Source organism: Scylla paramamosain, chromosome 24, assembly GCF_035594125.1.
Source record: "Scylla paramamosain isolate STU-SP2022 chromosome 24, ASM3559412v1, whole genome shotgun sequence".
Classification (NCBI taxonomy): Eukaryota; Metazoa; Arthropoda; class Malacostraca; order Decapoda; family Portunidae; genus Scylla; species Scylla paramamosain.
Window position 1 is genome coordinate 2575261 of NC_087174.1, and position 72089 is coordinate 2647349.

The following is a 72089-nucleotide window of genomic DNA, read 5'->3' on the forward strand; positions in this document are numbered from 1 at the left end:
GTGTGTGTGTGCAGGAGTGAATTAATAGTGCTTTCTCTTTTTTTCCTGCAGGTATGTGCGCCTAAACGTGACACATGTGTACGTAAAGGTCTGTACGATGTTTGTGTGTGTGTATCTTGTAGCAGTAGTAGTAGTAGTAGTAGTAGTAGTAGTAGTAGTAGTAGTAGTAGTAGTAGTAGTAGTAGTAGTGTGTGTGTTCGTTTCCACAGTCTACACACACAAAAAAAAAAAAAAAGCCACGTTATTCCTCACACTGTCAGCAAAGATGGGACACTCTTGCCTGTTCAGCTAACCATACCGCACCATTTTCCAGTCCTTCCCTCCTCTCGTATTGCTGAAAAATGCCATAAACTGATAAAACTCTGAAACAAAATACCCTAAATGGCTGATGACTTTAATTTACGCTGAAGTGATTAAAAAATGTTGTGTTTTATTTATCTAAAGGTTAAAAAGAAAAGTGAAGAATTAAAAGATGACGTAAAAAAAATGAATTATGTAAAATGTCATGAACAATTTCTATTTCCAGCTTTTAAAAGACTTACGGTGGTGATAGGAATGTTGTTAGTGGTGATAATAGTGATACATACAATGGTGGTGGCTGTAATGGTGGTAGGTCTTGGTGATTAAATTATAGATGTTGGTTCGCTGAGGGCGGCGGTGGTGGTGGCAGCGGTGGTGGTGGTGGTGATGTATTGCAGGCGTTTAATGGACCATTGGTGATGTATTGGCGATATTTCCGCCCGTGGCCACAATATCTATGGGAGCGGGGAGTCCGTAACGCTGAATATTCATACTCTGGCGGGTCTCTCGGTCTGTCGGGGGCTGAGCGGGTCTCTCGGGGTCTGTCGGAACTTGTGTGTCATGTGTGTCATTTCGCCTCTCAGTTTAAAGTCATGATCGTTTATTTCGCTTATTTTTTAAGGGGGGAGGTTTTGTTTTCATGGAGTTCAGTCCGCCACTCGTCATTTTCAGCCGCGCATCAGCCTGGATTAATTTTGCAAGCAGTGAAATCCGTAGACGTGGAAAGAGGGGTGGGAATGTGTGTGTGTGTGTGTGTGTGTGTGTGTGTGTGTGTGTGTGTGTAAGGTACTACGAGTATTAGCATTATCTTCCACATCCACCAAGGCACGGTGCACTTATGAATGTATGTATGTATGTATGTATGTATGTATGTATGTATGTATGTATGTGTACCTTTGAGATATTACATTATATAAGCACGTTGAGAGACTGTGGACACACACACACACACACACACACACACACACACACACACACACACACACACACACACACACACACACACACACACACACACACACAAACAAACAGAGCTATAGCCTTGCACAGTATCAGTGAAAACTATTGAAACACACTCTATTAATAGCATAATGGCCACTCTTTTTTAAATCCTTTACACGCGCTTTGAGCTCAACAACCCCTGAGGGCTCGACACGCCGCTAAAATAACCATGAGTCTACATAGCCAGTGCTGCCGCCGCTAACTAACTAATACATCTGCCAAAAGGTATATGCACGTGTGTTAATGTAATCACGGCCCGCCAAAATGAACAGGGTCATGCACGAGCCCTCTATAAATAAGGATTCTCTTTGTATCACAACATTTATTTGTTTTTACTCATTTAATAACGCCAGACTTTATGGATACGCTGGGAATTAAGATATAGGGCGTGGGGTAATTGGAAAAAATGTACCCTATGTTTGTGCATGTGTCTGTGTCTGCAGCGGCACTGACTGGATGGATACCTGTATCTATTGGCACGGTGCAAGTGAAAGAAAACATATAAAGTAGAGAAAGTGTTAAATATTCGAAAATAACAAATACTACTCTGATTGGCAATAGTAAATAGTAGTAGTAGTAGTAGTAGTAGTAGTAGTAGTAATTCAATAGAAAGTCAAAGTAGTAGGCAGACTTACTGGCATGTAGACTGGAAGAGAAAGAGGAGGAGAAGGAGGAGGAGGAGGAAGAGGAAGAGGAAGAGGACAAGAAGGAGAAGGAGGTGTGGATATGGTTAATATCGGTGCTGGTGTAGATGTAGGACGGAATGGTGGTGGCGTTTGTGGGTTGGAGGAGGAGGAGGAGGAGGAGGAGGGAGAGGAAGAAGAGTCTGCGGCCATGGACAGCAGTAGCGGCCAAATAGAGTGGAGCTTTAATCCACTGAACTAAATGTGGAGTAAATGGATGCGTGGCTCTCTTTTTGTGGGTCCCTGGCGGCTGTGGTGGTGGTGGTGGTGGTGGTGCTGGTGGTGGTGGTACTGGTGGTGGTACTGGTGGTGGTGGTGGTAGTGGTGCGTCATGTTCCTCTTGTTTTATTTTTTCTCCTCTGAGCGAAGGGAATTCAGAACTTCTAATGATGAGGACTCGCTGCTCCTGTTGATGCCAAATGGGATTAGTTCACGTGGAGAGAGGATTAGAAGGGATCAGGAAAGGGATTAGCAGATACAGAAGAGGTTTTGGATTTTGGGAGGGATGGGATGCAAGGTTTGAGGTAAATTTTTCACTTTCGTCATTCATGGAAACGTTCACTGACCAATGGGAAAGAAAGAAGCAAAAAAAAAAAAAGAAAAAAAAAAATAGCAATAAAAAGTATAAATATGAACTGTTGGCTTGACTTTTTTCTATTGTTGGTAAATGTTTTGCGTTGTGGATTAATTTTTTCATATGCGTTTTTGTTTTCGTTTTTGGAGGATTTAATTTTGTGGTTGGTGTGCTTGTTGCATTTAGCGTTATGGAAATGACGATGGTACGTACGTAGCCTTTTTGATGCTGCTCAACAACAGTAACAACAACATCAGCAGTAATAACAACAACAACAACAACAACAACAACAACAACAACAACAAGAACAGTAACATCAACAACAAACATTAACAACAACAACAACAACAAAACCGACAACAGCAGCAAAATAAAGTAAACAAGAGTAATAACAACAACAACAACTACCACCACCACCTCATACGCAATCACCACACACCACTAGTACTACCACTACCACCATTAACACAACATAAACCTCGCACGCATCACCACACACCACTTACGACACCCACCATTAATTGGCTTGACATTCATATCTGTGTATCTTTATTACTTCATTTCCCTCTCGTAATTCAGTCTTTCTCATCGTAGGGACTGTCAAGGTGAAAATATTAGATTAGGAGTCGAAATTGTGTCACCCATTCGGTCTTACAAATCTGATTCATTTCGATGTGTCGTTCACTGATTTCCTGCCGTGCCATCCAATCTCTCTCTCTTTCTCTCTCTCACCCTCACTCTCTCTCTCTCTCTTGGTCTGTCTCCACATTGTAACTCAGCCTTTCAAACACAGACCCGTTTTCTCACTCTCCCACTTCCTCTTTCCTTTCTCCATTTGGCCCTCACATACATTCTGTTCGCCACTTTTCGTCGTCTCTATTCTCCTGGTCGTGATCACACCGCCCGAGGACACTTTTTCCCATTCCCCTGTCGCATGATTTTCGGACACCACGCCTTCAGACCTCTATATCATCCTGGGCTCTTTCTACCTCGCATTTCCTGAGTGCCTTAAATCTCCGTTACCTCTCCTTCCCATGCTCCTGGCGCCCGGGTTTCCATCATACAAATAACAGGGTTGGTGGTGGTACTTTGTCACCGAGTCGTCTTGCTTCCTCTACACTTAGGTTTGCTTTTATTAATATCCTGGGCTTTAATAACATCTGCGAAGGCGTGAGGTTATTTTTCTTGCACGTGGTTCTATTTTGTGTGTCTCTATATTTGGGTGACTTCTGTTATTATCTTTTTTGTGATGTTATTCTTTTTGTGAGTTATTTTTTTTTGTTGTATTTTTTTTTCGTTTTCTTCTCTTCTGTTTCTACTCTTGGCGTGTTTTTTTTTTTTTTGGTTTCCTTTCCATTTTTATTTCCATTTCTTGCTACTGTTTATTTATATGTGTGTTTTCTTTCACGTTTGTTTCTTCAGTAAGATTTTTATAACTTTCCTTAGTCAGACCTTCTGTGTTTCCTGATTCGCACTTTCTTTCTCTGATTTCTTTATTATCTTTTTTTTTATTTATTTACATTTTCATATTTCTCTAGCTAATATTCTTTCAAATTTATTTATTTTTTTAAAGAATTTTCCTTAGTGAGACCTTCGTGTTTCCTGACTCTCACATTCTTTCCCTGATTTCTTCATTACCTGTCCGTGTCTTTTCTGTTGGCTCACCTGTGCTGCGCCTGAAACTTTAAACGTCCGCCTCTTTTACCTTTTAATTATTCGCGTGAAAGTTAAAAAGTGTTTTCCCTTCCTTACGCAGCACTAAAGCCTTGCTCTCAACAGCATTAGCTTTTGTGTCGCTGCTTTTACACACTCCTGCAAGTCTGTAATAGGCCTCAGCGCAACTTATCTTATTCTCTCTCTCTCTCTCTCTCTCTCTCTCTGTCTCTCTCTCTCTCTCCTGAATTCCTTCTTTTCGTTATTTTTATATTATCACCTCTTCCCTTTATTCCATGTTTCTTTCCCCTTCTCTCATCTTTCCCTCTCCTCTTTTCTCACCTCTCCTCTCTTCCCAATATTCACTCTTTACCTCTCTATTTCCTCTTCCTGCTATCTTCCTTTTATCTTTCCCTGTTCCTTCCATGTATTCTCATTTATTTTCTCCTCTCTTCCTTATCGCCTCTCCTTTCTTTCGCCGCTTTCCTTATCTCATTTCTTCTCTCCTCTCCTCCTCTTTCCTCTCAAACAAATCGCTTCCATTCCTTAGACACACGCACACATACACGCCTACACGCACATGCAAACGCACACACACGGTACTTTGCACTTTACGTATTTTAGCGTCTCTAGCACTAAGCAATTACTCGCATCAACTTAACAGCGATTGGGTCCGTGCGTTTCGCGTCTAATTTCTCTCAATTGATTGTACACCTCCCCTCCCTCCCTCCCTCTCTGTCTCTCTCTCTCCCGTACTCCCTCCCATCTTCCCTCCCATTCGACGCTTTCCTCATTCCGTGCCTCCTTTCAGCCATTACTTCTCTCTCTCTATTTCTTTTTTTTTTCTCTCTCTCTTTTCGTTCCTGCTGTTTCTATCTCTCCATTTCTTTCTCTTTGTCCTTCGTGTTTCTCTCTTCCTTCCTTGTTCGTATAATTTTCGTGTTCCTCTCACTCTCTTTTCTCTGTTGTTCTGTTTTCTTTATTCTTCTCTTATTCTTTCTCTTGCTTTCTTTCTTTCTCTCTTTAATTGCTCTGTGTCTCTGTTTCCCTCTTATCTCTCTCTCTTCTCTTCCAACCATTACATTCTGCAGTCTCCCTTCTTCAGTCTCTCCCTCTTTTCTTCCCTTACCAGTTATCATCTTCGTCTGTGTTCTCATTCACTGCCTTTGCTTCTCCCTATTCCTCTTCTAAATTCTTTCCTCTGCTTCCAATACACCTCTCTCTCATCTTTTTCCCTCTGCCCCTCTCCCTCTCTCTGTCTCTCTCCCTCTCCCCCCACCTCTCTCCCTGTAGTAGGCGATGTTGAGTCCCTTATTGAGGATTACACCAAGCGATTATCGGGATTACTGCGTCAGTGCACCTGTAATGACGTAATTATCTGCATTGTCAGGTGTGTCAGGGCGCGAGGCAATGATCAGGTATGGGAAAAATGTCATTGAATTATGTTTTCGTTTTACAACCTGACTCTCTCTGTGTGTGTGTGTGTGTGTGTGTGTGTGTGTGTGTGTGTGTGTAGAGTATTGTCACATATTGGCTTCGTAATTCCTCGCTAGTGGCTTGGGTAAATGTTAGCTTATGGCGGCGCTTCACTGGGTTTTTATGTGCGCTGGTTTGGAACTAAATATGTCTCGTTGCTTTTAGGATTGGTCACCTCTGGACGCGATGACAAATTAATGGACATTCTTGCCATTTCTCTTTTGACACGACTCGACGCTCTCCTCTTGACACAAATTGCAGTTTTTAGACACGACTAGACATTTGACCTTATTCTCTTAACACGGTGGGGCGTTTTTTTAAATGAATGGATACTCGAAACTTGAAATTAAACATATTTTAATTCACTTAGTCATATTGCTGCGTTTCTGTACTGACTAGATTGGAATAGAGACAAGACATTTGACATAATTCTCTCAACACAGTCATCCGGTTCTGATATAACACTCGAAACAGTAAGAAGCTGAAGCAAAACTCACTTTAATACACGAGTTAAATCGCTACGTCTCTCTACCTGTTATATAGAAATTTGCGGGTGTAGGTTGACAAGTAACCATTAAATGTCATCCCTCGCCCAGGTCCTCTCAGCTGCCACCTCTCCCCTCGGCTCACACCTGACCTACCTGTTAAAAGGCCGCATGTGCAAGCTGCATGGATCGTTTTGACAGTAAATATCAGAGCGAGAGAAGGATTAGTGAATTTCTTAATTTTTATCAAGGCTTGTTTGCATCGTTAGCTGAGACGGAGGGGAGCTGGGAGGGTGGAGCAGGATGGGCCGAGGCGAGACTTGACTAGGCGAGAGAGAAGAGGGAGCGGTGAAGGTGGAAGGAGAAGCGGGAAGGGGGAAAGGAGGACAGGAAAATTTTATGTTGTAAGTCTTTTAGGGGGTACCGTTTCTCAGGGATTTCTCAGTGGAGGGCCGGTGGAGGTGCCTGGTGCTGCATCATTTCCCTGAAAAACATGAAGGGAACACTGAATGAACACTCCAGCACTAAGCTAGCCTAAGCCGCCTCACAAAACCTTCACGATTCACAGTTTCCTAAAGACTTCAAAGTAAACATTCCTGGTAAACTGCCTTAAAGTTGTCTCGCGGAGGTAGCTGACCATTTTTTTTTTATTTTTTTATCTCTTTACGTGGAGGAGTGCGGAGTGCCGAGTCAGGAGGGAACCCAGGTCAGCTGAAATACGTTATTCCTTAGACCGTGGACGGCAAATTACTGAAGCTAACCACGTGAAGGTAATGTTGAGGTGAACCCTTTCCTGCTGCGGTTGTATTTTGTTAACCGGTTCAGTACTGGAGACGTTTTTCAAGGTTCATCGTCACTTAATATTAGTCACGAGAGAGTGGAATAGCTTAAAGATAAATTAGTAATGGATGTTTAAATACCTAAACTTTCAATGGCCGAATATAGATCTTGTACTTGATAGAATCTTTTAATGGTATTTAGAATAAAATGAAACCGATGTCGGGTACTCGGGGACAAAAATACACACACACACACACACACACACACGATTCCCACCATGGTGCGAGCCATCAATCGATAGTATTTCCCTCCTAGATTAGTCTTACCGTTAGGATTAATGTTAAGTTTTTCCCCATCCCCTATGTACATTTTCAGTTTGTCAACTGCCTAAATAATAAACCGTTTATTATTATTATTTTATTATTACACACACACACACACACACACACACACACACACACACACACACACACACACACACACACACACACACACACACACACACACACACACACGAGAGAGAGAGAGAGAGAGAGAGAGAGAGAGAGAGAGAGAGAGAGAGAGAGAGAGAGAGAGAGAGAGAGAGAGAGAGAGAGAGAACGAAAGGTTAATTTTTATCTGTTCAAAGACAATGAACTATCGAAGAGACCAGCTCAGAATTGTTTAAAAAGCTATGACCGATTATGATAAATGTTTAGCAATGAAAGATTTAAAGAGTTTAGGGTCTTTCGCAGGTGATGCATTCCTGTATTTATTAAAAGAAACACCTGTCCACTTGTATCCCAAATAAAATAGTGTATATTGATGTGAATGTTGACGTATATTGAGAGAGAGAGAGAGAGAGAGAGAGAGAGAGAGAGAGAGAGAGAGAGAGAGAGAGAGAGAGAGAGAGAGAGAGAGAGAGAGAGATTAAGTGTGGGACGGTTAATAATCTAGTGTAAGAAAATTATTGATGATGAAATGAAATGAATCTGTGGGAATAGTAGATTGCAAGGTGGATAGACAGTGGTAGACAGTGATAGACAGCTACACGCCTCGATAGATAAATTGATATGTAGGAGGAGGGAGAATATAGATTGAGTAATAACATTCCTGTACAAGCACGGGCAAACACACACACACACACACACACACACTCTCTCTCTCTCTCTCTCTCTCTCTCTCTCTCTCTCTCTCTCTCTCTCTCTCTCTCTCTCTCTCTCTATCTATCTATCTATCTATCTATCTCGTGTATATGCAGAAGTTACAACCGAATAGATTCAGTATATAGCACAACCAGAGAGAGAGAGAGAGAGAGAGAGAGAGAGAGAGAGAGAGAGAGAGAGAGAGAGAGAGAGAGAGAACGTTACAGGGTGCTTCACTTCACCCTTGTACAGCTGGAGTGGTCCCCTTTATGGCAGGAGTCTCTCTCTCTCTCTCTCTCTCTCTCTCTCTCTCTCTCTCTCTCTCTCTCTCTCTCTCTCTCTCCTAGTATATGGTTGCTTTTTATTTGTGAATGTGTATTTAACTGTTGTGTTGCATGTGTGTGTTTGTGTCTGCCTGTCTGTCTGTCTGTCTGTCTATGTATTTGTTAACTCTCTCTCTCTCTCTCTCTCTCTCTCTCTCTCTCTCTCTCTCTCTCTCTCTCTCTCTCTCTCTCTCTCTCTCTCTCACTAACCATTTTATATCGTTATCTTATTGCAAAATTACAGAAACTTTTAAAAACCCATTGTAACTTTTATTTCTCTTATTTACTCTCCTACTTCTCCTTCCTCCATTCCCTTTCCCTCCACTTCCTCAACTTTTCCTCCACTCACGGACTCCTCTCCCTCCATCTGCGTCTCACTCTCTGGGAAGCTGGAAGAAACATTTTACAAACAAGTTTCTCTCTCTCTCTCTCTCTCTCTCTCTCTCTCTCTCTCTCTCTCTCTCTCTCTCTCTCTCTCTCTCTCTCTGTTATATATGGTAAAAACAGAAAGAGTGTCTTTGGCATGCAATAAGCGGAAAGGTTTGCACAAGGAGACGAGAGAGAAGGAGGAGGAGGAGGAGGAGGAGGAGGAGGAGGAGGAGGAGGAGGAGGAGGAAGAGGATTTCATGGTGACTATAGAAGGGAAGAGAAAGGAAGACAAATAAGGGAGAGGAAGTTGAGATGATAAAACGAGGAAGAGAGAGAGAGAGAGAGAGAGAGAGAGAGAGAGAGAGAGAGAGAGAGAGAGAGAGAGAGAGAGAGAGAGAGAGAGCGTGGGGTAAGAATGAAAAGAGAGGCAAGCGGTGAGAGGAGGAAGAGAAAAAGGAAGAAGGAGGAGGAGAAAAAAGGAAGAAGAGGCATGAAAGAAAGGAGATAATGAGGAAGCAAAAAAGGAGTACGGGAGGAAGCCTCTCTCTCTCTCTCTCTCTCTCTCTCTCTCTCTCTCTCTCTCTCTCTCTCTCTCTCTCTCTCTCTCTCTCTCTCGATACGAAACCACAAATATATTAGAGTTTGTATAGATGAAGACAAGTAGAAAGCACACACAAAGAGAGAGAGAGAGAGAGAGAGAGAGAGAGAGAGAGAGAGAGAGAGAGAGAGAGAGAGAGAGAGAGAGAGAGAGAGAGAAATGAAGGAGGTCATAAATTTTAAGTTATCCTATTTTACACACACACACACACACACACACACACACACACACACACACACACACACACACACACACACACACACACACACACACACACACACACACACACAATGAACTTTTTATGGTAGAGTAATTAATACATGACCATAATGTGTGTTGCCTTCAGGAGCAGAATTATTGTTATTATTATTATTATTATTATTATTATTATTATTATTATTATTATTATTATTATTATTATTGAATAGCCATCATTATCAGCAGCAGTATATGATGAGTTGAAGTAGAAAAGAGAGAGAGAGAGAGAGAGAGAGAGAGAGAGAGAGAGAGAGAGAGAGAGAGAGAGAGAGAGAGAGAGAGAGAGAGAGAGAGAGAGAGATCCGCTTACTTGTATTTTGTGAGTGTTTTTGATGGTAATGGTTGAGGCGAGGAGCTGTTCGCACCTGACGTGTATTAATAAAGATCTACACGCGGCGCTGAAATGATATTGTTGAAATTGTTATTACTGTGGAGGTAGAATTATTGTTGATGTTAAAATTTGGGTACCATTATTTGTGTGTGTGTGTGTGTGTGTGTGTGTGTGTGTGTGTGTGTGTGTGTGTGTGTGTGTGTGTGTGTGTGTGCTTGGTTTGTTTTTCAGAGAGAGAGAGAGAGAGAGAGAGAGAGAGAGAGAGAGAGAGAGAGAGAGAGAGAGAGAGAGAGAGAGAGAGAGAGAGAGAGAGAGAGACTACAATTTTCCTCTCAGTTTTACCACTAACTAGTACCATAAAACAACAACAACAACAACAACAACAACAACAGCAGCAGCAACCACCATCACCATGACCATCACCCATCTTTCATCCCTTCATCCCATTACGTTCCTCCCCCCATTCCCCATCACCACACATTCCTCACCCTTTTCCCCTCCTCTTCCATGCCTACTCCCCGGCGCGCCACCATCACAGCACACCATAGCCGATATAGGAAAACAATGGGACTAATCTCTTGGAGAAATACGAAATGGCCCTTGCTTATAATTAGTGGCTGGGTTGGTCGCTGTATTGGGGAATTAAAGGTAAATCAATGTTCCCTTTTTTTTTTTCCCATATCTTATTATTTGTATTATTGAAAGATTCGTGTTTTTTTTGTAAGCCTTGATGCGTCACCGACCGTCTATTTATTTGTTTGTTTTGTTGGTCTGGTCTTTTTTTTTCTTTGTTTTTGTCACCCATCCAATGTCTCACCTTACCTGTTTATCTCTTTATAGTTTCTCCTGTTTTTTTTTTTTTTTTTTTTGTCTGTCTCGTTTTGTATGTGCCTATCTGTCTCGAGTTTCTGTCTGTAGGTCTCTCTCTCTCTCTCTCTCTCTCTCTCTCTCTCTCTCTCTCTCTCTCTCTCTCTCTCTCTCTCTCTCTCTCTCTCTCTCTCTCTCTCTCTCTCTCTCTCTCTCTCTCGTGTCAGGGAGGCTGGAGGTGGAGAGGAGCTGCCTGCCGGAGTGTCTGTCCTGGGGGCCCTTTACACCTGTTGTCAGGGGTTTCTTTCTGATCAGGGGTACTTTTTTGTGGACAGATTTTGGTATGAGGGCAAGGACATGAGGAGGGGAGAGGGAGGAAGTACAGGTGTCATCCAGGTGTGTTCAGGTGGCGGATATTTCACATGGGACGGGTGTGACAGGTGCGGTGAGGGGGCTAGGAAGGTGTTGGTGTGAAGGAAAGTTTGCAAATGTGTAGTTTGTAAGGGGAAGGAAGTGATTTAAGTATGTGTATTAATTTACGTGTATGTGTGTGTGTGTGTGTTTGTCTTTTTTGCTACACAGTATTTCGTTAGAGGGTAGAAAGTGACTCAGGTTTTGTATATGAGTTTGGGTATGTGTATTTATTTTCACTGTATGTGTGTGTATTGTTTTACTATACAAATGTTTCACGTACTCACCTGCAACAGTTCAAACACAAATTGTTATATTGCACGGAGCACTTATCCTTCAAATTTGGATGATACTTTTGGCCTTTATTTTGGAAGGGACTGGCACCTCAATGTGGCTATTTTTCACTCTTTTTGTTTCCCTCGTCCAGTTCCCTTCTTATATACAATAAACACTCCAATAGTTTTATAACCTAAACAAGACAAAATTAAACTTCCATTCCCTCTCTCTTGTTTGTGTTCATGCAAATATTTTTCACACAATGCTGAATTTTAGAGGTGACCAGAACAACACTTGACATCACACAAAATTTCTTCCCTATTGTACATCGATATTTTCTCCCCTTAGTTGCTCTTCTCTAACATTTTCTCCCCTCATAATATGCCTTGTCTCTTCTCACTTCCTTGTTGTTCTTTCTGGTGTCCTCTTCTTTATTTTGTTGGGATTGTTTCTAGCATTCCTCTCCCTGCTTTCTGTTCTTTCCTGTGTGTCTCTTCCCCTTCTCTTTTCCTTGTTCTTCGCTTGTTTCACGTCCTTCACTTTTATTTTTAAGTTTGCTTTCTCTCTCTCTCTCTCTCTCTCTCTCTCTCTCTCTCTCTCTCTCTCTCTCTCTCTCTCTCTCTCTCTCTCTCTCCATTCCTGTTTGTAGTCTCACCTTTACTTTCCATTCCTTTCTTCTTTCTTTTCTTTCTTCCCTCACCTTTCCCTCATTTCCTCTTCTCTCATATAGTGCATTATGCTTTAGATCAACCAATCCATCAACCAATCAGTCAGTCAACTAGTCATTCAATCAGTCAGCCAGTCATTCAGTCAGTCAGTCAGTCAGCCAATCAATCAGTCAATCAGTTAGTGAATTAATAAAAGAATCAGTCTACGTTTCAATTTCTTAACATGTATTTCCTTTAGTTTTAACAATGCTCCAATAAACAGAGACGAAGAAAAACATTAATGAATAAAGAACACGCGCCTACAATATATTCCTCCACCACCACCACCACCACCATCATTGTCCAGAGGAGAAAAACAAGAACGAAAAACTGAATAGCGAGGTGGATCAAAATTAATATTGTTTGAGTGCCCCCTTTCCATATACCGTGAACACCCGAAACGTTTAGACCGTAGCTTATGTTCCTGGTGCATCTGCTCTAGTCTCGCTGCGAAGAAGAGTGATAGAGTAGTGCTAGATGGAGAGTAAGTGAGAGATAGAGAAATATATAGGAAGTGATGGGAAGTGTCGGAGAGGAGAGACAGGGCTGGGGAGGAAGGGAGGGGAAGTGATTGAGAGAGATAGAGGGAGAGGTATTGGAAACGAGGGAAAGGTAGGAGAGAGAGAGAGGGAGAGGGAGTGAATGCAGGAAGTGAGAGTGCTCTAGAGGGGGAGGGGCGGAAGTGAGAGGAAGGTAAAGGAGAGTAAGTAGGTAGTAATGTGAGTCTGTGAGAGAGAGAGAGAGAGAGAGAGAGAGAGAGAGAGAGAGAGAGAGAGAGAGAGAGAGAGAGAGAGAGAGAGAGAGAGAGAGAGAGAGAGAGAGAGAGAATTTCGTAGGTTTCATGGGGTAGTTTCACGTCGAGAGAAGATTGGTGTAAGTGAACGAGTCTCTGTAGACATCACCATCACTATCACCACCATCACCATCATCATCACTTGCCCCGACCATTACCTTCCAACACTCAGGTGAAAAATGAAAGTACTTTTGCTTTCTTAACGAAAAAAAAGAAAGAAGTTTGTTGGGTTATCATTATAATTCATAGATGGAGCTCGGAAAGGTGTTACATAATGTCTCAAGAAAAGAAAGAGAGGGTAGAGAGAAAAAAATAAAAGTATGGTTGCTTGTTCCAGGTTTCGTGTTGATTAATTTCGTTGTTTTTATCTTTAATCGTTTCTTTTTGTTTATTTTTTGCTTGTACTTTTTTTTTCTCTACTTGTGTCTTGTGTCTGTCATATTCGTTCGTTTTTGTTGTTGTTATTGTTGTTGTTGTTGTTCGTAGTCGTTGTCATCGTTGTCCACCTCCTCATCCTCTTCCCTTTCCCTCCTCCTCCCCCTCCTCCTCCTCCTCCTCTTTCTCCTCTTTCGCCTCCAATATACCACCCACACTCCTTCATTACCTTGTGTTTGAACGTCATAACTTCCATTGCATCATATTCTCATCCTCACTCACATTCTTTCCTTCAATTTCTTTTTCATCTCCGTCCCGCAGTGCCCCTCCTCTCTCCTCCTCCTCCTCCTCCTCCTCGTCTCTCAGCTCTCTCCGTCACTTCCTTTCCTTTCCGTCGCCACAGTAGTAAATCTCCATTAACTGTGATTTTTGTCTTTGAGAGTGTTTTTTTTTTTTTTCCTTATTTTTTTCCCCTCCTGTCATATCCTCTTTCCAGTGTTTTATAATCTACTCCCTTTTTCTCCAGCGCCTTTCATCCCCTCAACTTTTCGTCACTTGTTTCTCTCCATCCTCTCTTATTATTTTTTTTTTCCCCACCATTGGCTGTCACCGCTTTTGTTTCCGTATCATTTTCTCCTTTTCCAAGTTGTTTTATTTTTATTTTTTTTTGCCTCCTTCCTGAATCAGAACTTCCTGCGTGTCCGTTTCCTTCCGCCTCTTTTGTTTTTATTCCATCTCTTTCCTCTCCCTAAAGCGAACCTTCCCTTCTTGTTCCTTCCCCTTTTTTTTCTTATATATACGTATTCACCTCTCATTCCTACGTCTTTATTTCGGTTCCGCTTGTCTTCGTCTTCCTAGTAAACATATCTTTCCTATCCACCGCTTCTCTTTTCCTCTTTCATCAATCCTTCTGTTCTCCATTGTTTTGCTTTTCCTTCCATTTGTTCAATTTGTTGTGTATTGCCGTGTTTCCTTGTTTATTTCTCTTTCTCTCTTTGTTTCTCTTTGTCATATATTCCTGTGCATGTACTTGCTACCTCAATGCACTTCCACTCACTCTCTCCCATCTGCATTGAGTTTCCTCTTTCCCTTGTTTTCCTTTACTTTCGTTTTTATATTTGTACGTTGATTGCTGTCTCTCCTTCCTGTTGTATTTTTATTCGTTTCGCTTGCCATTTCCTCTCTTCATCGTTATTCTTTCTCTCCTGCATCAAACCTACTCTCCTCCTCCTCTCTCTTTCCTTTTGATTTTATATTTGTACGATTGCCGTCTCCTGTTTTTTTTTTTTTCGTGTCTCCTGTCGTTTCGTTTTATGCATCTATGGCTTCTTCCACCCTTACTCTCTCCCTCCTACTCTTCCCCTTTCTCTTTTCTTGTATCTTTTTACATTTGTACGAAAATTAACATCTACTTCCTGTTTTTTGTCTTTTTTTCGCCGTTTCGCTTGTTATTTCTCTCTATGCACCCTTCGCTTCTCTTCACCGCTACTCTGTTTATCCTAAATCAAGTTCTCTCTTCTTCCTCCCCCTTTCTTTCCATATGCTGCCTCCTCTCTTTCCTTCTGTCCTCCCATTCCGCCTGTCACTTCTTCCTGTGCACCTGTCGTCTGTCCTCTCCACTACTCTCTCCTTTGGCCTTCCTGCCGCGACCTTCTCTGGCTGTGTCCCCTCCCGCCTCGACCCTTCCTGGCCAGGGATATTTATGCCCTACGCTAAAACCAACTTGCTCATGAATGATTCCTCTGACAGTGCACCAGTCCCCTCATTCCCATTCCATTACTTCCCTTCCTTCCGTCCCTTCCTTCCAAACCCCTAATCCCCAACTCACTCAGACCTTGTTCCCGTCCCATCAGAGAACACCCGTATCTGAAGTATCCATCCTCTACTTAGTTCCTGTTTCTCTGTAGACTCCTTGTGTCCCTCCTGTGCTCCTTCCTTCTCAGTCACGCAGGCCCCGTCCCCGTGTCTCAGTGCCTTCCGCCGGTAGTGTGTAAAGGTGATAGTGTCAGATAGGGACTCCTGTGGTTGTGTTTTGGGGAAGTATGTGTATGTGTAGCGGGTCCCTTTGTCTTGTGGCTTCTTCATGTGGCTTCTCAGTCGCGTAGCGGAGTGTATGGCGGCGGCGGCAAGAGTGGTGGAGGTGAATGTGGTATTAGTCAGTGCTGGAGGTGATGTGAAGTGTTGTGCGAGGTGTATAGTGTGGTGTTTCTCTCTCTCTCTCTCTCTCTCTCTCTCTCTCTCTCTCTCTCTCTCTCTCTCTCTCTCTCATTTGCAATCTAAGTCACAACAGCTTTATCCACAAAAAAAAAAAATCGTCAGAGCCATGTGTATATTATGTTCAGGTCGCAGATTACATTGCTATTAATTATCATTATTTGTGTTTTTTTCTTTTTTTTTTTTTTACTTAGGACGGATTACCTGTAGTGCTGTACGTGTCGTCGTGGCCAGGAAGCGAGTAACCTGCTGCTCCTACTCCCGCTGTATGTGTTTTGCTTTTCCACGATCTTGAGTTTTCTGGTTTCCTTCTGCTGAAAATCTATCAATTGTCAGGTGATGTGAGGAGACTACCAGCAGATCAGGGGATTTGTTATGGAGAGAAAAACGCGAAACACAGTGGAAATGAGAACATGAGGCTGACTTCTGGGCACGACTGTACAACGTGGACGAGAAATGATGAAAGGATATGACTTATCCTCGCATTCGCTGTTCCCTTATTGCAAACGTGGAAAAAAAGAAAAAAAAATATGTTCATGATTATCCACGTCTGAGTGATATCCAGGGACAAAGCATCAAACACACCACCCTCTCCTCGTCATGATCTATATATTGCAGTTGTTTCTGAATTGCTAGACGGAAGAAAGAAAAGGAGAATTCAGAGATAATGATAGTTAATCCTTATGGAAGAGAAATTATTATATAAGAGTATATCAGTATGCACGTATAATATGTTCATGTTTACTTGTGTGTGTCTATTTGCACGTGTCTGTCTCAGTGTGTATTTTTTTATTTTAATGTGTATATATGGCTGTGAATTTGAATATCTTGTTTCATCTGTATGCGAGTATGTATCTGTATTGTCTTTTTTCTTTATAATGAATTTTTCCTTCTATCTCAATTTAACTGTCTTTATCAGCCTCTAGTTTCCCTCATGTTCAGAACCCAAAACTTTTCCCGGCAGCGTCACACCTTGCTGCTAGATGGAATACGAGTAAGTGTGGCTTTTACAGCGCCCCTGTGCCCTCCATGATAACGCTCAGTAAGGCCAGAGTGCAAAATAGTCATGGTAGGAAGGGTAGTGGCTTCGCTTTCCGTCGCTCCCAGTATTCCGATGCCGTCACGGTCCCTTGCTGCAGGCAGGAAAAGACGGTTGTTTGGCTGATCGTATTTCTAAACCCTTAATTGGGAGCCCCGTACCAATGCCTGGGCTTAATGGCAGTGTTAGTGGGCCAGACTTCCTTTCCTTTCCCTTGCTCTCTTTCCCTCTCCCTTGCCTTCCTCCTTTATAGATTTGTTTACCTCTCCCGCTTTTCCTTTCTTTATTCCGTGTTGCTTTTTCTCGTTTCCTTATGGTTTCTTATTCGTTGTCTGTCCGCTGGTTGGTTCACGCGGCCACCACGCCTTCCCCGGAGACGCCTCGGACACAGGTAGGAGTGGGCGACATATTGGCGAGGCCTCCTGAGGGGAATCACTTGACTGTTTCACTTGACCTCAGGGTGCCCTCCTCCTCTTCCTTCTCCTCCTCCTCCTCCTCCTCCTCCTCCTCCTCCTCCTCCTCCTCCTCCTCCTCCTCCTCCTCCTCCTCCTCCTCCTCCTCCTCGTCTCTGCTGACTCGTTTTTCTCTTGTTTGTCTGATATTCTTTTCTTTTTCTGGTTTTTGTTTGTTTTATCTCTTATTTGCTTTTTCTCTCCTGCTGTGTTGGTTGTTTGTGCTTCCACCCACCCACCATCCGCTGTTCTTTCTTTTTTCACTCTTTCTTTTCGTTTTATTCAAGGCATTTATTTTTTTCATTTTTCGTTTATTCATTTATCTTTTCTCCTTCATCCTTTCATTGCATCGTAGTACCACTCACGCAATTGCATCTCATTACACACACACACACACACACACACACACACACACACACACACACACACACACACATACACGCACACACATACCACCGGAAGCTGCTGGTCTCTCTTCAGTTGTCAGGGTTTTGCATGGTCCCGCCCCTCCAGGAACCCCAGAGAGCCCCGCGGCGCCGGGAAGCGTGTGTGGGAAGGCAAGGAGGGCGAGGTGAAGGATTTATGTGTTTTGAAGGGAAGGTAACGCTGAGCCGAAAGGTCGCGCCTGCTGTGGTGCTGAGTAACGCTGACGTAACGCGAGTCACATATGTTACCTTTGGCTGGGTGAGTACGCGTAAGTTTTTTTTTCCTTGTTTTTTTTTTGCTGTGGGATCAAGAAATGTGCTTTTTTGGTAATTTTATTTATTTTTTGTATAGTTGGTAGCATGAGAACAGTTTTTTTTTTTGGTTTATATATTTATTTTTATTTTGTAATTCATCTCCCTCTCTCTTTTTATAATTTCATTGTTGGGGTTTGTAATCGAGAAGAGTGTCTTTCTTTTTTGTAATTCACCTTCTCTTTTTTATGGTTTCATTGTTCGTGTTTGTAATCGAGAAATGTGTTGATTTTTTTTTAATTTTGTTTTCCTTTGGTAGTAATTAATATGAAAAGAAAGTATTATCATAGTATACAAGATCTTCACTCCCTCACGGTTCGTTCATTGCCGCTCTCGCCTGCTGGGTGACGCTGACGCAACGTGGCACGCGCGTTGCCTGTGGCGGGAGGTTTTTGCCTTTTATCCTTTCTCGTTTTTCTTGTCGCGTGTTTTAACATGTGAAATAAAAAGCGTAAGAACATAAAGGAACCCGCAAGAAGCCGTTTGACCTTCACGCGGCAATTCTCGTACAAAATGTAATGTGTTTTCTTTTTAAATTTTTAATATTAACGAAAATATTTACTTTATTTAGTCCTCGTATGTCAGTAATTGCTTCTCATGTGTAATTCGTGCATGAAACTTATACAATTCACACTACCATCTTATGTTCATCACCATCTACACCTCATCAGCCAACCATCCCTCTCATCCACTCCCAACTTTCTCTCCCCGTGCCCTTGCTCCAGCCGACACCCTCCCTTTAGTTCTGCACGTAGCCAAGTCTTCGCCGCGAGTGGAATGAGGCAAGTTTTCGCATTCACCTGCTTCTCTGTGGATCTGACGGAGGCACCGAAGACCCTATGCAGATCTGTTATATTTATTCTCCCTCATTTGCATAATTTACATTCATGAATACTGAGCCGGGAGTGGACAATGGCGCAAAGACAGCGTGATGTGCGACCTGCTGAGTTTTGTGTCCGCTTGGTGATCTGTTGTATGGTTTCCAAATACTGAGGTGCTACGTAGTCTCTCTCTCTCTCTCTCTCTCTCTCTCTCTCTCTCTCTCTCTCTCTCTCTCTCTCTCTCTCTCTCTCTCTCTCTCTCTCTCTCTCTCTCGTGTTCCCTTGCACGAATGATTGCTTTATGTTTTCCTGTAACCTCACTCAGACAGACAGACAGACAGACAGAGAGAGAGAGAGAGAGAGAGAGAGAGAGAGAGAGAGAGAGAGAGAGAGAGAGAGAGAGACAGACAGACAGAGGCAGGCTGCAGCAGCGAAAAATACAAATCCAATCTGCTTCGAATTTGGTAACAAGTTTTCCAGAGCACCGGAACCGTTCCTGTCCGGTACTTACATAGATTTACATGCCAGATAAAGGAAATCCTTACCTGCGCATCCACGGACCAGGTGCTTCCGTACGTGTAACACAAGTCTTTCCCCGGTGTGTGGTGCAGCGACTCTGTAACCTGGGAATTTGGTAGGGAAAGTTCGGGGCACATGCAATAGCTGGTTGTTGCCTCGGTGCTCATCTCCATCTCATTGGCCTCTGAGAATGTGGTGGAGGATAAGAACATAAGAGCGTAAGGGAAGCTACAAGAAGCTGTCAAGCCTACACCGCTCCTTGTATGAAACACATCTACCCTTACCCATCTATCACCCTTAATCTGTCTAATCTTTTAAGTCTCACTAATGACTCAGCACTAACGCCTTGATTACTGAGTCTTTTCCATTCATCTATCACAGTGACTCCCCTCACACCGGAGCACAGGGCCACAGTGACATCCGAGTTTCTAAAGTGTATCCTCCTCAGGTTTCCCCAGGTATCAGTTATCGAGAAATTCAAAGAAAAGTTGAACTGGGTGAGATGTGTGACGGCTGCTCGAGCTAGGATTCGAACCAGCGCCAGCCGCACCGCAGAGGCAGATTTTATAAGGACAATGAATAATTCCTTTTGCGTCATATAAAAGAAGAGGGAAAGTTCTAATTTGGAGCATAAATTATTTTGGAAATTTAAATACCTGTGGGCGTTGTCTCACTCAAGCGTTTCAAGAGTTTTTAAGGCGTGTGGGCGGCGGCGTGTGGAAGCCTCCTGAGATTAAGCCTGAAGGATCCATGTTTTTAAATGAATATTATCGTGCGTTGCTGCTTTATTAGATTTACCAATATTTATTCTCTAAAAATGTTACTAAAACGTTAGAGAAAGTAAAGTACTAATTCTTCATGCTGCGTTTGCCCACATCACGAGCTCCACCAGTGCATTAACAATTACGATAAGACATTTAATTCATCAGTATTATTAGTGGCCATGGCAGAAGGTGAGATTGCTGGAGATAAGATTTCTCCCCATCTTAGAAAAGGAAGTGTATTAGCCCTTCCAGCACCAGAGCATCCGTTTCATTATATTCTGGATACAAACTGAGGATATTGTGGAGCTCTGAATGACAGTTTTCATAATCAAGAGTAAAAATCATCTCGTTAGTAGTCCAGTATAATTACATTTATATTTACTTTACCCTGATTAATAATTGATGTTTTTATGAGGTTTGGAAATTGTGTAGTATAGCAATGAATAGGTTGATGAGGCTTGTTATCCAGCTCCCTACTACCTGTACATCTCACTCAGACACCACCATATATTAATTTTCCCTTATGGCTTCCTTTTCATTATCCTCCATTTATGCTCCTCCTTTCCTACACTTCACTTCACCAGTTACAGTACAGTATTTTCATTATTCATCCGCTCCTTCACATTCCTATCTAACCTGCAGGCTTGAGAAGGATCGTGAAAAGTTACTTCTGAAACATTCGGTCAGTTTCGACTACTTCCGGATGCGTTAGGAGATGAAACCCGTCCTGGTTCTGTCCGGAAAAAAACATAAAATCCGGTGCATTACAGTCCGATGATCCGCTCCGAGGCAACCACTACCTGAGACGGAAAGGGAATGACGGTAGACGGACGGACGGACGGATAAAGGCAAAGAGAACTGGTGAAACAAAAAAACCTTAACTCGGAGATAGAAAGAACGACAAGTAGATGGACAGAGTGACGAACTGACAGAGACAAAGAGAATTAGACGAAACGAAGACAGCCGGAAACTCAGAGGGAACTGTAGACAAAAAGAAAAAACAGCAAATAGACTATCACGCGGGCAGATGGATTGATAGAGACAGAGAATCATACGAAATAGAGACAGGGGAAAATTCACAAAGAACAACATACAGATGAAGAGAAGAATTAACAGAGAATAAGATAAAACAAGATAACCAGAAAGTAAAGACAAACGAAGACTTAACAAAAAGAATCAGATAAAACAAAGACAATAACAGACAGAGAGAGAGAGAGAAACAACAACAACAACAACAACAACAACAACAACAACAACAACAACAGGGAAGTGGAAAGATAAGCTAAGCGACTAACAGGACATAAGAGAACCCGATGAAACTGAGCCAGGGAAAAACCCACTGGATAATCTCTAGTCACTAATGTAAATAAAACAAAATACCTCTATCAAATATTAAAGGAAACAAGTCGGTGTGAGTCTCCCCGAGGCCGCCAGAGGAACAGCGGCTCATGAATGTGTTAGTGGCATATTGTGCTCCCACCGCAGTACTAAAGGTTGGCAGGTGAGGACAGGTAACACTAGGAATATCAATCTATATCTGAACTTTTGCACCGGTGTTTTTTTTTTTTATTTATTTTATGTAGGAAGGATACTGACCAAGGGCAACAAAAATCTAATAAAAAAAAAAAATGCCCACTGAAATGCCAGTCCCATAAAAGGGTCAAAGCAGTGGTCAAAACTGGTGGATAAGTGTCTTGAAACCTCCCTCTTGAAGGAATTCAAGTCATAGGAAGGTGGAAATACAGAAGCAGGCAGGGAGTTCCAGAGTTTACCAGAGAAAGGGATGAATGATTGAGAATACTGGTTAACTCTTGCGTTAGAGAGGTGTACAGAATTACATATTTACACATTTAAACACACGGTCTCTCTCTCTCTCTCTCTCTCTCTCTCTGGAAATACAGAAGCAGGCAGGGAGTTCCAGAGTTTACCAGAGAAAGGGATGAATGATTGAGAATACTGGTTAACTCTTGCGTTAGAGAGGTGGACAGAATTACATATTTACACATTTAAACACACGGTCTCTCTCTCTCTCTCTCTCTCTCTCTCTCTCTCTCTCTCTCTCTCTCTCTGGAAATACAGAAGCAGGCAGGGAGTTCCAGAGTTTACCAGAGAAAGGGATGAATGATTGAGAATACTGGTTAACTCTTGCGTTAGAGAGGTGGACAGAATTACATATTTACACATTTAAACACACGGTCTCTCTCTCTCTCTCTCTCTCTCTCTCTCTCTCTCTGGAAATACAGAAGCAGGCAGGGAGTTCCAGAGTTTACCAGAGAAAGGGATGAATGATTGAGAATACTGGTTAACTCTTGCGTTAGAGAGGTGGACAGAATTACATATTTACACATTTAAACACACGGTCTCTCTCTCTCTCTCTCTCTCTCTCTCTCTCTCTCTCTCTCTCTCTCTCTCTCTCTCTCTCTCTCTCTCTCTCTCTCTCGCCAGAAAGAATCTTAACAGACAGCAATCCTCGTTTCCAGCTTTGTTTTATTGTGCTAAATGCGATTCCGCGGGTTGTTACCTTTTAACACTCGAGAGGTGGCGCTTTATTGGTGCTTAAGTGGCGCTCCAGTGGTGATACAGCGGTAGTTTTGTTGCCGGGGATTGTGTCTGACGGAGGTGCTTAGGGAGGAAAAGAAAATAGGTGAAAACGATGAGGACGAAGAGAAAGAAGAGGAGGAGGAGGAGAAGGAGCACAAAGGAAGAACAAACATCATGATAGTTTTTAGTGTGTAATCTAAAACCAAACTAACCTAATCTAATGTAAAAGTGAGACGTGGGATAGTAAACGCGAATAGGAGGAGGAGGAGGAGGAGGAGGAAGAGGAAGAGGAGGAGGAGGAGGAGGAGGAAGAGGAGAAGGAAGAGGAAGAGAAGGAGGAGGAGGAGGAGGAGGAGGAGGAGGAAAACAAAGGAACAGATATCAGCAGACCTATTGACCATTACAAGACACAAAATAGTAAAAGACAAGAGGAGAAGGAGGACGAAGAGGACGAAGAGGACGAAGAGGACGAAGAGGAGGAGGAAGAGGTGGAGAAGGAGGAAGAGGAGGAGAAGGAGAAATTTTTCTTTTGATTGTTTTTTTTTAATTCCAGCAGCAGCTTGCCATTCTAATCCTTGTTCTGCGTTTGTTTTGCTGTTGTCTTGTTTGCGTCCCGAGGGTGGGTGGCTGGCTGACGGGGCGAGGAGGGCTGGGGGAGGCTGTCAAGTGGTGCAGTAAAACACACCATCTTAAAAAAAAAATAAAGTAATGCTGGACTTTTTTTCGTTCTTCCCAGTATTGTCACGTTAGGTTCTTTCTCGCCTTCGTGCATAAAAATGAGGTGGTGTCTTTTCTGCAGCATCGGGCGTTATCGCTTCTCTTATTCAGTTCCTCTCGCTTATGTTGATGTTATGTGCGCGCTGTGCTGACAATTCTCGGTCCCACTGCGTCTTGTATCAATTCCTGAGGGTACGGAGTGACGATTAAATAGGGTTTCTTCACCTGCAGACGTCTCCATCCTGCTTCATTGGCTTAGAGAGATGGAGGGTGGGGGTGCCGTGCCTCACGTGCCTTGCCTCCTTGTAATGGAACAAGCTTAGTACTCAAAGTGCATTACGACAAGAATAGAAATGCAATAAAACTCTTGAAGAATGTCATACGGTACATGAAACTCAACGGCAGGTGTGTGTGTGTGTGTGTGTGTGTGTGTGTGTGTGTGTGTGTGTGTGTGTGTGTGTGTGTGTGTCGTTAAAGAAAGAAAGAAAAGTTAAATTTCGTCATTATGTAATATTTACGCGTTTTTATTATCACAAGCTTGCTAATCAAAGTAATGGCTTGTAGCGGTGCGAGCTGCAATGTGTAATAATGGTGGCAGGCGAAAATAAAGAAAAGAAAGAAAAAAAAACATATTTTCTTTCGTATGTATTTTCAGAATGAGTCCGTGTTAACTACTCTATTACCACCAGCAAAACGTGGAATATTTTCCGTGTATTTTTCGTATATTTTTCTCCCTCTTTCATATTATTTGGGATGAAAATGTAACGATATTTTTAGTCGTGTCGGAGCAACAGTTCTCGTCCACGTCCTCGGCCTCCTGTCCTCGTAGTCCTCGTTGTGTCCCACGTCTTCCTCGCCCTGCTCCTCGTCTTTCCTATACACGGGGCGGTGCTTCTCCCTCCTCCTCATAACCATAACACCTGTTCGCCCCGATAACGGCCCTTAAATCCTCAGGTACAGACGGTCACACAGGTAAACACAATGATTATTCCACCGTAAATATTGAGAAATTCATGAAACGGCGCTATTTCCGTGCCACTTTTGAATGATATGAGTGAGAATCCAAGTGGGATATTATTTCTTTTTTAATGAATTTGGCGTCACGTTGGAAACTTCACCGTGAAATGTGGGAATTTAAATATCACCGCGGGTTTTTGCATGCGATGTGTGACGCGTGGATTTGTTCCTTGGATAACATTTTGCTTTTTGGCGAATAAATATTAAATTATGGCTATGCATATTCAGTGATAGAGAAAAATGTAAAGGTGTGAGAGGAAAACCGCCTGGCCACACATACACACACACACACACACACATACTGGACATGGGCGTGGTGCAAAGGGCGGGACCGAATATCCATCGTGTGAGAGGGAAGGGCAAAAGTGTCGGGCGGAAGAGGACGCAGAGTGTGGTGTGAAGTGGGAGCAAGAGTGATGTAGAGGGAGAAAATGGGTGCAGTGGAGAAGTGGAGTGGTGAGTGGAGGAGTGTCAAGTATACGGAATAGTAGTGGAGTGGTGGAGTGGGGAAGAGTGGAAGGTGAAGAGCAGGATAGGAATCAGAGGAGGGGCATTTAGAGAGAGATTGGAGAGGAGGCGGGAGAGAATGGGCCGAGTATGGTTGGGTGTGTTAGATGGGGAGGGTCAGGTGGAGTGGGGTAAGAGGGTGCGGAGAGGAGTGGAGAGGAGGGGTGTAGTGTGGTGTGAAGGGAAAGGTGAGGTTGGGATGAAGGCCAGGTAGGGGCGTGGGAAAGATACACACACACACACACACACACACACACACACACACACACACACACACACAGGTTAATCCAACGCAGTGTTTGCCCTGGGTTTATGTGTCTCTTTCTGCTCCTTTTTCTCTTCCTGTTCGTGTCAGTCCGTCAGTCTCTGTTTTGCACATCTTATTTGTCTTGCATCCTCTCTCTCTCTCTCTCTCTCTCTCTCTCTCTCTCTCTCTCTCTCTCTCTCTCTCTCTCTCTCTCTCTCTCTCTCTCTCTCTCTCTCTCTCTCTCTTGTTTTCTGTTGCACTGCATTTCCACTTTTCCTCGGTTATCTGTTTGCATATATGTCAAATCTTTATCGTCTGTGTGAAATGTCTTATTTTGTGTTTGTATTTACCTATGTCATTTCTCTCTCTCTCTCTCTCTCTCTCTCTCTCTCTCTCTCTCTCTCTCTCTCTCTCTCTCTCTCTCTCTCTCTCTCTCTCTCTCTCTCTCTCTCTCTCTCTTACATCAGCCCTCCATCTTATTCCCTCCAGTCTCCAAAGCTTCTCTCAGACTGCTCTCTTTGGTATAAACTTAAGTTGTGCATTTGTTAGAGCGCCGGAGTCTCTAAGTAACTGGATGAGGCCTCACGCTGCCGCGACTCAGGAGCAGCAGCAGGTGGGGAATGAGAAGGAGGACGTCAAAGAAAGAGACATTCACATATTTGCACAAAACAAGGTCCTTGTACTGTCGCTACCAAATGTATTTCTGTTTCCGTGAAAAGAATAAACAAATGAGAAAAAATTTTCATATTGTATCTCTTTTATACTGTCATGAGGGAGTAAAAGCGAAAACTTTGTTGAAAGAAAACAAATTGTGAATATTTTTGTACCTTGATGCAATGCTATTTGTTAAAAGAAAGTCAACGTTTAAAAATGGAAATATTTAGGTTTTTAAAGAAAAATATCAAAAGCTTTGCTCTCCCAGACACGTTTCCAGTGTGTCTCAGTCAAAACAAGTAAAGCACCATTATTTCAATTGAATACAACAATAGCTCGGGAGAAATATAGTGTTCTTCTGAATGTTGTTGTGTCACTGCACCTTCATGTGTGTTTTTTTTTTTTCTCGCCAAATAACAAACAGTTTATTCTTTACATGTACGTGACTTGATGACCGAGCAGGGACAGGTGACGGCAGGCAATCCAGGTGAGTCTGCTTCCGCCTGGTGCTCTCATTGAATCCATTAACCATTTTTACTGCCTTGGTTGTCCTTTGTTATCATCCGCAGCCATGTGAAAGAATTGGTTGCATGGACGCTCAGGGAAAAAAAAAAAAAAGAGGGAGAAGAAAATTAGTTTTGTCCTTTCTAATGTAACCAAGTATTCAAGAGACTGTAGTGTGTCTAAAAATTAATGAAAATTACAGGAAAAATTGTCAAGTAGTGGCTTATAATATGTTCATTTTAAGTACTTGTTTTATTATTCTCTGAGTAGCAAAGGTGATTACGTGTGTGTGTGTGTGTGTGTGTGTGTGGTGAGAACAATCGCCTTTTCGTATCTTCATAATAACAACACACTACGTTTATTGGTATTATCATTAAGATTTTTATATTTGTTAATGTAATTATTAGAGATTACTTCATGCAGATGTGTGACTGTCCTTCGTTTCATTAGTGAGGGACATTATTCTCGTTATTATTCATATTATAATTCATACTTTTTGTCTTCTGCTTCAACCACCACCACCACCTTCAATACCAACACTACTACTACTACTACTACTACTACTACTACTATTACCACTCCCACTGTTGACGATATGAAAGCGTTGAATGCCTGATAGAAATGCACAACACAAATGTATGTTTTTAAAAGTAATGATTCCACAAAAAGCTGAACACAGACAAAGTATCTCTGTTATTGCTTTCCATTTTAGTACTCCGCTATCGAGTGCTATTTAGTGCGCACGTATACTGCAAACTGATAAGAAATGGACAAAAGAACATTAGATTTTTTTTTTTCAGTCTCTCTCTCTCTCTCTCTCTCTCTCTCTCTCTCTCTCTCTCTCTCTCTCTCTCTCTCTCTCTCTCTCTCTCTCTCTCTCTCTCTCGGTCACTGGGTTCCATAGCGCCCTGTGATTGACTGACTCTGCAACACATCATCGCAGCCTCACTGGCTCGCAAAATGATTAATTGTTCCTTTAAGAGCATTATGTGTTGTTTGACGGAATGATGGCGTTGGCGCTGGTGAGAGAGAGAGAGAGAGAGAGAGAGAGAGAGAGAGAGAGAGAGAGAGAGAGAGAGAGAGAGAGAGAGAGAGAGAGAGTCATGCTCATCTGATCAAAGTGGCAAGAGAAAGGTTCTAAAAACTTTCCCGACATGTTCTCTTGATATTAGTACACATTATTATACTGTGTGCGTGTGTGTGTGTGTGTGTGTGTGTGTGTGTGTGTGTGTTTGTGAGGTAGGTTACCCGTTGTTATGATATTTAATTAAATTAAAGGTCCATTTATTCTCGTTTTAAAAAGAGTATAGACAGGGAGATGAGGCTGAGCAGAGGAGCGCTTAGTGCTGCCCGTCAATGCAATAGTGATGAGCCAGATGCTCGCTGTCACTGAATTGTGTAAACAGATGCGGACTGAGCAAGGAGGAAGATACACCGTTCAGTGCAAGGTGAGGAAGGAAAAAGCATATAAAACAAAAGAGAAAATATACTTGGAAAAAGAGGGGGATGATGAAAGAGAAAGAAGAGGAGACTTACAGTGATAGTATCCTTGTGTCTATACCCTGAGTGTTAGTAATGGCATCAGAGATACAAGGCTTGGCCAACACGGCCTTCCAGTCCCTCTCCCCTTCCGTGACGACACACAGGCAGGGGAGGCAGACTTCAGAAGCGCAATAATGAAATCCGCTCTCAAGGTCACGAGCTGCAAGAAAAGAAAACAGTTAGCACCGAGGTCGGCGGTCACTCCATTTTGCTCGCGACTTCCTTTCATTAAATTGCGATAAAATGTGAATACAGACTGGTAATGATGACCCTGAATTGGAGGAATGAAGAGGTGGAGAGGACGACGGTCATGATGACCGAAAAATTGTTGAATGTGATAGCGGAATATATATATATATATATATATATATATATATATATATATATATATATATATATATATATATATATATATATATATATATATATATATATAGAGAGAGAGAGAGAGAGAGAGAGAGAGAGAGAGAGAGAGAGAGAGAGAGAGAGAGAGAGAGAGAGAGAGAGAGAGAGAGAGAACAATAATGATAATACAGAAAAATAGCGTTAATATTTGTGTTATTACTACCAAGGGGGGCGTCGGCCCACCGCTGGGTGCAATATACACACCATCGAGACATTATTTTTCATTAAAGCTCTTTCGCTACGGAAAATTGTTTTTATTGTTTCATCAAAAGCAAATTTTATTTTTTGTTGATATGATGGCAATATTTGGCATGGCGGGGAGGGAAGGAGTGGCGCGAAAGTACGCCGTCCGCGCAGCGCCGGCTGTTCATATCCTGGACTCAAACTTTTCTGGGCCGAGACTCGCTTTCCGCATCGGCCTTTGAAGGAAAATTAAAAGGATGTAGGTTTCTTGGGGTATTAAAAGCCATCCTTACGGTTCCCTCATTGTAGCTTCCAAGTTTTCCAGCATTGCCAGACTAACTGCTCGTGTGTGGAGAGACAGGCAAAAAAAAAAAAAAAAAAATGTAGGACGAGTCTCCCCTAAAGGCAGCTACGGCTCCTTCTTAATAAATCAATCCATGCGGAAATATTTGGGTTTTCATTAGATCAACATATATTTAGATTTTTACCCAACCATACTTGTTCTAATCCTTTCAGAACATGAATATTTTCAGCACCGCATTCACGAACTGCTCTGACCAGCATTCTGCTCCATGCAGTGTAATACATGTCACAGTAATTATATTTGAGGTAAAAACTGACATTTTAGTGGTAGAGGGAGCAGGGAAAGGGAGTGAGAGTGGCGGGGAGAGGCAGAGGACGTGGCTGGGGGGCGTGGCAGGGTGGGCGGCGTGGTAACGAGGCGCAGTGTGTGGGTGGTCATAGTTTATATTTTTCTCTCTCTGGGATTATTAAGAACTTGATGAAAACTTTAAATGCTGTGAAATTTTTTCAACTTGACTTTCCTATAATACCTGTGAAAATTGTTGTTGTTGTTGTTGTTGTTGTTGTTGTTTTTGTTGATGATCTTGTTAGTGGTAGTGGTAGTGGTAACAGCAACTGTTACTTTCGTATCATGTCACACCGTAACACAGGTAAGGCACTCAGGGTTGAGAGAGAGAGAGAGAGAGAGAGAGAGAGAGAGAGAGAGAGAGAGAGAGAGAGAGAGAGAGAGAGAGAGAGAGAGAGAGAGTTTGGGCTGGAAAGACACAAAGGGGAAGAGTTTGGACAACATTGATTTAACTCCACTTTGTTGATAGTAATTGGATTGAGGCTCGGCGAGGCTTCTCCAAAACCCTGTGCCTTTGCGTCTACCAGAACCAGATCTTTAAGACTTTATACAACAATTACGAAAACAACCATAAATGTAGGGTGTTTGTGCAGCTGCAAAAAAAAAAAAAAAAAAAAAAAAAGTGCTCATAAAACAACGAAAATAATGAAAGTGCTTATGAAGGATAAAAGGGCGTGTATACAACGAGAACAATAAAACGAAAAATTTGATTAAAAATATTCTTGTACAACAATAGAATAGTAATAAATGTTCAAAAGACAACGTAATAATGAAAAAAAAATATGGTTTAACAGTTAGAGTGATAGTGATAGTGTTATAAATTGAAAACAGTAATAAAAGATGCATGCAGAAAAAGGTTTTTATATGAAGGGAGAAACAATGAAAAGATGCTTATAAAGGAAAGTAGCAAAAGCTGCTTATACCAGAGCTGGCACTATCGAAAACGATTCTACAATAAAGTAATTATAAAATATTATGCAAGAATAAAATATCTAAAGATTCTAAACAACAACAACAACAAAAAAGAAAGAAAAAAAGGTATACATACAACTGATAGAAAAAGTGGAAAGAAATTAATAACTTTCTCTCTCTCTCTCTCTCTCTCTCTCTCTCTCTCTCTCTCTCTCTCTCTCTCTCTCTCTCTCTCTCTCTCTCTCTCTCTCTCTCTCTCTCCCTGCATACATTTTCAACACATTCCCTAGAGGCGTGTGTGAAAATCTGGAGTTTAAACATTCCAGAATCGTCAATATTAACATTCATCCATTTTCGGCGGTGATTTTGCTGTACTTCCTCATAAAATTGAAAACGTTCCATTCGCTAATTACTAAAGCAAATTCTCTTTTTCCAATATTTTTGGAGCGTGTTTATTTATTTATTATTAATATTTTGGATGGGGATTTTATATTTTTGGGCAGCCGTTTTATTCGTTCAGTTTTTAATCTTTTCCCTTTTTAAAATAGATTGTCGTCACCGTTCACTACATTTCGGAATTACATAGTTTTGTTGTTTATATTTGTCGTAACTTTTCGCTCGGTATTTTTCCCCCCTTGAGGTTTTCATTCCTGTAGTTTCCTTGGCGAAATATTTAGTTAAGTTCTATTTATGTTTGGAATTTCGCTCTTTTATTTGTCCTTTTATTATTTTTTTATTTTCGTTCTTTTTTTATTTTATTTTATTTTTTTTTATTTCTGCGATGATGTTTGGAATTTCCCCGTATTTGGAATGTGAACCTGTTAAGTGTTTTAATCTAGTTAGCTTTTGTGAGTCTTTTTTTTTTTCGTGATATTGTAAGGATGCTTTCATGAACGTTGATATTCTAGCAATGACTGTGAAAAAATAGACAGGAAGAGATATATAAAGGGCAGCCACCAATCAGAAATCCCGCGTTAATTAACTCTTATTTCATCGCTCTGTTCGTTTTCTTTTACTTTTTTATTTGTTATTACACTTACTGATTCCTGTTCGTACGTTTCTTTTCTTGGCTTTTGTTGTTGTTATTATTTTTCTTTTAATTGTCATCGCTATCACTGTCTGCTCTGCTTCTTCTTTTTTTTTTTTTTTGCTTCTCGTTTTTGGCCTTTGAATGTTTTGATAAATATACGTTGCATTTTTTTTTTTTTTGAGTGGGGAAAGGGAAGAAAAACAGGCGGGGATATGAAGAAATTAAGAAAAAAAACGGGGACAGTGTGCTTATTAATATTATACTTGCTATACTTTCAACCATTCAATTCTCTTTTTCTCCTTTTTTTTCTCCTATTTCATATAATTTTACAATTCAATTTTTTTTTATTGATAATTTTCCTTCGAGTTTTCTCTTCTTTCTACCACTCCATTTACCTCTTCCATTCTTTCCCTTTTGCCTCCTCCTTCTTTGTCGTGCATTGTCGTGCAGATGTCGTCGTGAGGAGGCAGGCAGTCGTTCAGGTGTCCCCGCTTCAGGCAGGTGTGTTGCGCAACTTTATTGGTTGTTCCGGCCTCACCTGTTGATTCACCTGTGACTTCCATACCTCGCCTCCCCCTCACGTATTGTCCCGGTCCTTTGTCCCTCCAGTCCTGCCCTGTTCTTTACTCTTTCTCTTTTCCTTTGTGTGTTTTTAAGCTTTATTTCGTTTGTGTGTCCGTTTGGTAATTGTTCTTCTTTTATTTTTGTTATTATTATTTTTTTTTATCTTTCATGTTGTCATTTATTTTTTTCTGTTTCGTATATTTTTTTTATAATTGACGTAGATTTTTTTTTTAGTTGTGTGTTTTTCGTCTTTTATTTTCTTGCTTCAGTGTTTTTTTTTTTATTTTCATGTTCGTGTTACTTTCTACATTTTTTTTCTCTCGTCTCGTCTTCCTTGCCAGTTTTTCTATTTGTCGTCTGCTATTTTCTTCTCCATCATTTCTTTTCCTTCAGGTTTATTTCTTGTGCATGTTTCCTTTCCTTTTTTTTTATATTTTATTTACCTCCTTAATTGTACACTTTTCCATTCCTCCTCGTCGTTTCTTACTGTTATCAATCATGCCTTTTCATTTTTCCTGCTCGTGAACTGTTACATTTATTTAATTTCCCCTTCATCATTCTGTCATCGCGCCCTTGTCCATCCATGTCACTTTTATTATTGATATCCTGTTCTTCCTGTTATTCTTCATTCTCTCTCGTCAACTTTTGATTTCCCTCTTCTGCTTCCTTGTTCTCACTTTGCAGATTTACAACGTTTCTCAGGGACAGAATAATAGAAAATGTTCCCTTCCGTCTTTTTGTCTCTTTCTGTCTAGTGCTATTTGAATATTTGCCTCCGGAACAACAGGGAGGCTGGTTAGTGGCTTGAGGAAGGGATGGGATTGGGAGGGATTAGAGAATGGAGAGAAGATATGTAGGTACGGGAGGAATGAAAGGTGGGAAGGAGGAAGGAAGGAGAGAAGATCGAGGGATGCGAGGGGATGGAGGGGGAGGAGTCGGGAGGGAATGGTAGAAAGGTAAATGACAAGGGAATATAGAATAGGAGGAATGGGATGAAGCGAGTAGAGAAGGAGAGGGAGAGGAGGGGGAGAGGAAGGCGCCATCACCATCACTCTCCACATATTGTTGAACTCTCTCAGCCTGACTTTCAATATATTCACACGACGCACGGAGAAGGAGGAGGAGGAGGAGGAGGAGGAGGAGGAGGAGGAGGAGGAGAAAGAGAAGGAGGAGGAGGAGGAAGAGGAGGAGGAGGAGGAGAAATGAGAGGAAAACGAAGAAGAAAATGAAGAAATTGAGGAAAGGGAATAAAAATGTTTCTACTTCTTCTCCTCCTCTTCCTCCTCCTCCTCCTCCTTCTCCTCCTCCTCCTCCTCCTCCTCCTCCTCCTCCTCCTCCTCCTGCTCTTCCTTCTTGTATTCCTTATCTCCTTCCATATATTCTCATCTCAGAACTAATATTTTCTAACCTGGGCATCTGGAGTCTGCGGCTGAGAGAGAGAGAGAGAGAGAGAGAGAGAGAGAGAGAGAGAGAGAGAGAGAGAGAGAGAGAGAGAGAGATGGTGTGGGTCGTTTCTACATAATTAGTTTGCGCGCCAATTCGATAGTGTTCCTTAATCCCGGCTTGTGTTCCGCACCATCACCATCATCGCCTCCTCCTCCTCCTCCTCCTCCTCCTCCTCCTCCTCCTCCCCCTCCTCCTCCTCCATAATCGGGTTACGGCAGGAAAATTTGGGCATATTAGGGATCTGTCTGTGCTTGGCAAGGAGGAGGAGGAGAAGGAGGAGGAGGAGGAGGAGGAGGAGGAGGAAATAGGTCGAGAAAGGTTTTAATCGACAAACAGAGGATGAACCTTCAGAGGGCAGACCCGAAGGACTGGCAGAGATGGACATGGAGAGAGAGAGAGAGAGAGAGAGAGAGAGAGAGAGAGAGAGAGAGAGAGAGAGAGAGAGAGAGAGAGAGAGAGAGAGATTGAACTTCCACTCTTTGGATTTAAGGTAAGGGGAATATCTCTCTCTCTCTCTCTCTCTCTCTCTCTCTCTCTCTCTCTCTCTCTCTCTCTCTCTCTCTCTCTCTCACCCATATTTTGTACACATGTTTCCTGCCCATCGGTACCGGAAAGAGGGATATTGCGAGTAGTTTTGCATGACATATTTTAGAAGAGGCGGCTGAACGTGCACATAGTAAAATATAAAGCATTGTAAGTTGAAAGTATATACGAAAAAAAAAAAAAACATATATATACAAAAAATAGGCAGCGCGTTTTCGTGTAATAGTGTAAACCCTTGGACAGTTTGCGTTTACTTTGGTCAAGTCAACCTTTTGTTTATCTTGTGTATTTACATTGCGCAGTGGATTGTGAGTGGGTTATAATTGTATACAAATATTGGGGCATTGCGTGGAGAACTGGAGGGTGAACGAGTTTGGTAGGTACTGTCCGTGGTCTGTGGTGTGTGTGTGTGTGTGTGTGTGTGTGTGTGTGTGTGTGTGTGTGTGTGTGGCTTTGTTCATGTACTGTTATTAGCAAGACTTCTGATACAAGTTCTGATATTAATGGATAGGTAACCAGCACACAGAGGCGAGAATCTACCAATTTTAGAGCAACATTCTTTAAAGACTGTGTGAGTGAAGAAAGAAGGAAGAGGTAGTTTAAATATTAAGGGAATATAGATAAACACTCCTGCCTCAGATTCGCTGCCGCACCTCCCACTCATTTGTTTCGTTCCCCTTTCCTCTCTGGTGTGTTGTTTAGCAATCGGTTGTGTTTAAAGTCTTGCTGGAATCTGTGGAATGTTATGAGTTGAAGCGTGGGTTCCTGCAGACCAAAACAGTCGTGACGCAGCGCAGTGACAACATGAATATATCCGCAGAGAAACTTTTTTTTCTGTCAATTTTCAAGATTGAGAGTCACGTGTGTGGCGTCGTCCAGTCGTGTCTCCAGGACGTAACTCCAAGAAAAAAAAAGGCATGTCAAGCAACGTTTAAAATAATTATATTCATAAATAAATTTAGATTTTCCTTAATGAAACAGCTTGTCATCTGGCAGGAAGCTTATCCTTGAGCCATGCAGCTTAAAGGGCGGAGTGTAAAGTATTGCAGTCAGGAAGGCTGAGGGAAGGTTAAAGGAAGTTTTCGAGAGTTGGGGATGGCAAACGCAATTACAGCTTGATATAAATGACAGTATTTTCGAAAACTGGTAAACATTCAGGGACGTAATAAATCTCACTTCCTGACCAAGTTGTAGCTGACTGAAATATTAAATGATAAATCTTATGTTCTTTGTTCAGAGATTGGCTTACTGATCGCGGGCTGTGAACGTGAATAGTTAAGCCTGGGGGCGGGCACACGGCAGTGATGGGACGCCGCACGGCTCTGTACATGTATTGTCTGCCGTGCACTTTATAATAAACACTGCACTGAATCTATAACAGTTTGGTGACGACACGTAAAGATGAAGAGCCGTCGCCTTGAGAGACTGTGAGAGCCTCGAGGGAGATTCGGACAAGATTATTCAGAGAACAGGCAAGTGGCAGATGTCCCTCGGCCTTAGAATTCACAGCGGGGCTTTGAATACCATCTGGCGGGTATAATTCTGTGCGATACAAGTTGGTGTTGAGACCCGGCTTGGAATGCGACTTGCACCTCCAGGGAGACGCGGTGCCGGTGCGTGCTGCAGATTGTGAGAAGTGTGTCAAGTTTATAACTCTCGAAATTCCATAAGTAAATTTAAAGCCAGTGCCATAAGGACTGGGAGTGACGTGATGATTACAAATAACTCTGACGGTGGCGAGGACAAGAATTTTTTTATTGCCTCTTGCATCAAATTGTCACTCACTGGAACAAACTGCCTAATAAAGCGAGCTCACCATTGCTTTATGAGTGTTTGGATATTATAGCCGCGATGTGAGTTATGATCCATTCAGTTATTTCCGTCATTTCTTTACAGGAGCGAAACACAAACAATGGATCGTAATTCCCATTCTCCCCGCTGCAAACTCTGATGGCTCGCTGCTCTGACGTTTTAGAACACTGCCAGGAGGTGGAAACTTTTTGATGAATATCCATATAATCTTTACGAGTCTATTGCATTGTTTTCACTTCACTGTTGTACTCTGGGCCGCGGGGAAGGAAAGCCGAGGCAGGATCCGTCGCAGCTTTGTGTCCTGCTCTCTTACCTGTAATAAAGACCTGTACAATAGAGGAGTTTACCCAAGGAGTTAACCTCGTTGTAAGCCAATAGACTCTACGTTACCTAGTATTCCTGTGTCCCTTCCTCCTCCTCCTCCAAATCCTCCTTCTCCTCCTCCTCCTGCTTCCCTACCGCCAACTTGCGTCATTATCCGGCTGCACACGGAATAGCCTCGTCATAAACTTATAACAGCTTCACCGGCACTCACCCTGCCCCTCTCCCCTCTCCCACTCTCCCCTCTCTCCTCCTTCCGTTCGTAAACCAGTGTGATTATTCCTGGGCAAGCGTGGGTGTTCCCTCGTTAACTACTTGCCTCCCTCTCTCTCTCTCTCTCTCTCTCTCTCTCTCTCTCTCTCTCTCTCTCTCTCTCTCTCTCTCTCTCTCTCTCTCTCTCTCTCTCTCTCTCTCCTTTCCATTCTGTTTTCCCTCTCCTCTTCCTTCTTCTCCTCACGCATCGGCCATTCCCGCCCCCGCTACTCATTCCTCTCCTTTGTCCCTCTCCGCCCCTTCCTCTACCCTCCCTCTCCCCACTCCCCCCCCCCAGATGTGCCGTTGTTAATTAGCTCAGGTGTAAAGGCGATGCTGTGTGAGCGAACGAATAAACTTAGTCACTCAAGCTCTCTCTCTCTCTCTCTCTCTCTCTCTCTCTCTCTCTCTCTCTCTCTCTCTCTCTCTCTCTCTCTCTCTCTCTCTCTCTCTGTCGGCCTACCTCCATTCCTCTTCCAGCTGAATTTATCATTGTGTGTGTGTGTGTGTGTGTGTGTGTGTGTGTGTGTGTGTGTGTGTGTGTGTGTGTGTGTGTGTGTGTGTGTGTACGCAATATAGTCTTGCTTAGCTGTGTTTGTTTGTTCACGTAAATTCAGGCAGTGCGTCAGTGCGAAAGTGGAGGGAAATGGAGAAAGGAACACGTGTGTGTGTGTGTGTGTGTGTGTGTGTGTGTGTGTGTGTGTGTGTGTGTGTGTGTGTGTGTGTTTAACCTTCATGCCTACGCAGCCAAGACCAGCATACCGTAACTTGTCAGAACACGGAATTAATTTTTTGGTCGTGTTATTTTTTTCTTGTTATTGTTGTCGTCCATGTGACAAGACAAGGATTTCAAGACTTCCTCACGGTATTGCCAGTGTTTGTCTTGTTTTATTTTATCTCCTGTCTTTCACTTCACCTCCTCCATTTACTCTTCACACTCTTTGCTGACTTCCGGCCTTCCTCTGCCCTATGACTGGAATGCACGAGGATAATTATGGTAAGGGTGGTGAGGATAATGATGATGGAGACGATGATAGTGATGAGGCAGGTGATGAGCATGACGACCGTAATGAACCTGATGGTCGTGTTTCCTGTGACGTGTTTTGTCCGGGTATCAAACAAAATTTTCCTTTGAAGCTTTTGAAAGTTCCGTATCGCGTCAACTTTTGCTTTACGTGTCAAAAAAATGTGCCAGGTATGATGTTTTTGTTTTCGTTTTTCGTTTTTTTTTTTTCTTAAAAGACAAGAGACGATTAGTTATATTCGGGCCTCTATATCCCTGTTTGTATGTATGAATGAATGTACGCATGTTTGTCTTTCTTTGTCTGTCAATATGTATGTCTGTCTGTCTGCAATCCAACCCCACCTCTCTCTCTCTCTCTCTCTCTCTCTCTCTCTCTCTCTCTCTCTCTCTCTCTCTCTCTCTCTCTCTCTCTCTCTCTCTCTCTCTCTCAATACAAATAAAACTCAGGAACACACACAAAATCAAATACATCTCAATGTTTCCGAATTTCAGTGATATCGTTTTTCCTTTTAATATTTCCAATCATCTGTCTATTGATTATTATATGCCTCTCACTCGCGTCCTGGGAGAAGACATATCTCTGACGCTTCTCTTCCCTCCACCACCACCTCCTGCTCTCCTTCCTCTCTCTCCCTCCCTTCCTCCTTCACTGCCACAAGCCCATTACAAAATTGGTATCGATTCCAAGACACCTACGTCTCCTCTTTCCTCTCCTCCTCCTCCTCTTCCTCTTCCTTCTGCTTCCTCTTTGCCTTCTCTTCCTTCCCTCCGCCTCTCCTCATCCTGCTTTCCTTCCCTCGCCTTGCTTTTCCGCTCTCATCCCTCGTGGAATCTTCTTTTTACTCTTCTCGATCTCATTCACACCTCCCGCACACCTCTCAAGCTCTGACCCGTCTTACAAACACACACACACACACACACACACACACACACACACACACACACACAGGACGCAGAGCTACTTTCAAATATTTTTAGTGTGTAGTCGAGTGGCGCCAGGAAATAATTTGTCGTAATATTATAGTTTTTTTTTTTTTTTTGTATTTGGAAAGTTCTCTTTTTATGCGAAGTCAATTTTGCGGTTCGAGTTTGTCACTAGCGATTTAATTATTTTTAATGTCTTTAGAGTTTGCATTTTTTTTTTCTCCTTTTTTTATGAACTTTTTTTTTTCGTGTTTCCAGTCACAGAATAAATTGCTCTGTCGCTTCATTTGGAGAAGTTTAATTGACCTTGCTTTTAGTACTCTCTCTCTCTCTCTCTCTCTCTCTCTCTCTCTCTCTCTCTCTCTCTCTCTCTCTCTCTCTCTCTCTCTCTCTCTCTCTCTCTCTCCCTCTCTCTCTCTCTGCATGGTGAGATTCACAAATTGTCGTGTGTTGTTTTTGCTTCAAGAAATGAATGCAAATATACGCATGAATAAATACATTTGAATTGTTACATAAACAGTAAAAAAAAAATCAATAATAAAAAGTAAGCACGTGTGGGGAAAAATGGGTCAGTTGCAGTAAAAAACGTTCGCCAATAAAGAAACGTTTCCACGCGGAGAAAAAAAAAAAGAAAAAAAGAAAAAAGAAAAAGGCAGAACGAACGAGGGAAAAAATAGGAAGTGATTAAAAGGAGGTAAAGTTTTTAAAAGTGCAACGGAAAAAATAGGACGCGAATACTTTACGGCGAAGGAAAAAGTAGACCATGAACACACACACACACACACACACACACACACACACACACACACACACACACACACACACACACACACACACACACACACACACACACACACACACACACACACACACACACACACAAGTAATTCTTGGTCCCACTAAAAAAAAAAAAACACAGATAAAATAGAACGAAAGGAAAAAAATATAAAAAAATAAGTGTAATCATACAAAAAAAAGAATGACAGAGAGAGAGAGAGAGAGAGAGAGAGGAGAGAGAGAGAGAGAGAGAGAGAGAGAGAGAGAGAGAGAGAGAGAGAGAGAGAGGAAGCTGCGGTGGTGGTGTTAGTGATGACAGTGGTGGCCCTCGTAGCAGTAGTAGTTTATGGCGATGGTGAGAAGTGACAGAAGGAAAAGGAGAGAGATTCGAGGCGGTGGAACGACAGTGGGAGAGTGGAAAGAGGAAACATCAAAGTGCTGAAGGAAAGTTATCGTTACGCATTGGAAAGATTCAGTGGCTCAAAAAACACAAAGTACAAACACCATTTCTGAAAGGGAAACTTGGGTGGGTGAAAATATTTTGGCATTTGGAAAAGCGAAAGATGCAAGTACGAAAGTTTTCTTCCTGTGCTGTGTGAGTGTGTGTGTGTGTGTGTGTGTGTGTGTGTGTGTGTTTGGCAGTTATATATATATTCATCTGTTGTGGGACATCAGATTCATTCATTCATTCATTCATTCATTAAAAAGTCCGTGAAATGATAATAATTCAAAAGTTAATATCAGCAAAATGAGGAAATTAAATTAAATGACGACAGTGATGCATGAACGAAAGCCAAGCAGAGAGAGAGAGAGAGAGAGAGAGAGAGAGAGAGAGAGAGAGAGAGAGAGAGAGAGAGAGAGAGAGAGAGAGAGGAAAAAGGAGTTAGGCACAGGAAATTCAACTAAGTCTCCCTGTTTTTTTTTTTTCTTTCTCCTCCTCCTCTCTCTCCTATTTCCACATTCTTCATTTTACTCCTCTTTGCTTCTCCTCGTCTCTTTCCTTCCTTGAACTCTTCTTCCCCACTGTAACATTCCTTTCGTATCTCGTGCCTTCCTTCTCTCCTCATCGCCTCTTCCCTTCTTTCACCTCAATTCCTCTTCCTCCACAAGTTTTTCGGGCAAAGTTCGTTCCAAGTTCTCTTCTTCTTTTTGTTTCTTTTTGTTTGTTGAAGCGACTGAGGTGACGGACAAACAGACAGACGAAACAGAGAGGTGGACGGAAAGATAGACGGGGAAGTGATAGATAGAGGCATTCAAGGAGGTGAAGAGAGTGACAGTAGAACAAAACATATAAAAAGACAGGTGAAATAAAAGGCAGAGATAGACAGACAGACACGTAGAGAGAGGGACAGGTAGAATTAGATCGATAAGAGACACAAGAAGAGACAGTTCAGATCATACAGATGGACAGACAGATAAGAATATAGACAAAGACAAAAGTATAATAGTTGGCTTAAAATATGTATAAAAAGACAGACATAAAGAGATTAATAAGTTCTCTTGTGTACAAATAGATCGAGACAGACGGAGAGCGAATAGAAAAAGCCAGGTAGACAGCTAGGCAGAGAGAGAGAGAGAGAGAGAGAGAGAGAGAGAGAGAGAGAGAGAGAGAGAGAGAGAGAGAGAGAGAGAGAGAGAGAGAGAGAGAGAAATCAATAAAAAGGAAGTGAAAAAGATTAAAATATGTATCGTTCCTTTGCTGAGGCACGTGAGGAAAGAAAAAATAAGGCAAAGGGACAAAAATCAGAAGAACCATAAAAGAGGAAGAGGAAAACAAACGAAGAACGGAGTAAGCAAAGTGAAAAAGGGATATAGGAAGGTAAGAAAAAGTGGCAGTGCATAGCGAGGGAGGAGAGGAAAGCTTGAGAATATAAAAGTGAAAGAGAAACACACGTACAAAGATGGCCAGTGACTCACCTCCCTTGGAAAGAAAAAAAAAAAGCTAAAAAAAAAATTGACAGTTGATGAAAGAACTATAAAAAATATGGAAAAGGTTTTGACAGTACAGAAGAAAAAAAATATTGCAGGTAACGAATTCAGGAACCACACACACACACACACACACACATACACACACACACACACACACACACACACACACACACACACACACACACACACACAAAGACACACAGGACACACAGACAGACACGGCACAATTAACCATTCCCTCGCACCTGTTGGCTCACCTGCCCGCCTAATTAATTTCGTTGCGACAACCTGAATGAAGAAAATTATTGCTATTGTTTACCCCCCTTTTGTCCTGCTGCCGCTTATTGTTGCATCATTGTTGTCCCCTTTTTTTTCCCCACGGTTCCCTTTTTTAGTTCAGTCTGGGGTCAACAGTACTTGCTTTGTTAGTCATTACTCGTGTTAGTTAATGGCTTTTTTTATGCGTCATGTAATGCCCTTGGGAGGTTTTAAATTAGGTCGTTGTTTTCATACGTTTAATGCTTAGTTGTGATTTGTTGTTATTGTTATTGTTATTATTATTGGTATTATTATTATTGTTATTATTATTATTATTATTATTATTATTATTATTATTATTATTATTATTATTATTGTTGTTTATTTGTAGTTGTTGTTATTATTGTTATTATCATTATTTTTATATATTTTACTACTGTTTTTACTATTACTAGGTACTATTATTATTATACTACTATCTCTACTACTACTACTACTACTTTTACTATAAACATTACTACCACTATCACCACCACTGCTACAATCCTCACCATCATCATTTATATAGTACACAAATTAGACTATAAAACAGTCAGATTTTTCTCCCCCCCCCCCCATTACTGTCATTATTCATTACTTCCCAGTACAAAACACAACACAAAACTGCGACACACATTTTTCTCTGAGACCGAAAGGCTTTGGGAGAAGAGAGGGGGAGGTAAAATACGACATTTGTATATATTTTAAAAGCCAAGTACACTGAAAACAAAAAGGCAAAAAAAAAAAAAAAAAACAGGTTGATAAAAGCGAGCCGGGTTTTTTAAAATACAACTATATAAACATCCACAGTGGAATTGGAAAATGTGGGTTGTTTTATTGTTTTTTTTTTTTTTTGCTTTTTTTTCTCGTCAGCCTTGAAGAGATAATGAACTTTGTTATTACGTGTGTCCGTGACTCTCGAAACATTTCAGTTGACTCAGCGACGCCATCAAAACCCCCGTATTTAGAGAGAGAGAGAGAGAGAGAGAGAGAGAGAGAGAGAGAGGAGAGAGAGAGAGAGAGAGAGAGGAGAGAGAGAGAGAGAGAGATTGTCTTCATCACATATATATTTCGGGTGGATGTTGAAGTGTCATTCTCTGATTTTGTATATTAATTTATTTATTTATTCATTTATTTATTTGTTGTCATTCTTGTGTAAAAGGAATAATTTGTGCTTTCAGCTTGATTGGAGATAGATAGATAGAGAGAGAGAGAGAGAGAGAGAGAGAGAGAGAGAGAGAGAGAGAGAGAGGAGAGAAAGAGAGAGAGAGAGAGATAGGGAGACAAATTTAGAGGCAGTCAGATGAATAGAAATGCAGACAAATCCAAAGACGTATACACACACACACACGCACGCACACACACACACACAGAGGAAGGCACGCATGCAGACAGAGAAGCATAAATAGAGAGTTGAAGGCAGACAACCAGTGCAAAGGGAAAGGGAAAAAAGATCAGATATTTATTTGAAAGCACGCAAGAAAAAGTGCGGACGAACAAATTAGAGGGGAAGGAAGAGAGAGAGAGAGAGAGAGAAAGAGAGAGAGAGAAACGAAAGGTACGAAGAGGAGGAGAAGATAAGAAAGACAAGAGAATGGAGAACAAGCCAGAACACGAAGCAGGGAAACATAAGAGGAAGGATAAAACAGAAGAAGAGGAGAAAGAGGAGGACGACGAGGGAGGAGGAGGAGGAGGAGATAGAGGAGAGGAGGAGGAGGAGAGAAGAGCAGTATTGATTGAGGGATTATTGGGGAGGGAACTTAGTCGTGATGCTAGCGATTAGGAGAGGAGAGAAAGATGAGGAGAAGAAGGGAAAGTAAGAAGATGAGGAGGGGGAGGAGGGGAAGGGAGAGAAGGAAGAACAGGCTGAGGAAAGCAGGTGGAAGATGAAAAGATTCTGAGCGTCTGTTGCCCGTCCGCCTTTGTCCCTCTCTCCCGCCCTACCCCAGTCTCTCTCTCTCTCTCTCTCTCTCTCTCTCCTCTCTCTCCTCTCTCTCTCTCTCTCTCTCTCTCTCTCTCTCTCTCATACGCATCCTTACCTCACTTCTTCGAGCATATCTAGTAATTATTCACAAAAATTCTAAAGTGCCGAGAATTTCGAAGCATTCAAGCTATGAGGAACAAAACTAAGGGGAAATAAAGACGAAAATTACACTCAAAATGTCCTCCTTCCCACCCCATGGTTAGTGCAGCCCAGCCTCTCCCTCGCGGAGCTGATAAATAAATGAAATAAATATAAAATAAATAAATATAAAGTGTTCTCATAATATTAAAAAGCGATGATTAACAATTGAATTTAGCCAAGATGCATTATTTATTGGACGGTAAACACGACGCGCGCGCGCGAGAGAGAGAGAGAGAGAGAGAGAGAGAGAGAGAGAGAGAGAGGAGAGAGAGAGAGAGAGAGAGAGAGAGAGAGAGAGAGAGAATATGTACAAGGATTATTATGAGTCAAGCGAACTCGTAACGCTGCCCTGTAATATGTACTGTCGTGTTTACGTCGTCGTCGTTGTTGTTGTTAATGTTGTTGTTGTTGTTGTTGTTGTTGTTGTTGTTGTTGTTGTTGTTGTTCTGTTTCCGGAGATATTTACTGATCGTTATATTTGTAAACAGTTGAAATGGTAGTTTGTGATTTTATGTTCAATTATAATTATTATTATTATTATTATTATTATTATTATTATTATTATTATTATTATTATTATTATAGTAGTAGTAGCAGTATTAGTATTATTAGTAGTAGTTGTATAGTTGTAGTAGTTGTAATCTAATACTGTGTGTGTGTGTGTGTGTGTGTGTGTGTGTGTGTGTGTGTGTGTACAAAGAGGAAGGAGTGTAGTGAAAGTGGAAGAGAGAAAAAAGTGGAGGCTGCTGGGGAGGAAAAAAAGGAAGGGAAAAACTTGTCTCCGTTGGTCAACACAGGGAGAGAAAGGCGACCCGACACTCTCCTCGACTTTTCATCTTTTTCATTATGATTTTCTTAACGAGTCAACAATAACGAAGCTCCGAAGCCCCGTCCAGTGCCTCGCTCGGTCTGGCGAATTAATATACTATAAACTCTCTTTGTGTGCTGCTCCTGAAGGGGACGAAGAGAAGGAGGCGGGGCACTCGAAGAGGGAAGGAGGTTATTAGCTTCTGAGTTAAGGTTGTTGTTGCTGCTGCTGCTGCTGTTGTTGTTGTTGTTGTTGTTGTTGTTGTTGTTGTTGTTGATTGGTTTTAATCGCTTCGTGGGTCACTTTTTTTTCATTTTTTTTTTTTTTTTGGAGGGCGAGAGGGCGTGTGTGTTGTCTTGTGTTGAAAACATTTAGAGTAATTCTGTGTATACAAACTTACAGATTCATTTTAACCTTTTATTTTTTTTTCTTTCCATTTCTTTTATAAATTTCATCTCTCCATCTCCCCCCCGCCTCTCTCTCTCATCCCCCACATACACCCATGCATACAGAGAGACTCAGGCCTGCGAACAGAATCACACCTCCACCGCCCACATTCCCACCCACCCACACACACACACACAAACACACACACACCACACCCACCCACACACACACGGTCTCCCCAAATAAACAGGCAAACAAAAACACGTACCAGGCAGCCCCGCGGCACCACCTTCTCTCCTTATTCATGAGCGTGTCTCGTTCGCCTCACAGTATTCCGACTCATGAATAACAGGTGAGGCGGGCTTTCGTCCAGGGCGTCGAGGCTTCCGGTAGTGGCGGTGGTGGCGGTGGCGATGGCGGCAGCGGCTAAATAGAAGGTGGCAAATTGTGGCAATGCAAATCGTTCTGGATCTGCCGTCCCTTTTTCCTGAAGCATTTAATCCGCAAACCTTCCTTGTTTCCCTTCGTGGCTGTGGTGGTGATAGTGGTGGTGGTGGTGGTGATGATAGTAGTTTGTATTACTGATGGTGTTTGTGGTGGTAATGTTTGTGGTTGTATTTGTATTGGTATTAGGGGTTTGGTTTGTGGTTGTGGTGATTAGTGATGTGGGATAACCTTGTATAAATCATTCTCAGGTTAAATGAATACCAGCCGTCTCATTTAGTGCTTCTCAAGGGGCTAGAACAGATGAGGCGGAGCTAGATTGTGTCAAGTTATTTCTGAAGTTGTGCTAGCTAATCCATTCAAACCTATTCTAAGCTAACGATACCTAACCAGAAAATACGACTAACTCAAGACTAGAATATGTTAGGTCAGGTTTGAATAGGTTAGGTTAGGTAAGGTACGGTGCAGTATGGGTAGCTAATGTAACCTAACCTAACCTAACCTAATCTAACCTAACGTAACTTAACCTAACGTAACTTAACTTAACTTAACTTAACTTAACTTAACTTAACTTAACTTAACTTAACTTAACTTAACTTAACTTAACTTAACTTAACTTAACTTAACTTAACTTAACTTAACTTAACTTAACTTAACTTAACTTAACTTAACTTAACCTTAACTTAACTTAACCTAACCTAACCTAACCTAACCTAACCTAACCTAACCTAACCTAACCTAACCTAACCTAACCTAACCTAACCTAACCTAACCTAACCTAACCTAACCTAACCTAACCTAACCTAACCTAACCTAACCTAACCTAACCTAACCTAACCTAACCTAACCTAACCTAACCTAACCTAACCTAACCTAACCTAACCTAACCTAACCTAACCTAACTACCTAACCTAACAATATCCACCTTGAGAATTACTTGTGTCGCTGATATTAATGTTATTTCTCTTTATATTTGTAGGATATATTGTAGAAATGACGGTGTGTGTGTATGTGTGTGTGTGTGTTGGTGTGTGTAACTAAAGTGATTAGGTGCACGAAATGACTTGTCCCAGCACGTAATGACCCGCACGTCCGCTCGTCATTCAGTTTGGGAATTTTGATTACGTGACTGTTTTGTGCGAGCGATGATGAGTGCGCGGTCTCCCCCACATTTAAAACTCTCTAACCTAATCAAGCTTAATAACACTGAAAAAATATTAAACGTTAAATCGTATTGTAATATATTTTTCCCCAACTTATTCCTCTGTGTGTATGTGTGTGTGTGTGTGTGTGTGTGTATGCAAAAGGTGTTCATAATTTCATCCTATTTTTATGGGTTGCTTGGGGTCAGTATATATCTATCAGTGTGTGCCGTAGGTGGCTGGAAATTCAAACTGCGATTACTTCATAGAGATAATTAAAAAAGAATTCCAGTCATTTGCATCACAGATCACCTCCGGCCTTCCGTGTGCAGGCGCCAGACACAATCAGGTGTGGCGACGCGCGCTGCACAGGTAATGAGGGGGAGTAAATTGTGTGTGGGGAAGCGTGAGGGATGGACCAAGTTAGGCGTGATGGAGTGGCCGGTGGTGAGGGCGAGCGGCCTGAGTGGTGGAGTGGCGTGGGCTGTGGAAGCATTGGTGGTATGGCTGTAGTGTGGTGGCGGTGATGATGATGGTGGTGCTGTGATAGTTATAGTGCTTTCTGTGGTGATAATGATGGTGACTAGTGTGGTGGTATTGGTGATAGTTGTAGTTCCTTTTTGTGGTGGTAATGGTGGTAGTGTTTTTGGAGGCCGAGTGGTCCTCAGGCGCACGGGTTCGAATCCTGGCCACGGTCCGAGAGAAGGAAGGGCATCCACTCCGAGCAACGGTTCCCAGATGTCAAATCCGAAGTCCATCGTTAGGAGGCACCGCTTTACCCCTGATAGACTAGGGAAACCGGACGTAAAAACAGGAAAAATTAGTAGCGGTGTTCGTAATGGTAGTTATTAACCAAGAACACTAAAAATTTTAAAAGGCATCAGATCTTATTAGACCTTAACTTCCTTTCTATGTTACTTTGATTATTCTTCTTGCTATTAGGCTAAAGAAAGGCTTTAAAAATTCAACTAAACAAAACATGCGACCTCGCCAGGATTCGAACCTGGAATCTTCTGATCCGTAGTCAGACGCGTTATCCGTTGCGCCACGAGGCCTGTGAATACATAGGAAAAACATGAAAGAATAAAATAGTATGATAAATGTGAAAAATAAGAATGATGTTGAGAATCAGAAGGTATTGAATGTAAATTATTGAAGAAAACAACCAAAGATAGAAAAGGGAAGAAAGATTATTGGATGAAGTTAAATAAATAAAACAGAATGAAGAGATACGTAGTAAGGAAGAGGGAGGAATGAAATGTAGACACGAAACTTACATAAATGAAAAGTATGAGATTCCTAAAGAGAATATACAGAGAAAGCAAGAGAAGGGATAAAACAAAGATTACTGAATGAAATGAAAGAGAACTGAATGGAATATGAGACACGTAGTAAAGACGAGGGAAGAACGAAATGTGGTAAACACGAAACATAGAAAGCATCCGATATGAATTCCTGAAAACATCACACGAAGAAAATAAGAGATGGGATAAAACAAAGATTACTGAGTGAAATAAAAGACAATTGAATGAGGCGATACGTAATAAAGATGAAGAAAGAATGAAATGCGGTAAACACAGAAGAGAAAGATGTTGAGAAATGGAGAGTGTTTCTGGACGCAATGTTTGGCGGTATGATGGAAGTTTGTAGCTTCAGGAAATTAAGTAGTGGAAGGAGAAGAAAGGGCAGTGATTGGTGGAATAATGAAGCGAAGCAGGTGGTCACGGAGAGGAAACAGGCACAGGCGAAGTTTGCAGGGAACGAAGGATAGACAGGAAGGAGAGAGAGAGAGGGAGGAAGGGAGGGAGAAAGAAGGTATAAGAGGAAGAGTAAGGAGGTGAAAACGAGGGTTCGCGAGGGAAAGACGAGGGCTGATGAGAGTTTTTTGGAGCGAGAAAATCTAAGAACGGAAAATATAAAGCAATTTCGGAAGGGAGTCTATAATGTGGGGAGGTGAGGGGGGAGGGAAGTTTTAGAGAAAGTCTTTTGTATTAATGGAGGGAATGGTGTTTGAAGGATCGGATACATTAAATAAATGAAGAAGAAGAAGAAGAAGCAGAAGTGAGAGAGAGTAATAGTATTTTCTATTTTTTGTCAGAGAGAAAGTAAATGTTAAATAAAAAAACATATCATTAACTTTACATTGCAGTCCTTTTATACCGTAATATCCTTTAGACATCTGGATTCCTTATAGCATTTCAAATTATCTCCCTCAAATGGATCACGCCAGTCATACAACCACATGACGTACTGAAGAGTAAGTGCACTGAGTAACTTACTTAAAACCACTCACGGCGATTTGAAACGTGATCCCTCGTCCACCACATCCAGTATAACCACTCAGCCACCGGTCCTGTGGTACATAAAGGCGAGGTGCTGAAGGCCTTGTGGGAAACGGTGCGGAAAGTCGCTCGGTAAAGAAGGGATTGGCTCGGAATTATTGAAGAGCGTAGGGGAGAGTGTGTCGTGAAGTGGCTGGTTGGGGTGCTCAATGCATGTCACGATGGGGTGAGTGCACAGGGCCAGGGTGAGGTGCACGGGGTGACCTGCATGCACATTGCCAAGATCCGAGTGTTGTGCCGCGCCGCAGGGATAAAATGGCCTGGGCTGTGCTGGCTAGAGGGGAAAGTTTGCTTAGTTTACTGCAAAAATACATGGATGGGTCCGAAGTAGGTTATTTAGAGATGGAGTGCAAGGTTAAGGAGGGAAGAGGCTGTGTGGGTCTTGGGGGAAATATGGAAGAAAGAGTCAAGGTTTATGGAGACTTTGTGATAAGATTGATCTCATTATGGTGTGGCAGAATGGTGAGTTTATGGGATGGGTAGGAAATTATGAAAATGGCTAAATTCTACCCGGAAAATTTATAAGGAAAATTGGCTGTGTGGGTGAAGGAGAAATGCGGAATGTTTATGAAGTATCAGAATTTCTTTAACTTAAAACTTTGAAGACTCTGGTAAGACTGATATGAATGTGGTGTTTCAGTATGGTAGTTTTATGAGGTAAGTAGAAAATTCTGAAAAGAGCAGGAAAATGTGTCGAAGAGTTAGGCACATGTGGGGGAAGGCAGCGAAGAAGCGTAGAAAATTCTGAAGAGAGCAAGATTCTACCAGGAAAATGTACAGAAAAGTTTGGCACAAGTGAGAGGAAGCAGAGAAGAAGCATATTTCCCACAGTAATGGTTTGGGTACGGTGTTAAATTTCCATTACTATTATAGATGCTGTTGCTTTGAAAATCATTATTATCCCTCATATCATTAGCGCCAAATAGTCACCAACAGAAAAATTACTAAGGCAGAAAAAAAAAGAAAAAACCCACACATGTATTCCACACGTAAAATCAAGGCAAGAATTTGGCGGAAATGCGACGTTATGTGTTTTGTAATAGAAACGAGGGGGAATGAAAGAACGAAACATTGAGAGTGACTCCATTAAACATTAAGCACAAGTTATATTGAAACTGTTAACGCAAAAAGGAGATAGTAGTAGGAGTAGTAGCACGAGTAGTGGTAGCAAGTAGAGAGAGAGAGAGAGAGAGAGAGAGAGAGAGAGAGAGAGAGAGAGAGAGAGAGAGAGAGAGAGAGAGAGAGAGAGAGTGTGTACGTAGGCAGGAATGAGGCACTGGTGGGAGAGAGTAAATAATACTAATGAAAACACATAGCCTTATAAAAGTTAAGTCACCACCAACACCTGACACCTTAATATAACCGTGAAGTAAATTAAGACCTTTTTTCTCCCCCGCCCTGGGAACGTATTACACACACACACACACACACACACACACACACACACACACACACACACATACAGACGCACACGGCAGCATTTCAGTGTGTGTTTCCTCCGGGCAGTGGCAGGAAATATAGTGTATAATTGGACTGCAGTTCTATTGGCTTTTAGAACTGCCTCGTTGCATTGTGGGTAGACATTTTGCATCGTCCTAATACTCGTGTCTAAAAATTCTTTCGGGTCATGTTTCGTAATTGAGTTTTTTCATGCGAATTAATTGGTCTTTCTCATGTTCGCTACCTCCTTTTTTCTTTTTTTTTCTTTCTTTTTTTTGTTTTTTGTTTCGTTCCTGGTAGTATTGTTTTGATAAATGACCTAAATTTCGGTAAGTAGCATTCTGCGGAAGTCTGTCATTTGCGTTGTAAGTTATTAATAGTTTTTTCATTCTCACATCGTCATTTAAACTTCCAACTCGGTAATGTTCATGGAACGGTTTCACGTTACGTAGTTTACATTCCTGGCTTTTGCGCATTCGTTACTCCTATGTGTGGAAATCCTGGACACCTCACATCACAATATGGGCACGAAACTGCATTTGATGTCGTTAGAGTGGTGTCAGATTGCCTCTCCTCTGACTGACTACCGCTATTTTCACGCTAACAGCTCTTCTGATCTTGCGAACTGCCTGCCTCTCCTCCCACGGGATCACTGGACAAGACTTTCTTCTTTCTTTCACCCTTACTATGTCCAGCCCTCTAAGGCAAGAGTTAACCGGTATTCTCAGTCATTCATCCTTTTCTCTGGCAAACTCTGGAACTCCTTGCCTGCTTCTGTATTTCCACCGTCCTATGACTTGAACTCTTTCAACAGGGAGGTTCCAAGATACGTCTTATCCTCCGTTATTTGATTTTCTGTTTGGACTATTTTGGGAACTGGCATTCAAATGAGCCTTTTTTTTTATTGCCCTTGACAGTAAAAAAAATCCTGGATCCTGAATAGCTCTTGCGTCACCATAACGACTCGTAACTCAGTAAATCTTGTAACTTTCACGGTTTCCTAAGGTTAAACATCTCTTGCGTTTTTCCAGATTCTTCGCGTATTTTATCTCGCGCTGCAGCCTTCCGCTACATCAAGAGACAGAACGTTTAGGGAGCGGCGTGCTGGCCCTGGAGAGAAAAATGTCGTTACAAACACACGTAACAAGTTCAAGAGAAATGTTCCTGTAATGCGAATCCATGTCCTGAATCCTTAATTAGCGCGGTACTTTCCAGGTAATCTCGTTTGTCTCCAATTTTTACTGAATTTTCTCGAGCGTAAAATTGTATTCTTTTGGCCCCGTGGTTTCGTTGTGCCCTCCCGTCACCTTTTTTTTTTTTAACATGGACGCGCCTTCCTTGTTCCTCTGCTTTGTGATGCCGTGGCTTTAGCGACCTTCAAAAAAGTGGTACTGAACTAGTTAACTATCCTACTTATCCTCGAAACTCTAGTTATACTGTTTTTATTCTTTACGCTTGTAGTCATCTTCACATTTGTTTCGCATCACACTTCTTTCCGCTGCTCTCGTTAAGAGTCAGGCGAGTACATTAACATTCTCCAGCGTGATCGGTCTTCTAATACTTCTTTAGTTACACTCATTACAAGCATGTCTTTATTCACTGCATCCATATATCTTTTAGTAATTTCTCTCTTTCTCCAGCCGACTAGATCCATCTCTGGCATCCTCCTCGTCTCTAGTCTTGACACGCCCAAAGCAACTCAGTCTGGCATTATACTGGTCACTTTTATTAAAGGTTTTGAATCTATAATGTCCAAGTTAATCTTTTCGTTGTATTTACCTCATTTCGTCGAATTTACAACTAAGTTACATGGTCTTTATCAGCTTTCCGATTAACTTTAATTCTACGTTGTCTATTTTTTTTTTTTTATTGCCTCTTTTACGCAACTTTACTCTCATGTGTTGTGCTCGTATCAGCTAAGTACTTTTTGTTTGTTTTAATTCCATGTAGCAACGAGCCATTTCTTTAACAGTAATTAGGGAGCGATGTAGTGAATTCAGTGGAGGCAGGTCAGTGGGCGCGGTAATTAGACTGATAATTGGCGTGGAAAGGAGGACAGACTCAAGGGTTTCGTTGAGCGTAGCCAATGTACTTTTATCGCACACCAGGGAGCGGCTGGCGCCCTCATCAGGCGGACACACCACGAGGAATACTTTTTTTTTCTTTCTGCACGGGTCGGTAGGTACGCAGACACGCCGCAGAAATAAAAAAAAAAGCAAAAATAGAAAACTCAGAAGAGGGAGGGAAAAAAGGAAAGTTATTATACTCGTAAAACTTGTGTCCTTGGTGTGGTTCTGAGGGCACATGAAGGAGGTCATAAGGGAAGGTGCAAGGAGCCAGCTGGCCTACACGTGGCAGTCCCTTTATGAAGCATACTTACATGTACCCACCTTTCATCTTTATCTATACCTTTATCTAATCTTTTAAAAGCTCTGCATTGGCTCGGCACTCGCTTCCCAGCATTTGAAGGGACGCGAGTAAGGGTTCCACACACGCACGGGAATAACAGGAAATTATTCATAAGATCATAACGTCGGAAAATGAAAAGACTGGAATGGCTAGGTGAGCCACACAAGGCAGCCCCTGGACACTTAAGACTTACAATGTGTGTTCTCTTTATTCATATATTTATCCAATCTCCTCCTAATGTCTGTATTCACCACGTTCTTTTTAAGTTTCTTCCACTCCAACCATATTTGTGAAGCAGTTGTTTGGCTCTCCTTTTAAGTGTGATTTATGTGTATAAGACCACAGTGAAATAAGAAAATGAGGGAGAGGGAACACGCCCGCATACTCGGCCAGTCCTCAGAATAAGTGGCGTCCCCTAGGAGGATGTTTACATGCCAGTGAACGCATAAGAAGCATACTAATGAATGGGACAGCAGAGTATGTGGAGGTATATGAAATAGTAATGTTCATAATGATGATAAGGACGATAATGATGCTCTCTATTTCACTTTTACTACCATTATGTAACTTTCTTGTATAAACTTTACGCTTGATGATGATGATGATTAACAATTATAATAATAATAATAATAATAATAATAATAATAATAATAATAATAATAATAATAAAAAGATAATCGGTTCAAATACAATCAAACAATCACTCATTGCAACAAGGCCTCGTGGCGCAACGGATAACGCGTCTGACTACGGATCAGAAGATTCCAGGTTCGAATCCTGGCGAGGTCGAGGGTTAGTAGCTGACTTTTTTTCCCTCTCTTTCTTTAATATAACTATTAATACTGGAGACTGTATGCACTAGCTGAGTAGAAATTGTTTCAGAAGGACATGAAGGTTCCAGTTTGTAATTCTTTGTAACCACCAGCCCCACCATCACCACCACAAGTACAACAACGACAACAATGCAAATACTGCTACTATTACTACTTCGACAACAGTAGCAACTACAACTACAACAACAAAAACTCCTACTACAACTACTACTACCACCACAAGCACCATCACCACCTTAAAACCGTGCCCTGCCCTAGCGACACGAAATCAAACAGTTTATCAATATTAAAAACGCCTCTTAATGCAATGGACCGTGTCAGCATTTATCCTTTTTTAAACCCCCCGGCTAAAGAATTATGGGAAAAAGTCTCGTTTGCACCTGGCTCGTCGCATGAAACACCTGAGGGCAGAGTGCGCACGGAAACTGCAAATTAAACCCCCTCTCTCTCTCTCTCTCTCTCTCTCTCTCTCTCTCTCTCTCTCTCTCTCTCTCTCTCTCTCTCTCTCTCTCTCTCTCTCTCTCTCTCCTTTCTGCTTCACGTTCTGGAGATTTATTTCCTTATTTTTCTGATACTTTTGCCCTAGTTGATAATTTTTTGGTGGGTCTTACTTATCTGGTCTCTTTCTATTTCCTTCTCTCTCTCTCTCTCTCTCTCTCTCTCTCTCTCTCTCTCTCTCTCTCTCTCTCTCTCTCTCTCTCTCTCTCTCTCTCTTACTGATTTTCGGTACTTGTTTTGGTTTCTCCTTTTCAACTCTTTTCTTTCACTTTTCTTTTTTTTTCCTTTTCTTCTATTCTTGATTTTTCTGATTTGTTTCTGGCATATTTTCCGTATCTGTGTTTCTATTTGTTTGTCTGGCTCTCTCTCTCTCTCTCTCTCTCTCTCTCTCTCTCTCCTCTCTCTCTCTCTCTCTCTCTCTCTCTCTCTTCTCTCTCTCTCTCTCTCTCTCTCTCTCTCTGTCTCTCTCTCTCTCTCTCTGACACACTTTATCTTCACCTGCGTTGCTTTCTCGTCCTTCATTCCATCGCTTCATTAATTTTCACATTTGTCAAATTTTCAATATTAATTTTCATGTGTTCCAGTTTTGTTCAATGTTTTTTTTTTCTTGCATGATAAATTAGCAGCGACACTCTTTACAGCATCGTTTATTATTATTATTTTTTTATTTTATTTTCATTTTTATCTTTTTTTTAAATATTCCACTTTTCTTTTTAGCAACTTTTTTTTAAATATTCCACTTTTTTTCTTTTTATCAACTTTTATCTTTAATTTTCGCCGCACGTCTGTCTCTGTCTCCTTTCATCTCGCCCCTTCATCACTTCGCCCCTTCATCATCATCATCATCATCATCACCACCACCACCATCATCATTCACCATTGCCATTGTTCCCTCCGTTAACCCATAACAGTCATTCCAGCCCTTCATATTATTATCCATGATTACCCCAATTGTAATCCCTCCAGCAATTAGGCTTTACTACTGCACATATTCTCTCTCTCTCTCTCTCTCTCTCTCTCTCTCTCTCTCTCTCTCTCTCTCTCTCTCTCTCTCTCTCTCTCTCTCTCTTACTGTTTGTTATTTCTGGTTTTGCTTTAACTTATATCATTTGTTTCTAGTTTCTCTCTCTCTCTCTCTCTTCTCTCTCTCTCTCTCTCTCTCTCTCTCTCTCTCTCTCTCTCTCTCTCTCTCTCTCTCTCTCTCTCTCTCTCTACTTATACTACTACTACTACTACTACTACTACTACTACTACTACTACTACTACTACCACCCTGTAATATTTCCCAATCTCTCACATGTGCCATAAGATTTTTGCTCCTGTCTGTTCATTTCATTCTCAGCTCTCATGCCGCCCATTCGAACCTTTTGACAGTGCCGACACAGATTTCACTGCACTCACTCACTCTCCCGTGCCCGCTTCATTTCACTTCATTTTCATTTTTTTTGCATTTTTTTCCTCCATTTTACCTGACGCCGCCTGTTGAGTACACCTGTGTGATTTCTTTCAATTAGCCTTTTTATGGGTATTGCGCTGGTGGGGGTGGTGGTGGTGGTGGTGGTGGTGGTGGTAGTGGTGTTGATGCTGCTGTTACTACTACTACTACTACTACTACTACTTCTACTACAAAACTTGATCTTATCTCTATACTACTGTTACTACTACTACTACTACTACTACTACTACTACTACTACTACTGTTACTGTACCTACCACTACAAAACACAATATCATCCCTTTACACTACCTGGGATTAGTTCACAATGGCGCTAATATGAAGGTGTATAACGTGCCACAGTAATAAACACTAAAGCCTGTGCAATGTAACACACACACACACACACACACACACCTGGCACGGGCGCTTCCTCACTTTAGTAGTTGAAGGTGTGAGGATCATTAACACCATCTCTCCTGTGCCCTTTTGCCTCATTATCCTCTAAACGAAGCTTCATTTGGGTCTTGAAGGGTCGAGCTTCAGGATTCGAGGCTTCATTTGGAGTGCGCTGCTCCGAAAATGAGCCTGGGAAGTTTTGGGTTGTCAGATGCACGTGAGGATATATTTTTTTTTTTTTTTTACTGTTTTGTTTGTTTTTGTGTTTGTGTTTGCGTGATTGTGTTTCTCTCTCTCTCTCTCTCTCTCTCTCTCTCTCTCTCTCTCTCTCTCTCTCTCTCTCTCTCTCTCTCTCTCTCTCTCTCTCTCTCTCTCTCTCTCTCTCTCTGGTACATACATGGCTAACTGACGCTTGCAATTAAATGGGTACACGGGAACTTACAGCTGCATTTACACTTATGAATGAAAATGTGCAGTACACACACACACACACACACACACAACACACATACACAGACACACACACACACACACACACACACACACACACACACAGGCACGTACGCACGCAGGCACGCACTCAACTAGATATATATTCAAATAGAAGCACTTCACTGACACACATGCAATTCCATATACAGCACAGCCTCTCTCTCTCTCTCTCTCTCTCTCTCTCTCTCTCTCTCTCTCTCTCTCTCTCTCTCTCTCTCTCTCTCTCTCTCTCTCTCTCAACATGTTAATCCACAGCATTCCTCATCTCCCAACACATTACAGGCAAGAGGAGCATCAAGGTGAGGTTAATCAGTCATCCTGCACCTGTTTAGCTTTCACCGCCGGGACACTCGCCAAGGGACTGCCGATCACACGCACACCGCCAGCGAAATGTTAGTGGTGTTAGTTCTGAGGTGCCTGCGTTGCGTTACGTGATCAGTGTGTTTTCATTGATCTTGGCTCGTGTTTTTAAATGACTGTGACTCTCATAGGGGATGTTGTTCTATGCGACAAGGATAATTAGCAGGGTTCTCATGAGTTTGTTCGTATTGATAGTGCGGATTTTTTGTTGAATTGTCTATGGAATTGTGAAAATACTCTCCTTCAAAGCTGTAGTAAGTTCCGCTACAGCTGTTATAACAAGCCGAGATAAAACACTGAAACTTTTTAAAATGCTGTCCCTGAGAGTACAGCCACATTCATTCCTTCTCCCTAGAAAGGCGTGCATTATTCCTGCGCTGTTCATGGAATTCCAGGAAACACTTTGGTTATGTGTTGAAACCCGGAGAATCAAATATACACTGGATCACCTACAATACAGAAGATCGTGGGACAGGAAGAAATTACTTTACGCATAGTGATGGTGTTATAAATATGAGCACCTTGAGAATCCAGAGTAAACTAGACCTGTTTCTACGTATTTCTTGGATTTCTTGTTAGTGCAGTGTTACGAATAAGAGAACCAAACACACAAAGGATAAGCTTCAATAAATTAGAGAGTGCAAAATGACAATGAATACACTCGTGGTGATGTTAGAAATGCCCTGAGGATCCAATGTAAACTCGACAAGCAACAATAAACAACACTGGGCAAAAGCAAGAAAATTAATATATTCAGGTGGTGAGGACAAGGCAAATATATAAAGAGGAAAGGACACTGGAAAATCATAAGCTTCTGTAATACTTTGGTGCAGCATCGGTGTGTCGCGGCGTGATGCACGGCCAGCGAGGAAGTGAAAGGGTATAATTACTTTTTAGTGTGTAAATATAGCGGTGCTTCACGTGTGTCCGCGCCATTGTCACTGCTATTGTGAGGCAAGCTGGCCGCTCGTGTTTGTTGCCGCGACCTGGGTGAAAGGATGGAAGGCAGGGTATGGGAGAGAGAGAGAGAGAAAGAGAGAGAGAGAGAGATTATTTGTCATTCCGATGATACAAAATGAAGGAAACGGAGGGGAAGACGACAATATCTGTCTTTCTGTACAAAACAAGAATGATACACTGCATTATAAAAGAGAGGAATGCGAAGAAAAATATGATAAATGTAAGAGTCCAACACGTAAAGTTTGAGACAACTAGAAAGCATTACCTGCACTCACCTGTTGACAAATGACCCCGATCCCTTGCAGGTAGGACGGAGGTCACCTTGCATTTTAATTACTCATTACCTCCATCAAGTGAAAGTGGAGAAGTAACTTTGCGCGTCCTTAATTACTCAAGGTAGCGAGGTGAGAGAGAGAGAGAGAGAGAGAGAGAGAGAGAGAGAGAGAGAGAGAGAGAGAGATGAGAGAGAGAGAGAGAGAGAGAGAGAGAGAGAAATGACACACTGTATAGGTGGAGATCATTAGCGGGCAGGGGACGGAAAGAGTGAGAAGGAAAGCCGAGGAAAGAAACGAAAGGAAATAAATAAATCTGAGTTGGTAAACGAAAGACGTTAGCAAGACGGATGATGATGAGAGCAGAGAGAGAGAGAGAGAGAGAGAGAGAGAGAGAGAGAGAGAGAGAGAGAGAGAGAGACGGACAGACGGATAGACGGACAGACAAACAGGAACAGCTATACCTATATTTGTTCACCGTCATTAAATGTTAATTACTAAAACTTTAATTGCTTTGATACAGACAGATCATGGGGACGATACCTGAAGTTATCGATAGTTCAGCTGACTCCTGTAGATAATTAACCTGGATTCAATAGGCAGTTGAGTTGACAGATCGAAATGTGACCTTCATCCTTCTAAGTATTACTCATCCTTTCTCCCTTTGTTCCTATTTCCTTTCTCTTCCCTCGCTTTCTCCCTTCCTCCCTCTTCTCTCCATTACTCTTCTCCCTTCGGCCTTTCCTCCCTTGGGGCCCTTGACTTGTGTTCTCTCCCCTCTCCTTCCTTTTCCTGCACTTTCACTTCCTTCCTGATTCCTTCCTCCTCCCTCTGATGTCTCTCTCTTTGGTTACTTCCTCTTCCTTCTTTCTTTTAGTACCTCTTCCGTCTTTTAAATCTCCTCCTCCTCCCTCTCCTCCTCCTCCTCCTCCTCCTCCTCCTCCTCCTCCTCCTCCTCCTCCTCCTCCTCCTCCTCCTCCTCCTCCTGCATTCCTCTTCTACCTTGTGCATTCTTTCGTCGTCCTCCTGCGTTCCTGTCCCACCTCACGCATTCTTTCTTCTCGTCTGCTTTTCTCTCCTCCTCCTCCTCCTCCTCCTCCTCCTCCTCCTCCTCCTCCCACCCCCTCCTCCTCTCTCGCCCTGCAGCTACTGGCCATCTGGAGGCGAAGACAGAGATGATTATTCCAGTGGGTCTTGTGAGGACGATTAGTTCGCTTCCGTTGGCGCCGAATCCTCCCAGTGTGGTAATTCAATGGACTACTTGGCCAATCGTTTGTCAGAGAGAGAGAGAGAGAGAGAGAGAGGGGGGGGACATGGTATTAATGCCACTGCTGACTCTAAATATTGAGATGTTGATGAAAAATGTATGGTTCAAGTTTGAAGTTTGGCAAGAATTGGTTGGTTTCGGATTTTTACTTTCTCTCTCTCTCTCTCTCTCTCTCTCCTTCTCTCTCTCTCTCTCTCTCTCTCTCTCTCTCTCTCTCTCTCTCATCTCCTCTCTCTCTCTCCTCTCTCTCTCTCTCTATCTCTCTCGCTCTCTCTCTCTCATAAGGACTCAGGTTAACATTTGGTTCTTATGGTAGTTTTCTTTCTATTTAATGTCCAGTATGTTTTCTTTAACTACCACTGGAGTTGTGGGAACACTCTTGAAAACTCCAATATCTTCCAGTACAGCTATTTCAGAGTGGTCGAGTTATAGTGTTGAAGGGTTTAAGAATACGACGTTAGGTACCTCATGCCAGGCGTTCATCTTTGTCCCTTTGCCCCCCATAGCGTGCCTCCAGTAAATAGCTACACAGGATGTACTCATTGTGTTGGTGCGCATAGTGTAGCTCTTACCTGGCTTATTGCTACAAAGTGCTCCCAGCCCTCTTCTCCCCGCTTCCTGTTCTGCTTCCGCTGTTATCGCTACTACGTATTACTGATAAACAAGATACATCAGCTTCTACCGTTCCCGATCTCGCTGCCACTGCTGCTGGTCGTGGTGATGCTGCTGCTGTTACTACTACTACTGCTACTACTACTACTACTACTACTACTACCACTACCAACAGCAACATCACAAGCACAGTAACTACCACCACCTCCACCACCATCATCACCACCACCACCACCATCACCACCAACAACAACAACTGCACTTCTACTACTGTATCTGTTTTCTGATAAGCGGCTTACCTTGCCAGGTCACCTTAATTAGCTTCTTACCTGGGCCTGGCCGCCACAATAACGCGGGTATATGTTTTCTCGCTTTGGGCAAACGAGTTCCATCGCTTCAGGGGCGAGAGTTCCAGCAGAGTAGAATGGGAGGGTCGACCTTAAGGGCGTGTGGGCGGGAGGTCTTGCGGCGCTCCATGAGAAGAAGGGGAGAACCACAAACTCTCCCCCCAAGAATTTCATTTCGATGTTTTTTTTCTTTCTTCGTCCTCTCTCTCTCTCTCTCTCTCTCTCTCTCTCTCTCTCTCTCTCTCTCTCACTCTCTCTCTCTCTCTCTCTCTCTTCTCTTCTCTCTCTCTCTCTGTTTGTAACCTACATGCCTATCTCCTTACAATAACTTCCCTGATAACACACACAAAAGCTGCAGTAGATACAAGTTATCAGAGCCATGATGAAGAGACACTTGCTGCATATTGTGTCCAAATATTCCGGGACTGAAACACGAGATAAAAACAAAAGATAGGTCAAATATTCTGAGATTTCCTGCAGGTTCTCCCCCGTTCAAGATCATAAGAGACGAAAGCTCATTGCCAAACTTTCCACTGCAGTATCCTTCGAGAGAAAAAAAAATAATAATAATAAAGTATGAAGGAGAAAGAAGAAGGGAAATAAGTAAGGGATAATGGACGGAGATAAAAAGAAATGGTAATGGATAATACGGCGGAGGGAAAGAAAGAAATTGGAGGGGAAAAATATGATCAAAGTTAGAGAGTGGCTTTTTTTTTTCGTTTTTTTCATTCTTTTTATACATTTTTCCCTTTTATTCCCCTCGAGGACACACTCTAGATGGCTATCCGTGGAGAGAGAGAGAGAGAGAGAGAGAGAGAGAGAGAGAGAGAGAGAGAGAGAGAGAGAGAGAGAGAGAGAGAGAGAGGGAGAGGAGAGAGAGAGAGAGAGAGGAGAGAGAGGAGAGAGAGAGAGAACGCATATATTAATACTGAATTATACTAAATTATTGATAGATAGTACATGTATACTGATTAATATTTAACCATATATTAAGAGAGAGAGAGAGAGAGAGAGAGAGAGAGAGAGAGAGAGAGAGAGAGAGAGAGAGAGAGAGAGAGAGAGAGAGAGAGAGAGAGAAAGTATATAGCTACCTTCCCGAAGTTTATTAATTTTCCAATAATATTAAATTAGGTCAGTATCCCCCTCCTCGTACTTTCAGGCCACGGAAGAATGACAGAAAGGCAATAGGACAAAGAAAGAGAGCAACTTCATATTTTTGTTTGGAAATTGCAACATCAGTCGAGCACCTGAACCCCATGAGTCGCCGGTTTTGTTGCTGCATTTTTTGATGGTGTTTATTTCGTTTCCGAGAAAGGGAGAGTGGGAAGGAGAGGGAGAAAGAGGGGAAGGGAGAGAGGGAGAGAGACAGAGTGGTTTGTTTGTTGTTGTGTGTAGCTAAATACATAAGAACATAGGAACATAAGAAATAAGGGAAGCTGCAAGAAGCGACCAGGCTTACACGTGGCAGTCCCTGTATGAAATATACCTACCTATTTCCACCTATCAATACAGATCGATACCTGGGATTATCTAAACTACGTAGATCATGTAATGGTACTTTCCCTTCGTAACTAAAGTATTTGGGACTCTAATCTGAAACGGCAGCAGAATCCAACGTTTCAATAACGCTTTCAACTTTCCTCAGCCTGGAGTAATACTTAACATCAATTCTTTGTTAAAATAAATACACAAACTCTTAAAAGATATCCCGTCCCGCCCTGCGCAGCTCTCCTTGTATTCCCTGTCGTAAAGTATCGTGGAATCTGCAACACTGCCCTTAAGAAATGCGGATAAAAAGAGAGTGGGAAGGATATTGGCTAAAGGAGATGGAAGGTGCGGTTGTGATTTCTTACTTTCCCTCGCAGAATTTAATCTTACCTGGGAAACACCTGGCTTGCAAATACCGTCTCCTTTCACACCTTTCCCCCCACGTGGGCCTCCCCCTCCCACGCCATTCAATACAGGTGAAGTGCAGGTATCTATTTTTAAAGGCCAATAACGAGTTGATTTTCCCAGGTGCTCTGGCCAAATTGAAATGGAAACACCTGTAATATAATCGACCACCTGTGTTATGTTTATGGGATTTCAAAGTGGCTGAAAATTAACATTGCATTCGGCGCTGTTGCTTTATCTATTTATTTTTATTATCTGTTTCTATTTTGGTCTCTCTTACGTGTGTGGATGTTTTGTTTTAGTGTGTGTGTGTGTGTGTGTGTGCGTCTTTATCTGCCAGTATCAGTTTACCTACCTGTCTGTTTCCCTATTCTCTCTCTCTCTCTCTCTCTCTCTCTCTCTCTCTCTCTCTCTCTCTCTCTCTCTCTCTCTCTCTCTCTCTCTCTCTCTCTCAACACCAGTTTTTCCCTTTATCAGACCAAGAGGAAGAAGTAAATGGCAAACAGGGGACAGATAAATAGAAGTTCCCCTTCCTTCCCTCCGTCACCTGTTGCTCTGCCTTGTTCTGGTTCACTCCTGGCGCCTCCTTGGATTGCGGCGAGGCGAAGTGGGGCGCCGACCTCCCGTGGCCGCAGCGGTATTTGTGGGGATCATGAGGTTAGTCTTGTTTGCTCCTGAAGGTGGAAAAGGGAATACAAACCAGTTGCGCAGGGCAGGATTTCAAGGAATGTTTTTTTTTTTTCTCTCTGTATTTTTGTTCCGTGTTTTATTTGTGATCCGGTACCTTACCCTGTTGTTGTTCGAATTGTCTTTTTTTTTTTCGTTCAGTTTGTCCTTTATCTTTGATCTGGTGAGGGAATGCTTTGTGTGTGGGGAGGGTTCTTTTTATTTATTTGTTTTGTTTATGTCGTACGTGCGTAGGTTCTTTATTCTGCGTTTTCTTTTTCTTTTTTTGTGTGTGTGTGTTTCCCTAGACTTTCCATTTTTTTTTTCTAATTTAGTCAACTTTCTTTTTTTTTTCTGTGTGTTTCTTTTTCATTCTGCCTTGGTCCTTTTTTAATTTTCTCCTCCCACGTGTGTGTGTGTGTGTGTGTGTGTGTGTGTGTGTGTGTGTGTATGTGTGTTGCATGTATGTATGTTCCTCTACCTCTATTTTTACGTTTATACATGTGATTGTTGTATTTTTTGCGTGACTGTTAATCTTTGTCAGTGTCTTTGTATTTGCGCATTTTTGTCCTACATTTGGTTAGTAAAATAGTCTAAATCTCTCTCTCTCTCTCTCTCTCTCTCTCTCTCTCTCTCTCTCTCTCTCTCTCTCTCTCTCTCTCTCTCTCTCTCTCTCTCTCTCTCTCTCTCTCTCTCTCTCTCTCTCTTGGTTCTTTACTCCTCCAATTTATCCTTTATTGTCTCGTGTATATTTTTCTTCCTCCGTCTTTCTTTTTCTCCTTCCTATTCTTCATTTTCTTGTATCTTCTATTTCCCGTATCCGTTAAGCTTCTCTTTCCCTCTGTGTTTTCTTTTCTTTTCCCAAACGTATTATTCTCTCACGTTTTTTTTTTCATTTTTCTTATCTCCCAATATTTTACTTCGGCATTCCCTCCTCCTCTTTGTTTTTCTTCTTTTTCTCTTTAGTGTTTCCCCTCCTCTCATCTTTTGCAGACCTGACATCAATTTCCTCTTCATTTTTGTCTCCGTCTCTCTCTCTCTCTCTCTCTCTCTCTCTCTCTCTCTCTCTCTCTCTCTCTCTCTCTCTCTCTCGCTCTCGCTTTGTTCATCTGTCGTCTCTCCCCTATCTCTCCATCTGGCCTTACAAACTACTTTCTCCTACGTCTTCCCTCCAGTTTCCTTCCCTCCCTCCTTCTCTCTGTCTCCTCTGTCCTGAGGCGAGTTACGTTATTAGTAGGGAGGCAAAACTTAGCATCTTAAGTCAGCTTAAACTTGGTGACTGTCAGACTTTGGATGTCAACTGGCCTTATCAAGTAAAATATTCCCGTCCCTGTTAACTTTTTTCCCCAACACTGTACTGCCCCATTTTCTAAGATTGCTGCCCGTCGTGTGTGTCTGTGTGTGTGTGTGTGTGTGTGTGTGTCTGTCTGCAAGGAATGTCGTATGTGTTTGTTTATTTTCTTTCTCTTTCTTTCTCTTCGCACATTTTACCTCGCTTGTGAACGGCGCCCTTAAGTCGGCCTCCGTCATGAGGGCGAGTCCTCTCCGAGCTACGCAGACACGAGCTCATAAGTTCCGCTTGGCTTCGAAATGAGTCTGGTGGAATGTTAGTATATTTCCGTGATGGTGACGGTATGTACCCCCTTCCGCCTCCTGCTCCTCCTCCTCTTCTTCTTCTTCTTTGTGCTCACTGTGCTTCCTTGTCCTTTCATTCTTCTTTCTCTCTCTATTGCTTTCTAGTGTTGTCTTTGTTTCCATACTCTTTCTGTCCTTCCCTTCGTTTCTCGCCTTCCGCTCGTGTCTGTCTTTCTTGTTTATTTCCTTCATTTGCTTCTCTATTGTCTTTAATCCCTTTCTCTTCCCTTTTCCCTTTTTTGTTGTCTTTATTCGTTTCATCTTCTATGCACTATTTTCTCTGCTTCACTCTCATTTGTCACCTTTCCTTATCTACTTTTTATGTTGATGTATTTTGGCATCTATTTCACCCTTATTTCCTTTTCGCCTTTGTTATATTCACATTTTCTTGCGGGATATTTATTATGGACATACGTTTTAATCCCTTATACGCTTTCCTTTTACGCTTTCTTCCAACCTGCCCTTCCTATTTCGGTCTCCATTTTACAATATATCAGGTTTTATTACTAGCAGAAGAGTGACGATAAAATATAACTTCTTTAATAAAATACTTTGAGTGATAAGTGTGTGTATGTGTGTGCGTGCGTGCGTGTTTGTGTGTGTCTGTGTGTGTGTTGTGTGTGTGTGTGTGTGTGTGTGTGTGTGTGTGTGTGTGTGTGTTTGTGAGGACAAGGGAGACGATGCGTGATGCGTAAAAGACACAGTTGGAATATTTTCTCGTCGTTACTCGTATATAAATAAGACTACATCAGTGTTTCCTAAGTAACTGGAAAGGCTGCGGCTCACTAGACCGGATCACCATAATAATGACTTCATGTAGTTGGCGACACTTCCAGTTGGCGCCATCTATTATCACTTATGGATATGAATACTTAGAAATGAGCTGTTTTCAAGATCAAGTATACCTTAAATAATAAAGGTTTTCGTCTAGTGAGAACAAACGAAGGTAATAACTGCATCATTTTAGAGGAAGGCGTGAATCGTTAAGTTTTCGGGGAGATAATCTCGTTAATGTTTTATGTTGTCATAGGAATGCAGGAAGTGTCCAGCTGCAGCAATAAATTAAAGAATGATGTGCCTGGGAACATTTGTCAGCAACGTGGGAATTCTAAAATGCTGAGTTCCAAGAAGATTTAATAGTGGCGCAGCGAATGGGCAGATGGTGGCGGTCGTCGCGGACAGTTAATGATCGCGGGATGCGTTGTGAAGTGACGAGTTGGCGGCGCGCTCTTGTGGCTGCTCTGTTATTTGAAACTGGATAACCTTAGATGGTGATTTGCCGATACTTATGTTACTGTTTTTGTTGCTTCTGTTTCGTCCCTTTTTTTCTAACTTCTTTTCTTTCTTCTGCTGCTACTATTACGTCTCGCACATTAAAAACAAGAATAACAAAAACAGTATGAGCAACAACAACAAAAGCAACACCACCATCACCACCACAAACAACACCAACAACAGTAATAGCACACCTTGTTCAATTTTTCCTGTCAACACCACCACAACCCTCTTGTAAAGGCCTACGGACACCACAAACCACATATCATTTACTCTCCCAGCGCAGCGCCTTCTGATATTCAAGCCTTATTACTGTTTCCCCCGCGCCTTTGATCTTCCTCAGCTTTAGAATTTCTGAGAGCAGCATAACAATTCTCCTGCAAGCGGGTGATCAAATAATTAATCCGACTTCATGCGAACGGTGGTCGTCTTATCGAGGGAAATTAATCACGAACATACAGACACACGAGGCCAATCAGCTCTTCTCCGCTGAAGGGCAACAATCGTATATTAATTTGGCCATTATATATCGAATTGCCCCTCCTGTCTTGCTGTCCCCCATGTGTCTGTCGTTGCCTCTGTCTCTGTCCCCCTTACTGCCTCCCTCTCGCTTTCTGTGTCTCTGTCTTTGAACTTGAATTCCTCTCAGCCTTACTTGTCTCTGTATCGTATGCTGTGTCTGTCTCTGTCTAGCTGGCTGGCTGGCAGGAGGGCTGGCAGGATGGCTGGCTGGCTGGCTTGCGTACTCGCTAACTGGGTGGCTGACTTTGTGTGTCTCTGTATTTGTCTCTTGTCTGTGGTGTGTGTGTCTGTGTGTGTGTGTGTGTGTGTGTGTGTGTGTGTGTGTGTGTGTGTCTTAACATAAGCATAGGTTTTCTTGACACGTTATTTTTGTGTGTTTTTTTCCGCCAACATAAAGAGAACAATTACTTGGGAAGCGTAATTAATGTCAGTTATTCAGCATTTTCATTTAATTTCAATTCCAGTCGGGTGAAGATGGTTGAAATCAATTACAATTAGATTCCAGACTAATTGGCCACGTCGGCAAAGAATTACATTTTCATAAATCCACACAAATTGTTCGCTGCCGCCGTCTCTTTCTCCTCTCCCCTCCATCAGTCCCTCCCTCCTTCCCTCTCGCCCTCCCCCTGCACGCACTTACCCGGGATTAGCGGTGAGACAAAGGTGCGTGAGGTGTGTTTGAATAATATATGTATTTTAGGAAAGTTTGTTTGGCTGACAGAGCGACTGACCTTGTGAGGAGGAAGATAAATTGGTTTGCATGATATGAATTATTATTCCCGTCGCCAAGCACTGCCTTCCCGGAAATTGTAATCTGAGAAATAGTATGTTTGTTTTGCATCTCGTTTAAGCTTTTTAATATCACTGGAAATTATGGTATTGTGTGTATTTTGGGGCATTTGCTTATTACACCTGCCGCGCCTGAACAAACATAAGCTACTTGTAATGATATTTATATTTCTACAGGCTTATTTATAGTAGTGACGTTTGTATAAAGTATTTAGCGGTATTTCCTTATAACGCCTGCCGCCCCTGAGCAAACGTAAGATACTTGTAACAAAACTTGTATTTGAGACTTAATTGTAGTAGTGATATTTGTGTTTAGTAATCTTGTTAAGTACGCTTGACCAATTTCGACGCTTCTCGCTTCCTCGCAGCACATGAACACGTCCACGACTCGGGAAGCTGGTGTTGGCTGCCTGGAGTTTCAGTTTGTGTGTGCCTCTACAAATGCATACACTGTGTCTGTTTAGATAAAGCCCCTACGGTCTGTGTGTATATGCCGCGCCTGTACATATGAATTCTGTGGCCTTGGCGCGCTCTGTGTAGTAAAGGCGGTGTTGTTTGGCGAGCCCGTGTTGAAGTTTCATTCCTGGTGCAAGGGTGACCTTAATAAGAACAGCTGGTCCTGGAGGGCGTTGTCCTGTTCCCAGCATTGGATTCTTTCTAATGGTTTTATTCTCCGGACATTGCTTTTATGCTGGTTTGCTATGCTCTTCAGTGCTTCGCCTCTCTTCCTTGCGGGTTACGTTGCTTATATAGTACTTTTCACTTTGTCCATTTTAGTGATTTTGCTCTGCACTTTTTGACTTTGTGCTACATTCTTTACTTGTCGCGTTGCTTCCCTCGCTTCTTCACTCATGCACATCGCCTTGATTCTGTTATATCAGAAATTATCAACTTCCATTTTCTATATTATGGCTGTGGCTGTTGCACGTTTATTTACATGTTTATGTATTTATTGCTGGGATTTGGGGGTTCCTTGCTGTACTGGCTTCTGTATTTTCTAATCCCAATATATTTTTTTAACTTGTTCCTATTATCCGGAGTTGCATTCGAAGGACAGAGTGATTGATTTTTAATGTACAATTGACAGGGTTGCGATATTCCGGACTAAGCCGCTAACAGCTTTCATTTTATTTTGCTTCCTGTCTTCCTGGCACAGTGTGTGTAAAGTGGCCAGGAAAATTATTGTAAGCTGCGTTTCGGTTTATCCAAGAACTAACGCAATAGTAATGAACTGAAAGACTAATATACTTCACCTGCATTTGTGTGTGTGTGTGTGTGTGTGTGTGTGTGTGTGTGTGTGTGTGTGTGTGTGTGTGTGTGTGTGTGTGTGTGTGTGTAAGTGTGCATATTTCATTGAAAGTAAATTAACCGCACAACTGGCGTTAGTAAAAGATTTGTGTTGTGTGCAGCGTGTAGTGCAAAACAACAAATACCCACACACACACACACACACACACACACACACACACACAATAGTTGGGACTGGCTGCTATATTTTCAGATGCTGTCGCGCCTAACCTAGAGTACCATGTAGTAGTAAAGGCAGAACTCCTCTATAACTAGAGAGGCCGCCATCATCTCGCCCGGGGGGAAATTCAGGTTCCTTTTTGTTCCTGTGCTGAAGCTAAAAATAATGGTACTGTATTTGTTTCCGTCGGATTTTCCTTTAGGTTTTGATTATGAATGGTAGCCGAGAAAGTATGAGGTTTTGATTATGAATGATAGCGAGAAAGTATGTATGTTTATTAAAGATTATGTTGCTCAAGGTTGTTGTTCCCTGGAAGAGTCCTCATGAAGGTCTGTCTGTCTGTGAGATTCATGGATGCAGAGAAGAGTTGTCACACTTGGTATGTTTGTTCAGCGGATTCATGGAGAATTTCCTTTACGTTTAATTTAAATGGACTGCATATATAAGCAAGATAAGATGTTAAATTACGAATAATCTATTTAATAATATGAAAGCAGCAAGTTAATTAAATTTACAAGAAAATGTCTATTTAAGATTCATAAAACGCCATCATAATGAATAATTGCGAAGTCTTTCCCGGCAACTGTCAACAGCAGACTAATTTTTTTTTTTTTTTAGCAATGCAATCGTATAATTTTTGCCAAGGCAGTCACAAAAAAGAAGACTCAGTTACGTGGAAATTTGCTTCGTATTTCGTATAGTTAAGATTTACTCTCCTCAGTGTTGCCTTTCTTTTTTATATATAACATGAGAGATTATACTAAATAACATCTTCCCTCCCAGTGAGATAGCCACGCTCCGCCAGAGACGATAGGGCGGAGTATCAGACCCTATTGTTACACGGAGCCTCACGAAGGGTGGCGCGGTGAGGGAGTAACCGGAGATCCAGTCAGTCAATATCATGCGATTTGCAGCGATTTACAGTCGTCCTAAACCAAATACCAAGCGGCAGCAGATCTTGGCAGCGGGCGCGGCCATCAGTCAGCCTCTCAAAACCAGCAACGGAACTCTCATGTGGTAAAATATATCCCCATTAAATTTACACGACACGCGATATTAGCGGACGCAAAGCCAGTATTTATCTTTATGTGAGGTAGCATAAACAAAATATTTCCACTTAATTCAGCAGGGAAATTTATGAGGAGGACAATAAAATTGCGAGTAAATTACTGTTTTTGAAAATCTTTGGTTAATTTTGAAAATAGATAAAAGAGTGCAAGAGATTTATTATGTGCAATATTTCGACATTTTTTATAATATGCAATGTTGCATGGCACTGTGTTACCTCACACCACACCAAAAAAGTAAAATCACAATAATGGGGACACTAACAGAGATGTATTCGTTGTGGTGGTGACATCTGGTAGCATGAACTTCAAATTGGCCAGTAGACCACGCTGGAAGCTTGTCAGTCACCATCAATATCACCTGCAACAGAAATGATAAACCTCTCACTTTCACCCACAATTTTGTCGTCAAGGTACAAATATAATCAATGATAGTGTCTTAGTGACTTGGTAGTTGGAAATCACGAGGTATATACAGATTGGGGACTACTCACAAAGGATTTACCTGCGACTTGTGAAACGAAAAAAACAAATACTTATGAATAAAAAAAAAACAAAAAAAACTGTGGGTAAAAATAATAGAGTATATATGAATTCTGTACCTCCCCCCTCCCCGAAGCCCCCCTCAGCAGCTCAGTCACCGTACTTGCCCTCGTGTAACCTTTCGCCCCCCCCTACTCCCGCACCCCCTATTCCTGACTGGCTCATCGCCCCCATTATTCGAGGTAATCCCACAGATCACTCCACCCATTAAGAGCAGCGCCGGGGCCTGAACGATAGTCAATGATCGGGGCGAATGATCTGCCGTGATGATATGCATGTTGTACCGTGATTCATTATTATGAGTATTTTCCTTTATTGTTCACTGAATCGAAACGTGAGAGTTCATGGTGGATGTTAGAGAGAGAGAGAGAGAGAGAGAGAGAGAGAGAGAGAGAGAGAGAGAGAGAGAGAGAGAGAGAGAGAGAGAGAGAGAGAGAGAGAGAGAATCTTTTTGTTATACTCGTATATATATATTAAAAAGACATATTCCAATGACATATTTAGTGATGCTTTATATCAGCATATTAACAAACGTGTTCAAAATAGTACTAATTCATTGAAGTTCATTTTGTCCATAACAATCATCATCATTTACGCACAGAAAATCCCAATAGCATCACCACTGCCTCTGTCATTAACACCACCACCATCACCACCATCACCTAGAGTGGCGTAGCAGTAAATGAGCTTGCATGGAGGTTCGGATCTCGCATTTACCATCACCCACCAACCTTCGTAAGTAAAATCCGGGATACGTTCTCTCAAAAAGCATTGCCATCAGGGAACAGAAGAGAGGTGGACTGAAAATGAAAGCAAAAGTATGACACAAAAAGTGAAGTATAGCAAACACTGAAAGCTACACAGACAGAGGGACAGATAAACAGACAGGGAACTCACACACACGTAAGGGAAAAAGAGCAACACTAGTAAGGCAAAGTATTATGTATGTAAAGCCTTGAATTAAGTGAAAGCAACACAAATCAAGTACAGAGAAAGAGAGAGAGAGAGGAGAGAGAGATGAGAGAGAGAGAGAGAGAGAGAGAGAGAGAGAGAGAGGAGAGAGAGGAGAGAGAGTGAGAGAGAGAGAGAGAGAGAGAGAGAGAGAGAGAGAGAGAGTCCACATCAGCGCAATATGAATACCTCATGTGTGTGTGGGAGGAGGTGGACTGCAAGGAGGAAGGGGAAGAAGGAGGAGAAAAAGATGAAGAGAAATAGAAGACGAGCAGGAGGAGGAAGAAAAGGAATTGGAAAAAAATACGTCCTTGTGAGGAAAAGGTAAATGGAAAATCACGCGATCTCCTCTCTGTTGACAGGTGCACCCGAGTTTCTGTGAAGTCAGGTGGGGAATTGAGTTTTTTTGCAGAGAGAGAGAGAGAGAGAGAGGGAGAGAGAGACGAGAGAGAGAGAGAGAGAGAGAGAGAGAGAGAGAGAGAGAGAGAGAGAGAGAGAGAGAGAGAGAGAGAGATTTAAAACGAAAGAATACTCCAAATCTTGCGTTTCTCTTATAATACTTTTGTAAACTTGATACACTTAAAGCAATAGTAATGGAAACAAGAGTAGCAGCAGCAGCAGTAGTAGAAGTAACAGCACCACCACATACATAACCTTACCATTATCATTATTATTTTTAGGGGCAAGAAGTTCGAAGCGATAACAGTAACACCTGAAGTGATGACGTGTACCTTTGCCTAAGCGTTCGGAAACACCTGATACCTCGCGCCATTAACCATTAAGCGCCACTCAGGTGAACTGCTGCACGGACCAGGTAACGTTACGCCGGACGGATCTAAAAAGTGAGATCGGAGCGCGGAAAGAGAAAGAAAATAATAAGTGTTGAGTGACGCTGAGAGGAAGAAAAAAAGAGTGAAGGATGATGTTCGGATATTTTAGTGTCGTGGGGATTCTCGATGTGGGGAAGAATATGTCTTATTTATTTATTTATTTTTTGTTTCCATTTTCTTTGTTATTATTAAGGATGAACAGTTGTAGGTGTATTGTGTGAAAAAAAAAAAAATGGGTAGAATTGACGTAAAGGTATGAAGCGAAGGTTTAGAAATTAAATATTGTTGGAGGAATGTATAAGAGAAAAAAAAAACTATCACGGAAAAGGGAGTTTGTAAATAATGAGTTTGTAAATAATGAGTGTAAGAAGTGGATAATATTAAGGTAATATAAGAACACGTAGAGGTGATTTAGAAGGAAGGAATACTGATGGGAAATATGAATGTGAAAAGAACCTTTGTATTAGGGAAAAGGGAAGTTTTAAAATAACGAGAGCATAGTAAGAGAACTGAATCAGATTAATATAAGGATACGTATGTGTGGTTTATGAATAAGGAATGCTGGAATAGAGGGATACGAGGCGTGGAGATAGAAGGAGATAAGAAGAAAACGAAAAATGGCGATGATGGGAAGACATGAAGGGAAAAGGGAGAAGAACTGAATGCCATGGAAAAAGAAATGGAAAGAGGAAAGTGTTGTCGAGAGGAAGGGAAATGCAGGGACACAACATAGATGTATTCTCTCTTCCTCCTCCTCCTCCTCCTCTTCCTACTCCTCCTGCAACCATGTCTCAAGTTTCCCACATAGTCTCTCACGTGTGTACCCAATCCATGCACCGCGGCCACCCCATGTGCATCTTGTCAGATTTCCGATCATACATGTAAGCGTGTTTGAATCAGGAAGCCGCACACGTGTTGACATTCGTCCTTCAATTGCCTCGTGTGTACCCGCCACGCTAACAGTCTCACGTGTGCGTATGCCTGACGTACACAGCAATTTATTTCATGTCTTCTTATTTTTTTCCTTTTTTCATTAGGTCGTAATGTTTTTGACGCATGACTTCAGGAATTTAGGTGAAAGTATAATGAGGCGCGTGAGGAAATGGGCCTTTAGATTATTCTCCAAATCATCCTCATTTATCATTTTTATAAGAGGATTAGAGCATTTTTCCCTCCTTTTGAATTCATAACTTTAGCGGCTTTTGGG

At 42.0% G+C, this 72089-nt stretch overlaps 2 non-coding genes across 2 annotated transcripts; one reads left to right on the plus strand and one right to left on the minus strand.

The window, feature by feature from the left end:
* Positions 1 to 46559: 46559 nt before the first annotated feature.
* Trnar-acg (transfer RNA arginine (anticodon ACG)) lies at positions 46560 to 46632 on the minus strand. Its single transcript has one exon. It is a non-coding gene; the product is annotated as a tRNA-Arg (tRNA).
* Positions 46633 to 52484: 5852 nt separating this feature from the next.
* Positions 52485 to 52557, plus strand: Trnar-acg (transfer RNA arginine (anticodon ACG)). The gene has a single exon. It is a non-coding gene; the product is annotated as a tRNA-Arg (tRNA).
* The last annotated feature ends 19532 nt before the right edge of the window (positions 52558 to 72089 follow it).